The sequence below is a fragment of the Elgaria multicarinata genome, chromosome 2 (genome assembly GCF_023053635.1).
Source record: "Elgaria multicarinata webbii isolate HBS135686 ecotype San Diego chromosome 2, rElgMul1.1.pri, whole genome shotgun sequence".
NCBI lineage: Eukaryota > Metazoa > Chordata > Lepidosauria > Squamata > Anguidae > Elgaria > Elgaria multicarinata.
The window spans coordinates 126,431,165-126,492,112 of NC_086172.1; the positions used below are offsets into that span (position 1 = coordinate 126,431,165).

At 41.9% G+C, this 60,948-nt stretch overlaps 1 protein-coding gene across 2 annotated transcripts; it reads right to left on the reverse strand.

The window, feature by feature from the left end:
- Window positions 1–10,081: 10,081 nt before the first annotated feature.
- Window positions 10,082–59,188, reverse strand: MAP3K9 (mitogen-activated protein kinase kinase kinase 9). Of its 2 annotated transcripts, XM_063117604.1 has the most exons (11): window positions 58,753–59,188; window positions 49,953–50,366; window positions 36,848–37,028; window positions 33,575–33,723; window positions 30,061–30,236; window positions 26,615–26,855; window positions 25,263–25,385; window positions 23,361–23,514; window positions 16,923–17,035; window positions 14,067–14,870; window positions 10,096–10,652 (listed from the first exon to the last, which is right to left on the reverse strand). In XM_063117604.1, exons 1-11 carry the CDS (start codon window positions 59,186–59,188, stop codon window positions 10,180–10,182), a joined length of 3,264 nt encoding a protein of 1,087 aa, XP_062973674.1. In that variant the 3' UTR covers window positions 10,096–10,179. The 2 variants fall into 2 exon arrangements, with proteins under 2 accessions (XP_062973675.1, XP_062973674.1); XM_063117605.1 differs by lacking the exon at window positions 58,753–59,188 and having other exon boundaries at window positions 10,082–10,564; window positions 49,953–50,269.
- Between the last annotated feature and the right edge of the window lie 1,760 nt (window positions 59,189–60,948).

Genomic DNA, 60,948 nt, shown 5'->3' on the forward strand with positions numbered 1-60,948 from the left:
GGCACGGTGGAGAGGTGCCTGGCTGCTGCTTCCTCCCTCACTGGTGGCCTCTGCAGAGACCCAGTGTTGGATTTGCTTGACGATTTTCCATTTACATATAAATTAAATTTGATAGCACTTTTTATGAAGGCTGCAAGATCGTCTAAACCTGTGGTTGCATACCTCCTCAGCAGGCAATACTACACAAAAGCATTACCTTGCTACAATCAATTAAGTTTCTTATAAAGATGGTGAAGGCCTTGAGAGACAGCCGCTTTCCCTTCTCCCATCTCTAAATAGGCTTAAATCTGTCAAAATTTCATTAGAAACTAAGAGGAATCAATGCTCTTATTAGCACGAGCTGTGCCAGATGGAGAAGTGTGAGCTTTCCTGCATTAATCTGATTATGCATGGAGAGCTACTAGGGGTTTCTGAAAATAATGAGCTACTGCTCTGCCCAGCTTGGTTAAAACAGGGGAATTAGATGGTCACTATATTCTAGTGAGAACCATCTGCTGGGCTAGTACTTTCAACAGATTTAATTTTTAAGGGGATGCCACAAGAAACCTAACCTAATTTATTCCAAGAGTTGGCAGGTTAAATTAGCAAGTACTAGAAAAGGTATACAGCCTGGAACTTACATGGGAATGAATGAGGAAAGCTAGTACTTGGATCCAGTTAAAGATTACTAAAGAAGTAGAAGATGTAGTACATTACCTGTTACATCATCCTCTGTATAGGAAGCCAGACGTTCACATACTGGGGGCACTTTTGAAAATAAGAGCAGGATGGCCTCCGGCTGATTTTACCTGTGACGTTGGCAGATTATAGTAAATCCATCTCAAACAAGTTGCTACCTTTGCAGTCGCAACATGGAAAATTCATTGTAATTTTTAAAAAAGATGTCTGTGGTAGACTGTACAGATTATGGGCCTTTCTACACCTAAGGATTATCCCAGGAAAATGGAGGGATCGTCCCTGCCTGCTCCCGGGATCCCCTGTGTGACATTTGCATGCACAGCGAAGATTCTGGGATGACCCCTGGAAAAAAGGCAGGTGTAGAAACGGCCAACGTTATAGATCTTTTGTAAACGAGTGTCACTGATTGGTTCACTTTTATTGGTGTTTTGTTTTCTGCACTAGCATATTTTATATATCACTGTGTTTTGTGATGGCCTTTTTGCCACAGACAAATAAATAAAACTCCATTACAAGTGGTGGGAAGAAAGCAAGCATGCACCTTGTTTTGAAGACAAAGCACCCCTTAATTGCTGCCGTATCAAAGAATTTTGGCAGCAAATTGTGGCTTTTCCCGGTTGTGTTAAGTTACATTGAACAAGCATTGCTTTATGCTAGCACAGTATCATTAGAGCTAGCACTGGAACACCACGGTATACTACCCTCCCTTTATAAGGCATCAATTCATTTCATATAATCCCTACTTAAATAATAAAAGGAAGAAATGGACTGGGAATTTTAGAGGAACTAAATGTTTTAAATGGAACACAAAAAGAGGCAAACATGTTTCTTTAGAAGTAACATGTAAGATAAAATATTTTTAAAAACTGGTGCAGTGCTGGCTCAATGGAAGAAAATATAAAACCTCTATTTGTGTTTCTGAATGCAGAAAACGTTCTGATAATATCCAGTGGAAATATCTTTTCAAGGTAGTAGAAGCATTCAAATTTGGAAATAAATTCACCACATGGATCAAGGCAATTTATAGGAATGGTGAAGCTAAGGAGATGGTGAATAATAGACCATTAAAAAAAACTTATCAAAAGGAACAAGGCAAGGATGCTTACTTTCAGCTGTTTTGTTTCTGTTACAGGTTACATCCAATATTAATATAGCATAACAATTACAAGAGATGGCACTCTTGAGCTATGCACAAAGGGGGAATCCAAATAAAGTTACTCTTATGCAACTGTTGACTAATGGATCTCCACCTGCATGCACAAGCTCCACTGGCACCCCCATTACCGCTTGTGCAAGCGTCTCTCACAGCCAATAATTTTCATGGAGTTGCACAAGCACCATTTAAGTTGGTGGAATAATACTGTTTGGATACTGCCCAGAACCTGATTGATTTTGTTGACAAATACAAAATAAGTGCCTAAAATAATAACAAATAAAAACACTATGACAAACTGGCAAAATGAAGCTGTTTTAGTGTAAAAATCAGTCAGATATCATAGGAAGTTCAGCCAAGCAATGGTGAGTTCCAGATCAGTGATTTATATGGAAAAGGCCCTGTTTCTCACGCCCATCCCCAGGTTAAATCTTATTAAAAATGGAACCTCATTGGCTGGTCTTAGTGGGAATGAGATACATGAACACACACGTTTAATGCATGCACTTGTCCATAATCTCAGTGCACTCTGAAAATCTTTCCACATAACCAACTTTGAGAGGGCCTGCTGAATGTTTCCCTAAATTTGCATTGGATAACTAGCTAATTCCCTGGATTAGGCCAAATGAAATAAGATGTAATGTTGATCCTACTGTTGATCCTAATGTTCCAAGACTATGGACATCTGGATTCACCCAACTGTTCTACAAAGAATGTGGCTTACCATCTCAGAATTAGGGTGGATAAAAGAAAGATATCTTAAAAATAAAAAGCATACTTTTACAAATGGGATGTTTTTATTTATTTATTAAAAATGAGAGCGAAGTCTTTAGAAATAACTTCCATCAAAAGAAATTTGAATTCAACGGGGGAAAATATCTAACCCCAAATTCAGCACAATAAATGATTCATGTAAATATATTGTTCTGGGCTTCCTACTGAATCCAGGCACTAGCAGGTCATCACATGGGCTAGAATTCTGAAGCCATCCTGTATATCAGCAGCAGCATTCACTCAACTCCTATTCTAGACCCTCCAATTGAGCTCCACAATTTATTCAGTTCTCAAATTACAATATTTTCCATTTCACAGAGAAACAGTAATTAGTCCAGTAACTATCAGCCTTTGCTTATGGAAAGCTATGGGCACTTGTAAAAGGCGTATATCCTATGCATATCTTGCCTAGATGCATGTCCCACTTGGTTTAATAGGGCTTACTTCCCAGAAAGTATGTATGTATCTGCAGCTTTCACTTTCAAGTAAGTGAATTTGTATGTGTACAGAGCCAAACAAGTATAGGGTTCAGCAAGGCCGGGAGGTCTTGCAGGTGGTAAGTAGATTTAATTAGAACTGGTTTGGAGTATAGGAGTCTGAGTGAGCTTATCTCTGTCAAGGTTTTCAGGGTAAGTATAGAAGGGAGTAGTTTTCTCCCCCACCCTCTCTTGGCCTTGGGGCTGTAAGACTTTTGTGGGAAACTGAGAGAGTATTTAGAAAGGGGGGGCTTGTTTAAACAGTCACTCAGATTGTGGGATCATCTTGGTGGGCTGAGCAGTGCTGCCGTTTGGACATAGACATGGTTTACACTGGGCCAGAGCCCCTGTCTGTCAAGTGGTTTTGAACAGGCCCACACCTCTCTTTATAAGCTGAAACAAAGGTGAAGAGCCTTTGCTAGGATCATCTTTCGACTCATGGCCTGAAATCCCCACCCCACCCCCCGGTTTGGATCCATCACCTTTTGGGACTTTGAAAGCATTCTGCACATGGACTTTCTCCTATTTGGACTTTTGATTTCCAAGGACTGTGCCATGAAAAGTACTGTGAGGCTTTTCATAGAAAATAACTAGTTTGTTCAGGATTGTGTGTGTTTGTTCATCAACCGCTCAGTGTAAGGGTAGACTGGGGTTGATTTTTATTGTTGGACTTTTTCTCTGCAGACTCAGGTGGCAGGGAGTTCCCTGTGCTAAAGCAGCAGCATAGGAGTTCTTGTGCCTGAGATTTTTACCCACCCCATGATCTTGTCTAGGCTTTGGCCATGTTTCCTGAGTTAACAATGTGTGGCCACATATGGACTAGCTCCCTTGGGATGGTTTGTTAAGCCTTTCAAGAATGTCCCGTTGTGATTGCCCGGAGGATTGTATCAGGAATCTTTCCCCTCCCTTGGTTGGGTTTGGAACCCGTTTTTAGAACCATTGAGAGGGCAACTGGGAAACCAGGTTGTTACTGTAGTGAGTAGCATTTTGACTCTGTGTTATCTTGAAGCCTAAAGCTTTCTGATCATCCATCAGCTTTAAGTATTTTCAAAGTGTGTAACCATCAAGCTTTTCACCGTGAGATTTCCTCCAATAAAAGAAGTCTCACTGATTGGGTTTGCCAGCACGTGTCAATGCCGGAGGGAACAGGAATCCACGACAAACAGAAATATGGTATCTTGTCTCCAAATGGGCAACCTGCAATACAAGAGGCACGTAGGCTGCATGGCCAAATGTTGCACAGAGGCTCCATTTAGTTGCAAAGCAGTACATTTAACTACCAGGTAATGCTTGTTCAGGAAATAGCTGCCTTTCAAAATGGAAAATCTGATTTAAAAACACTGATTTAAATAACCTTGATTTAAATCAATCCGCTATGGTCAGGATGAAGGCTGAGAAACCATATAGGAGACTGATATAGATTCACAGAATATTGACGGGAGGCTCATCATCAGAAATTACCTGTTTGGGCAGAGCTAAGTAGGGTATGACAGAAAATGAAAATGACGTTATGGTATGTACAATAGCACGATGTTTTCTGACCCAACATTTCTAGGCAACACTGTGTAAAGAGAGAAAATAAAAAAATATCACTATACAATGACTGATTATTACAGTTTTATTCAAGTTTGTGTGCTCTAATGTTGAGACAAGGCCTAGAATAGCATTACACTGTAATACAATAATAATTTGATCGAACCAAGCCTGCTTGGAATTCTTGGTTTACTTCCCACCCGCCCACCCAATACATCCAGAAAAACAAACAAGGAGTAAAAGCAAAAACATCCATCAACTTCAGTTTAGCTCTGTTCCAATTTAAATATTGTTCTCTAGCATAAAATAAATTAAAAATGTATCAAAGATATACACATAACACATTGACAGAGAACAGAGATACAGTAGGTTATGCAAAAGTGTGTCAGCTACAGTTGGACAAACCAGTCATTCATGTCATTTAATAACTATTTTTAAGCCCCAAAGGGTCAGAGGCAACAGGCTGTGTCACAAATAAAGCTTTTTTTGAAGAAGAAGAAGAAGAAGAAGAAGAAGAAGAAGAAGAAGAAGAAGAAGAAGAAGAAGAAGAAGAAGAAGAAGAAGAAGAAGGTCATTTTCCCTTCCCAACTTACTGCTGAGCAGATGCTAAAATGCAGGCTTCAACATCACTTAACCACCATCACAAACGAACACAGGACTTTGTAGACAAAAAAACTAACATTGGGCGCAAAAAAGTTCCTTCCAGTGCTATAGTAACAATATTTTTGTGAACATGGTAATTGGGGAAGAAGGCCCAAGAGGTTTCAGCATGGCAGACAGAATCAGCAGATACCAAGAAACAAAAGTTGCTCTGTAAAGGTGCTGTGCAATATTTGTTACGCTGCACCTGAACTAACATCAGTCAAAACTGGGAGCATTCTACACCTGGGCATGTAAAGCCCTACAGGCACTAGTCCTTGAGATATATCAGCTATGTGAAATTCTTGCAAGTGAACACAGGCTTCCAATAAAACAGAATCAAACCCAGATAGGAGGAGAGGCAGGAAGATCCAGGGAAATCAAATTATGCAAGTAACAGCTAGACTTTGGCTTTACTATGACTAAGTGCTGGCAAACATGGGCTCGAAAAGGTTGATTTAACATACAAAGGGCTCAGCTGGATCTATACCAGATGTGGCAAGGTGCAAACAAACAAACAAACAAACAAACAAACAAACAAACCAGAAATAGATTACTAACTTGTAACAGAAGTTGAAGTGCTCATCTGCACAGTCACACATATGGGGGCCACAGCTGTGCACAGCAACCATGGGACCATTCTAGAGCAGTGGTCTTCAACTGGCCCAGACTTGAGACTCACTTCAGACTCCCAAACTCCAACTCAGACCCACTTTCGTAATTGCCCAACATGGCAGCTTTGCCATGACTAGGGTGACCATATGAAAAGGAGGACAGGGCTCCTGTATCTTTAACAGTTGTATTGAAAAGGGAATTTCAGCAGGTGTCATTTGTATATATGGGGAACCTGGTGAAATTGCCTCTTCATCACAACAGTTAAAGCTGCAGGAGCCCTGCCCTCTTGAACAGATACAAAAGGGGGTGGGGCTCTTACACCTTTAGCTGTTGCGATGAAGAGGGAATTTCACCAGGTGCTGCATGCATACAAATGACACCTGCTGTAATTCCCCTTTCACTGGTGTGTGTTTTTTTTGGGAAAAAACACTCACCAGATATAGAAGGTTCTATTAATTTTCCTTGCCTTGAATGACAATTATGCAAAATACCCGAAGAAATTGTGAAAAGCAATTTTGAGGTATTAATTAATAAAATGAAAGCTCCCTTTGATAAATGGTCAAGGTGAAATAATTGTGGTTGAGTTGTATTGCAACAGTAAAATGAACATTTTGCTCAAGCTATTTATTTTTTAAAAAAAGTGTATTCATTTAAATATTCCAATAAATATTATTAAAAGGATACAAAGTAGTAATCAAATTATCTCTTAAGTGAGCATTTCAAGAACAACATTCAAGGTTACAGAGGGAAAAAAACTAAAGATGGAGGCTTAGCAGTTCCCACTATTAATCAATATTACTAAGCAGTTACTTTATCTGCTTTGTTTACTTATCAGAGTGCACACTAGGACCTAGAACAGGTGGGTGTTTCATTATCTTTAAAATACTGGATAAAATCGAAAGAAGTCTAACAACTCATCCCAATGTTGTACATGATGTGATAATGCATGTGAGGCTGAAGCATGGGCTAATATTAGCCCTTCGAATTTCTCCACTAATGTCATTTTTTTCTGTGAATCATTTTCAGCAGGCTAAAATATACTTGTGAAGTTCCAATACTTCAGAACTTACAAATAAGGAGTTGCTTAAACAAAATGTCTAGGATCAATAATATACATAGGTCCTTAACTAAGTTTGGAAAATTAATAATTATTTGTGATTCCCAAAAGGGATTTGTGATTCCCAATTACAAGAGCAGGAGAAAGTAAAATGGGGAAAATGTTTAACATCACTATATCAGATGAACAATGGAAGGATGTACGTATGTAAGCTCCAAAGCACATTATGCCTTGTTCTTCCTATTTCCCCTTTTCCCCAAATAAACTCTTCTTTATATTTAGACATTTGGCTGCATTGTTTTAAAAAGGAATTTCTCAGTAAAAACTTCATTAAGGTTTTTGTTAAGTTCTGCGTGTCTCTTGGGCAAGAGAATCCAAAGCACCTTTTCCCCCCCTTAAAGCTGAGCCGAATGATGAAGATTTTGGCAGAAGGGCTTAGGACTTTCCAGCTGACAGACTAGGGTGTTTCAGAAGCTTCATCCTGACTGATGGCAACTTATCAATAATTCTTTTCAGGGAGGAAACTCATGTAAAGAAGGGGCCTACCAGTAAGCAAAATCACTACCTTTCCCAGATCCATAACACTCTCTCAGCCTAATCTCCCTCAAAGTGTTGTTGCAAATATACAACAGGTGTGTGTGGAAAACGTACACCGCATTGACCTTCCTTGGTGTGGGTATAAATACAAGCACATCAATAAACAAAATATATAAAAAAAATATTTGGGGTTCTCAGAAATTCATTCGGTTTACTATTCTGGGAATGAAATTCTGTGATTTGAACCATAATGCTAACTATCCAGTTTTAGCTATCCCACTGCCTAAAATGAGGGTATGCACCTAAATGCTCAGCATCTTCCTAAAGCTCAGACTTGCTTCAGAAATGCACCTGCTTCATCCTGGCCAAGACCATGACTGCTTCCATTTAAAAAAACCAGGTGAGACCAAACTAGTTAAAAGGAAAGTTGCTCACTCCAAACCACCAATACTAGGGTTAGGAATTATCTAACCTAGACTTGTAGGTGCTTGTAAGCACTACAATAGTTAAGCATACTAAACAGTGCAATTAAGTGTTAAGCATACTAAACAGCAGGGCTTGACCCTAAAATGGAACGAGTCATTTCACCCTAACTGTTTAGATTTGCTCACCTGGCTGGGCTTAGAGAAAATACAAATAAACAAATACAAATAAACTTGAACTAGCACATGATGTATCTAGCCTAAAATCTGCCACAAAAGGATATACAATTCTCAGCATATACAAGAACTCAGAAAATCATTTTTAAAGGATTACTTAATATAAAGAAGTATAATCCCACTTCTATCAAAGGCATAGTGATAGGCTTCAACTTGCACAGTAAGCCTACGACTTCTGCTGCATGAGGTAGCTATTAGTACAGATGGAGAAACTGAGGCACATATGGCAAAGTGATTTGCCTAATGTCACACAGCAAGCTGGTGGCAGAACCAATATTAAACCTGAACTGGTACAATTTCAAATTTAGTTCCTAAACAACTGTGTCGTACGTTTACCCCCAAATCCCTTATGAGTTACCAACTATGATGCAGAATAATGAACTATAGTCACTTCTTTCTGAAAAAGATAGCTAAGTAAATAACAGCAGTGAATACAATACTGGAAGAGAGGTATCAGAAGCAGAAGAAGCAAAAGGGATGTCGGCCTAGGAGTCTAAGAAGAGTCTACATGAGAGAGCTTTTTCAACACCCTTTCCAGAACTATGGTAGTATTGGACAGATCTTTAATTTATAGGTCAGTAACTTATTTTAATATGGCAGCAATTTAAAATCAGCGGGGAGAAAAATACCTAGTCATAAAATGAGTTGGTAGCAGCAAGAGTCCACAAATTCTGTTTGGCCTTGGTAGCCATACAAAATCCAAGCTCATTAAAGATCCTGCCCCTCACTTGCAGGCCAGGTGGAGCAAGGGATTCAGACAGACAGGATGCTGAGCTCCGGAGGCACTCTGAAGCTCTCCTGAGTTCTGAGATAGAGGGAGAGACTATGTCGGTGGTGTCATCACCCCATCAGGCTAGCTCCAGAAGTGAATAGAGCATCTCCAAAGCCAGATCTCCTTGCCTCACTCTAATACATTGAGATGTTGCACTGCAACATTCTGAGGGAGACTGCCCCCTTCCCAAGGCTATGAGAAGAGATGGGGATCTCACCAGATTTAAAAAGATGTGCAAATGGTGACCCCTGAGTAGCAGACCAAATGGCATGTCTATTCAACAGCACTAGATTCTCTAGATAAAGCTCAGCAAGTATGCAAATCAAATGGGTGGGGCTAATATTAGCTCGAGGGGACAGACAATTTTAGAGAAGTAGTTTCCACACTTAATAATCAAAATAAGATTCCGCCAAAATCTGTTATTTATCAGTATCTCATTACTTCCTGGCTGCGCAAAAGACTTCTGTGTCATTAAAGAGACACAGGTTTTCTCTTGATTGGTTGGGGCTAAAGTCTCACACTGTCCCACCCGCCCTCCTTCATACAGCCTTCCCTCTAGCACTGAATTTGCACCATTGCACCAGTTAGTCTAAAATGTTTACTTTCAAGGAACTAAAAGATAGGCAACCTAACCATTCAGATCAACAACAAATCAAGGTTCTTTGTCCCACCTTTTTTCAGCAGGATGCCTCAAATGTATTGAAGTGGGTGGTATGGGTGACATTGACAAAAGTTTTTAATCATGTCTGAAAGGAGGAACTGAATGCATGCCAAAAATGAGCAAAGGGTAGTTCTGGGGCACCAAGGGAGAAAAGCAAAATAAAATGTGATCAGAGTGCTGATGCAGACACACCCAAACCTCTATACATAACCCTGCAGTTTAGCAATCTGTAAACAAACACTGTTGTTTATCACTGCATTTAAAATTTTGGAATTGTGGTTATTGCAAACCTATACCAGTACAGAGTATTTGAGTTCTTGACGGTCAAGAAAGGAGACTTAGATATGACACATTACATGTTACAATTTAACACTAATGAAAGGACAAAGAAGGATACAGGAAACCCCGCAAGAGTTAGCTGCTCTGTGTAGCTTAGCTACATGCAGCTACAAAATAATAATAATTTAAAAAGTGGGTAACCCAGTACCATCTTTGTAGTGGACACAGCACTGTGATGTGACCCCCAGCAGCACCTCTCTACTTCCATTATCTTCAAAGTGCATTCTTAGTGCAAGAAGTAGGACTGAACCAAAAAGGAGCTGACCAACCCCTTGTGGATTTCATGCTAGGACCAAAACTCTTGCTTGAGCTCATAGGCTGCAGGTTTGCGTGTTCGGAGTTCAGTTCTGCATAGCGGCACAGTGCTGTCCTGGCTCTGGCCTTCCACATCCATGTCCAAGAGTGTCCGCTCCTCCTCAGGAAGTCTGACATGGAAAGAAAGCAGCGCAGGCCTCTCTTCCACAGTGCTGCTGCTGCTGGCAAAGCATGAGTCCAGGTTACTGGGTGTCTCAGTACTGGAGCTATTAGCGGAGGACTCTCCCCTGGCGTTACTGGGCGATGCAAACCACCAGGGATCAACACGCTGCCTGTTAGCGGAAGGGCGTGGCCTAGGCAGGAATTCCAGGGTCTTGGGTCTCTCCAGCGCGGAGTCTTGCTGAGTGTTATAGCGCCTGGGGGTTGGAGGAAAGATGAGGTTGGGGTCTGGTAGTCGAGGGACTTCATTTGGACCCTGACCTGGACTGGGAGTTTTTAATATACCTATTCCCCCACCAGAAAAACAAAACAAAAACACAAACACAAAAAAGGAGGGGGAGGAAGGAGAGAAGAAAGATACCAACCAGTTAGACAACACTGATGAAATGAGACGCTGGGCTCATTTAGTAAACACAGGGTGAGGTCAGACAGAGGGATGATTCAGTTCACCTGACGCATACAAACCCCATAGGAGCTGCAGTGATCTTCATGCTGATCCCTGCAAACTCATATGGCAGATGTGGGTCCCAGCTGGGCCAGAAAGGCTAGCACCCTCCAGACATGAGCAGCGATCACCCCACAAATACACAACATACATCTTTCCCACACTGCCAGCTTAGCGCTAAACTATGCAACCACAGGTATTGATACAGCTATAGATAGGGAAGTCAGAGGACAGGACATGCAAATTCAAAACTAAGGGCTTCCAGCATATTTCCAGATATAAGAGAATATGAATTTTATGGAGCTAGTTTGCCCCAGTGCTACAGAACTCTTTAGAGCAAGTTTTATTTATAAGGATTTGAAATGTTGCACTGGGATTGAGCTGGCTGTAACGCTCAGTCTGCAGAGTGAGCAACTCTTCTGTTAAGGTAGCTCTCCCTACCACTGGCAAACATGCGCCAAGGCCAGAGAAAAACCACTGGCAATTGTGAAGCTTCTCTCCCGATTACTAACTCTATGGGCTCATCTACACCAAGCAGGATATATTCCACTATGAAAGTGGTATGAAAGTGGTATATAAAAGGCAGGAGCCACACTTCTGCTTTATAGTGGTACTGAAGTGCACTATCAACTGCTGGGGCCCGTGACACATCTACACCAAGCAGGATATATAACACTATGAAAGTGGTATATGGTACCTTTCACAGTTGCCAGTGCACTTCAATAGTGCTATAAAACTGTAGTGTGGCTCCTGCCTTTTATATACCACTTTCATATCTTTTATCCTGGTTAAGGGAATGTCACAATCCTTCCCAGAACATAGAGGGCTGTACTATTCTCCTTTTATGGCTGGCTCATTGTGTCCACAACAGGCAGACTCTACCAGCTGTCTGGCATCCACATCTATTGACTTGTTATAGCAGGGACCATACAATATTGAAAGAGAATGTTAAGGCAGGGCAGGGTGGTAGGAATGGTGTCATCTGAAGAGATGAGAAATTACCAGGGATGTTTACTGATTAAATATGTTTTCCGAAATTGATTGAAATCCAGACCATTTATAAATTCGTTGATTCCATTTAAATTAATCTACATATTGCAAAGCCCCAAAATTGAGGATCCTAAAGAAGTTTCCCTTAAACTGTTTGTAGTTATACCCTTAAAAATGCTAATTCATTTCTTCCATTAAATCTAGGAATGATACAAATATTTAATGTCACTGTAGCATATCAGAGCCACTTCTAAACATAACCAAGGCTGAAGCTAGACCTAAGGTTTATCCCAGGATTGTCCTGGGGTCAACCCTGTTCATCTAAGTGCCACACAGGGCATCCAGCGCTCAGGCAGGAACGAACCCGGGATGATCCTAGGATAAACCTTAGGTCTAGCTATGGCCCAAGTAGCTCTTAGGAGTACTACAGATGTTTCATACCAGAAGGCAAGTAACTACTAGCTACAGGTACAAACTGGAAACACATGGGGTTTTCTCTGTTGTGGCACCCTGGTTGTGGAATACGCTCCCCTTGGGGGCCCAACTGGCACCGACACTGGTTCATTTCAGTGCCAAGTTAAAACATGTCTCTTTATCAAAGCCTTCGAGGGCTAAATTCTCCATGGTTACACATTGTTTAAATTGTTTTTAATTGTGTGTTTTTTAATTTAAAAATCTACTGGTTTTAATTTGTTAACAATTTAATATGTTTTTAGCTGTGCAAATTATTTATGTTTATATTGTTTTGATTTTATTTGTACGCTGCCCTGAGATCCCAGCGATATAGGGCGGGATACAAATGTTTTAATAAGTAAATAAAATATCCAATGTTGCCCGTCCATGAGTGGGGCCCACTGCTTCTTCCGTTCCGCAAATGGCCAGCCCCAAAGAGTCCCTTCCACAAGCAGCAACACTGCTTGGAGAATGAATATTTAGTGTTTCCGAGGGCAAGTCCTGAAATGAGTGGAAACATTCAGTTCTGGAACAGGGCAGGTCAGCAGAGCTTACTTACACGAGCACCGCCGGGCTGCCCCATTCCAGAAATGAGTGTTTCCGCTCCTTTCAGGTTGCTCCCAGAAGAGTTAAATCCTCCATTCCGCAAGTGGCAGTGGCCGCTTGCGGAAGGAAATCAGTGGGACTGGCTGCTTGTGGGCAATTTCCATTGGATACTGCCCAAAGTAATCTTTCATGGGAAAAGAAACGTACATTTTATTTTGTCATTGTACTCATTTTATGTTGCCCTGATATCCAAACAGGTTAAAGGGCAGTATATAAACGCTTTAATAAACAGGAGAACCAACACCATGACATGGTTCACATGGCTATGCATTGTCCAAGAATTCAGGAGTCCTCATTTGCAAGCCTAGAAATTACACTTCTATCATCATCTGAAAATTTAATGCTGCCAACCCTGATTTTAATACTGGGTTTAGGCAGGTGCAAGCTATATTTTACTTAGAGAATCCAAGCCTGGACTGAAAATGAATTCATCAGCACATGTCTAGAACAATATCAGTAAATGCGCAAAGGGGCAGAGAAGGCACATTAAGGGTTTTATGGTGCAGCAGCAGCAGCTAGGCCATGTTGTGCCAAGCACTGAAATAATTCCCTTGAAATTTGGCCTAATGACTTCTTTGCTGTTAAAACACTAAATGAAAGGGGGCAAACCCTACTGCTGGAGTAAAAGTAAGCACATTATGTCCAATGTCAAATCCGCATTACATTTGCGGTTCATTCCAAACAAGAGATTTTGTTGTAATTTTTTTGGCAGAAATTAGGGCAGCAGTCATTCTTGTGGGGAAGAAAACAACAAGAACACTTGAAGAAAAGCTGGAGTGGAGGATCTGGAGGTGCCATTTTGTATGGCATGGGGGTAAAATGAGTGCAGGAGGAAAGCAATATTAAAGGGAAACAAAATAGGAGGGAAAGCTGGAACTGGCAGCCACAAATAAAGGACAGAGCTGCAAGGTACAAGGAAAGATGAATAAAGACCAGACAGAAGTAGCCTTCATTGGTTTGGAATTCAGGGGAATCGTTTCTGCTGCTCCCCTGACCCGTACAAGGGCAGCTCCAGCCTCAAAACACAGAAGTACTGATTATGCAAAGCGCCCCTGGTTGAATTCAGCCATTACCTTCCTTCAATTTTAGCTCCGAGCCAACACCAGCAGGTTCTAAGGCAACATGGGGAGGGCACTGGCAAGAGCCCTTGTTCCCTGGCTTCTGTTTTAATTGATGGGGTACAACAATGGAAAAGGACAACCTACCTGCTCCCAGTGCTCCTGTTGGAGAATTACTGGAGGAACATCCATTGGCAAGCAGACCAGCCACTTTTATGGCACCATCAGAGGGGGTACGTCTGTGCCCCACTCGTGGGGCTTCCGAAGAAAGAGTCACGTGGGTGGGGGTCAAGGACTGGTTGGGATCCCGCTTGAATCTTTCAACACGGATATTAACCAATGGGTTACTAACTACGGGCAAGGGAGCCTTCACTGTCACAGGGCTGGTAGGCATCTCATACACCACAATCTCATCACTGTCTGAATGCAGCAGGGAACGGGTGGAGTTACATTCGGAAATGGAAGACAAGGAGAGCAGGGTCAGAGAGTTGGATGGCTCGCCCAGCAAGAACGCAGGCTCCTCTTTCTTGAAGAGCTTCCTCGAAGGCGGGCTGGTACTCCGGCGGGAGCGCCCAGCCCGCTGGAAGAGACTTTCACGCTTCTTCTTCTCTTCCTTGGGGGCTTCCACCTCCTCCTGGGTTAGCAGCTGGCACTTGCCAGCCTCCAAGAGATCAAAGCCTAGGCCAGCAGCAGCCAGCACAGCCCCACAGCCAAGAAAGGCAAGCTCGCACCGCTTGTGCTGGGAGCCCCCGCGTTTGAGGCTGTTGGTGGGGGTGAGCTGAGGAGTGCTTGTGGCAGAGTTCATCGGGGTGATCTCCTCGTTGGCATCACTGGACTGGCCATCCCAGTCCTCATTCTTTTGAGCTGGGATGCAGAGGTACGACTGGTTAGATCCGGGGGATCGCTGTACCTTACTCTCTCCATTTTTCAAAGACTCATTGTCTTCATTCTCTGCAATAGACACACACACATTCACAATGTTTGTGCAAGTAGAAACACATGGCTGCCATAGAAAGATGCATTTAACACAGAATACAGACACTCTATGCCAAGGCCCGGGAAAGGACTGCAAAAGGCTAGCTTTGGCCTTGTAAACTCTCAGGAGATACATGTCACACATCAAACTTTTCAATGTGACTATAAGGAATGTTGTTGTTGTTGTTGTTATTGTTGTTGTTATTATTATTATTATTATTATTATTATTATTATTATTATTGTTGTTGTTGTTGTTGTTGTTATTATTTTAGAAGGCATCATTCTAAGAAAGCCCCTTTCTGTGGCTGAGTATCTAGATACATCTCACATAGAGAGACAGCCCTGCTGTAGGGGTTCAGTCTCAAGATAAAGACTTGAGTGAGCTTCACTTTTAAAAAAAGGTCTTAAAATAACACACAGCTAAACATAGATGATCCACTTGTTGCTCAACAGAGTCCACTTGTGGCAGTCAAGTATGTTTCCAAGGAAAGCAATCTGAAGCAACACCAGCAGAATAGTGCAGGGGAGGGCTCCCTCCTGCATAAAGACTGGAGTGGGGGTGGGGGGGGGAGGAATGATAATAGCCCATCTTTAGGCAGTTTCCTCTCTTAAACAGTCCACCACTTCCACAGATAATCTCTGTCAGGAAAAAATACACAGTGAATGAATCCCCTAGGAAAGCAAGCACTGAGCTGTAATGAACAAAATTTAAATGAATGCAGAAAATACAAAAGAGGGAAAAGGCCAATACTTGAACACACATAGGTGAGTGAAAATGGAATACATATGTTATAGAGGAAAACCTGGAAAATGTACATGTAGGGATGTGTTAATATGAAAACACTGCATGTGGGCATATGTACTCATTATTCCTCCTTTGTTTATAAAACAACTAGAACTTTTAGGCACTGTGCAAAAATAATAGAGGCCCTGCCTGTATTATAATCCAATATACATTATATAAAGGAGAAAGGAAAGAGGAAAATGAACAAATTCAAGTACTAATCCTTATATAGCTCAATCCAGAAAAGATGGAGGGATGGTCAGTATGTGGTTCTTCTGAAGATGGCGGTGGAATTCAACCTACACTGGATGGAGTCACACTGCCCCCTAAAGAATCAGGACTGTACTCTGAAGGTGCTAACTGACTTGGCTTTGTCCTGGAAAGCCAACTAACCTCCATAGCATGAAGCACCTTTCAGTAGTTGAGCTTGTTGTGTCAGCTAAGTCCCAAGGTAGCTTCACCATGATTATCCATACCCTGGAAAACTCCAGATTGGATTTCTGTACTGTGTTATGCTTGGGGCTGCTGTTGAAGATTTCTTAAAAACTTCAGTTAGTTTTTTAAAAAAACTGCTGCTAGGCTTCAAACTGGGTCTGGCCCAGGAGATCACGTCTAGTCTGTCTTAAAAAACATAACTGGCTTCTGGTTCCTTTCTGAACATAACTCAAAGTACTGGTGCTTATCTTAAAAATCCTATAATGCTTGGGACCTGAATACCTGAAAAACTGCCTTTTCCCACATGTATCTGACTATGCATTAAGATAATTGTGAACACCAAGAGCCGGGACTGTGTATCAGTTAGAGTGATGGACAAGGAGCGAGGCGACCTGGGTTCTAGTCTCCACTTGGCCATGAAGCTCACTGGGTGACTTGTGGCCAGTCACTAAATCCCAGCCTAATCTACCTCATAGGGTTGTGGTGAGGGTAAAATGGAGAGGAGGATCATGTATTCCACCTTGGGCTCCTTGAAGGAAAGGTGGAATATAAATGTAATAAACGAACAAACAAATCGTTGGAGCTCTCCTCTGAGTATCCCCACCTCCTGAAGTGACTTGACAGTTCTGGGAGGAGAGAAGTCAGACCTATGGAATAAACAAACATGTTATAGGTGCACCTTTTAAAAGTATTGTGTGGAAGCCCTGAAATTAACTACAGAAACATATCTGAGTTGTTCTTAAAGAGCCAAGCGTAAGTGGATTTAAGAGAATGAAGCTTAATGCAATTCATTTAACAAGTACTTTACCCATCTCCGTTAGGCTTGTAAATCCTGGAAAAGGAATTATTGTTCTGTGGACTTTTCCTAGGTTTGGAGCACTAGATGACCACTGCCTGGATCCATCTACCAGGGACTTTAGACTAAAATAAAGAGAAGGAAGTAATCTATAAATGCAGGGAACTGCTTTTTTCTGTCCAGTTTTAATACTCAAGTGTACAGATTAGTATAAGACTTTCACCTCAAGGATTTGTTTATACAGTTAATTTATGAGGAATCCCTCAGCTCTCAGGACAACAGTTAAAAGAACAAAAGAAATAATAAAATAAAACAATAAAAACAATATAATGACCCAAAACAGCAGCAGCATATTCAATAAATCAGACAAACCATAAAACATTAAAGTCAGTTATCCAGTACGCTGAATGCCTGGGCAAATTTAAAAACAAAAACAAAAAACCTGGAGGAAAAAAAAAGGGTGGACGTTTTCTGGGGGAAGGTTTTCTAAATGCCCTACAAACAAGAAAGCCTTCTCTAAGGCCATGGCTTGACCTGCCGATATCCTGGGAATCGCCCTGGAATCATCCATGTGCGTTCACATGACGCACAGGGGATCCCGGGAGCAGGTAGGGATGATCTTTCCTTTGCCCTGGGATATTTTTCTGCGGTCTTGGGATGATCCCGAGACCACGGAACATGTGGGCGGGCATCATGCGTTGTCCCAGCTCCTCGCGAGTAACTGTGAGGAGCTGGGCATGGGGCACAGAGCTCCTCAGGAGCTCTGTGCACATCATGGGTGGTGTGGTGGGAGCAGGGATTTTTTTAAAAAATAATAATAATAATACTTACATTATGCGCTTGTGTGCTCCTTCTCCTTTAAGAAAAAAAAACCAAAATGGCAGGCACAATGTCCTCTTCCTCCTAGGATGCCACACACCACGTGTGGACAGAGGGGGAGATCTTGCTATAACCATATTGCCTCCTCCGTCACGCTAGACCCATGGCGCAAGTCACCACCTTCCTAAACAAATGGTGGTGGGATTTGCAGGAGCACCTCTAATTAACATTTTAAGGCTGGGCAGGCTCATGAGTCTGAAAGTATTCTTTCAGGTAGCCAAGCTCTAAGACATTTAGGGCTTTATAGTTAAGTAGAAGTTCTTTGAAATACACCCAGAAACAGACCAGGAATTAAAGAGGCTTGGAGGGCAATAACAAGAGAGGGGCCTTCTCAGCGGTGGTCATCCCTTTATGGAATGATCTCCCTGACGAGGCCCGCCTGGTGCCAACATTGTCATCTTTTCAGCGCCAGGTTAAAATTGCCCTCTTCTCTCAGGCATTTGGCAACATATAACCAGTCTTTTTTATCAGGACCTGAATTATCTCTGGCTGATGGTTTTTAATTGTTCTATGTCTTACGTGAATGGTTTTATACTTTATATAATCTATTTTAATGGCTTTTAATTTTTGTGAACTGCCCAGAGAACTTTAGCTATCGGGCAGTATAGAAATGTAATAAATGAATGCCATCCCAGCCCTGAGGCCTCTTCCTCCTTAACTTCTGTGTTGGCTAGTGAGGGATATACTTCTATTCCTCCCCAGCCAGCACAGAAAAGCAATGAATTTCAAGTGCTGAGAGTCTGGATCAGGACCCCAAAGCAGGGATTAGGGACTTTAATCCTTTGACCCCTGCTGTGACCCCAGTCTGCTATTTGCATTAGGAAAAACATCCCACTTGCTGCAATTAGATTTTTTCCCCAATGCAAACTGCAAAAGCGGTGGATCCAGCTTAGATCCTATATATTAGTAATAAAGATCTTATCTTATGAACTTGCCTTTGCATTCTGTCATGTTTTATTCATCCTATGAACCGCCCAGAGAGCTCTGGCTATTGGGCGGTATAGAAATGTAATAAATAAATAAAAAAAATAAAAAACAAGAGCATTCTAGACAAACATTATCTCAGGTATACCCTGCTCTTCATCCAAAGACCTCAGATCAGCTTAGATATTTTCCCCAGGTGGTCTCCCGTCCAGTTTACAGTATTCCCAACTAAACATACCTACAGGAGATACCAAGCAGGACGAGGGCAGATGCATATAAATAAGTGGAGTTGGCAAGCTCACTTCAAAAGTGAGAAAAGCCAAGCCCTTTGGCAAGGTGTGAAAATTGGTAGAACGCTGGATTCCTTTTCTCCACCCAAGTTGAAGGAGTGTATTGCATTTCTCAGTTTACAGCTGCAGGCAGAAAAACAATAAACATATGTTACGAAAGTCTAGCCCTCATCATGGTCTTGAAGGTCACACAATGTTCTAAGTTGCCTTTTGTGGCATGGCAGAACACATCTGCTTCTTCCATAAAATTGGAGGAAGAAAATGTGTTTGCTGAATTAAGGAAGACCCAACTTAATAAAAACTGAGGCCATAGCTAGATGGGGCTTTATCCCGGGGCAATCCCCGGGATCATCCCTGTGCGTTCACATGATGCACAGGGCATCCCGGGATCAAGGAGGGATGATCCCTCCCTTGCCCTGGGATCTCGCCCTACACTTTAGGCCTGCTTTTTCCACAGTCTCGGAATGATCCCAAGACTGCAGGAAGTGTGGCCCACCATCACAGTTTGTCCCGGCTCCTCGCGGTTACTTGCGAGGAGCTGGGCATGGGGCACAGATGTCTTGAGGAGCTCTGCACCCATCGGGGGTGGGGTAGGGGGAGCAGGAAAATGTTTTTAAAATAAAAACCTTACCTTTTGCACACGAGCGCTTCTGCGCTCCTTCTTCTTTAAAAAACAAAACAAAACAAAATGGCGGGTGTGACGTCCTCTCCCTCTGAGGTTGTTGGGCACCACATGTAAACTGAGGGGGAGGTCTAGCTAAGGCCTAAGTCTGCAAAATTACTTCCAATTCTGGAGGGAAAATATATATACTACTTTCTCAGCTATCAGTACAACAGCGTCGTTGTAAAAGACGTAAACAGCTCACTAGAGGGTGCTAGAAGACAACTGAGTCTTTCAAGTTGCATTAGGACATAATTTGCAAGGCTTCAGCTAGCATCTCACTCAAATAAATACAATTTACACCTTGATTCTATAGCTTCGTGGAAGGATGGCACACTTTCAGAGAGATAATGTAGATGATGGTCTATCTAGGCAGTGTGGAAGGGAATTTATAGCCTAAGTAAATAACAAATCACTTTGTAATTTACTGCCCACCTGGATTCCTGTTAAGTAGACAAGAGGCAACAGTGCCTTTCCTTCCAGCTCTACTGCCACTGTGATACTCTCCGCCACACATCGTTCTTTCCTGCCAGCTCATCCTCTTGCCACATGCTTCCCCCTCATTGGTCTTCCAACACAGCTGTGGTTCTTTCCCAATTGGAAAAAAACATGTGGCAAGTCTATTCTTATCCCCCACCCCCGCCAACACATTTGCTTTCTTGACTGAATATTGTATTTTCCAAAGACTCTCCTTCCCTCACATTACATGTAGATGGGATACAGTACTATGGTAATGAAAAGACACAATGTTTAAAATGCATTTATAGAACATTTGATGAGGTTGTGTGGAGAGGCTCTTGGTTCACTTGGCAAAGCACAGACCAGGTGTTCCTTCATTTTGGGAGAGGCCAACTAGTATATTTGAAAAATCCTGTTCTAGAGAAAACTCAGTGCTAACTTAAGTAGTGTAAGGAAGAACAGGCCTACCAAATCTGATCAACTTTAATAGGACTGAAAAAGATTTAAGAGGGACTGGGATTGCCATCTAATGCCACCATCTAGAGAGTACACAAGCCCTTCTCTGGAGAGTTTTCCTTACAGAACCTGCCCCCCCCCCCTTTATTCCTGCATTTTTCTTTCACAAGGTATCAGTTATACTTAGTTCCTCTGCAAACTTAATTAAACCATACACTACACCAGGAAAATAATGTAATATTCTCATTGGTCTTCCAACACAGTTGTGGATCTTCTTCCCCAACTAGAAAAACATGTTGCAATAATGCAGTCCTTTTGTCATTGTTCTGGCCACATATATTAGCTGTATATCTAACTCAGAAATAATCATGTTCAAGATCAGGGGTAGGGAATGTTTTTTCAGCTGGAAAGGGATGTCAGGAGCCACATACCGAAAGCGGGCAGGGTTGCTGTTGGCACATTCCACCATACCTCCACACATACAAACACTACCACATCTCTCTCTCTCTCTCTCTCTCTCACACACACACACACACACTTCTCACCTGCCCCTTTTCCCCCAGCCAATCTGCTTGGACTCATTTATGTACTATAACCCTACATCTTTGAGTAACGAAGCCTAGTAAGACAAAACTAATTTGAGATACACTCCCATTTGTCTCCCAAAAGAGCTGTCTTTGTCCAAATCCAAGTTGCTATTACCATATTAATAGAACAGATACTGCAGAGATGGCTGAGGGCCAGTGCTCACACGTTCGTTTTGATAATTATTTATTGGACGACTAGGAGCTTAAGTTTGCCTCAGTGATTAACAGAAGAAACCTTTATAAATCTGGCATGGTCTTCCCCTTTCCTGTCAAGTGCCTTTTCAGAAAGAGTTTGGTGTTGTGTATGTATATCCTACTGCGACACACAAATAGCCCTTCTCTCTATTCCTCTTGAAGCCAGCACAGGCATGATGTAACAGCAGCCCTTAGATAGGAACACTGGATCATGTATTCTATTCCCAAGTCCTCCACCCTTACGCACAGATTTTTCTTCTCCACCTCCCTCCCCCATCACATCCACAATTTCACACTGTAACAATGGTTAACCACTGGTAATGTAACAGCAGTGGCATTCCAAACCTAGCTTCTGAAACTCATGGTAACCCTAGTTGAGGTTTAGTGCTGCATGTAGATGCACTAGCCAAGGTTGAGATGAGAGGGAAGAGGCTAAATTAGGGTTGGACATTTGACTGATCAAAAAAGAGTTAGCCAACTGATCAATCAATTATTGTCAAATAATGATCAAGAGCAAGGGGGGTTCATTGTAGAGCAAAAAGATGATTAAAACCAACATAAGCAAATTAAGTAATTAAAAAAATGAAATATTATACAAGATCAATGTATGCAGACAAGTTACTGAATTGGCAATTCTCTGTGGCTCCTCTCTTGGAACATCAGGCTCAGCTTATGACTACAAAAAAGTTTTAAAAATTCATCAAAACAAAATGAAGCAAAACAGCAACAAAAATAAAAAGGCCATTTTTAGAGAAGGTTGTAAACAAGGATTAATGTATTCACCAGCTCACCATATCTACAGTCCACCAAGAGATCAGAATCAAGGAAAGTCCCCGCTCTCCTTCTGTAACTGGAGAAGCATGAGGAGTCTCCGTGACACCAGATCCAGCACAGGAGAAGCGCAGAGGTTCTCCCTGAAGCTGCCTTCTTAGAGTCACCCCAAAGCTTCATACAATGGTGCAGGCTTCCATCTTTCTCAGCCGCTGAGGAGGGCGGGGGCTCATCCACTTCCCGGTTGGGAGTGAAGCTCCACATAAAATCAGAAATGCCTGTTTCCTTTGAAAGCTTATAAAAACTTATAAAACATAGGAGAGAAACCTCTCCCCATATGAAGGCCCATATGTTATGCTTAGGTGAGGAGAAGCCACTTCAAATACCATCAGATTACACTCTTAAAACTGTCAGAAGAAGAAACAATGCCTTCTTTGGCATAGCTCTACCCTCACAGAAGAACCTTCTCACAAAGGCCCATAAATGTCTGCTGATGCTGGCACTTAAGGGGATGGGCATTGTTGTCCCAGCAGGTCTTAGTGGGGAGGGTTTATTTATTTATTACAGTTATATACTGCCCCATAGCCGAAGCTCTCTGGGTGGTTTACAAAGGTTAAAAACGGTGAACATTAAAAACAAATATACAAACATTTTAAACCATCAAAAGCATAAAAACAGCAATATCCATTTTAAACAACTCTCCTGGGGTCAGTTAAAAACTCAGCATATGTTGTTAACGGCCTGAGAGAAGAGAAAAGTCTTGACCTGGCGCTGAAAAGATGACAATGTTGGCGCCAGGCAAACCTCGTCGGGGAGATCATTCCACAGTTGTGGGGTCCCCACTGAAAAGGCCCTCTCCCTTGTTGCGATCCCCCGAGCTTCCCTTGGAGTAGGCACTTGGAGGAGGACCTTAGACATTGAGCATAGTGTACGGGTAGGTTTATGTCAGGAGAGGCATACCTGGACCAAGTATTGATGTACACAAGACTTCTGTTTTAATTTTAGTGAATAGTCTTCTGATGTGTATCTTACATTTTTGCAATCTGCTTTGTTTGTTAACTAGAGTGCTGAAGTATAAATATTAAAATAAACAAATCAAAAGTAAATTGAAATGAATGAATTGGCAAGCAATTATACCTGTGGAAGCACGACCGTTTTGCGCACGAACAGGCAGGCAGGCTTTTATGCCTGTGGTTATGATACAGCAGCAGCTAAGAAGAGTTCTTACCCATCCTCTTCTGCTGTTAGTTCCTTATGACAAAGTGAACTTGGCCCCCATGTGCGACCTTTCTTTTTCTGGCCTCTTTTTTCTTCTTCTCCTTCTTCCTCCTTCTGGGGTACAGAGCTGCGTCCCCATGTTTTGTTGCTTTCACCAGGTGTTACTACGGGGGTGGGGGGTGGGGGTGAGAGAACAGTAAAAATCAGCAAGCATTTATACAACAATTCTGTAGCAGGCAGTACTTTGCACAGTGCAAGCACAGATTAGGGGTCTTTCCTGAAAAATTACAAAACCTGGGTTTTACGCTTTGCACTATATTCTCACCTAGCCCTGATCTAGAGCTGGTGGCGTTCTCTGTATTCCCCATGGGATGGAAAGATTAGATTTGCTGGTGGAGGAAGGGAGAGGGCCCTTATGTGGAACGAGCAGCCATTTGCCCCTTTTCTTTTTTTAAAAAAAGAGGCGGCGTGTATTACTGGAGGAGGAATTGCACAGCATTCAAATAAAGGGTATCAAAAATAAAGCAGTGAAATTCATTTATTTATTGCATTTCTATACCGCCCAATAGCCGAAGCTTTCTGGGTGGTTGACAAAAATTAAAACCATTCAAAGTATAAAACAACAGCATAAAACCATGATATAAAATACAATATAAATGCACAACCAGGATAAATGGCAACGTTTTGCTGCAGGAGTGTTTGTGTCTGTGGCTTTGCTTGTGCTCATCCTCAAGTGGTATAGTGGTATGAAACTTCAAACCATTGGATAGAAGTGAGTCCTGATTAATATAATTTTGTTTCTACACATGATGAAGGGTGATGTATATAATTCATCCCCTCAAGGGGAGAGAACACACAAACCCATGCCCTGATCCCAATCCTTTCATCATGATTAAAGCACAGGCACGGTTACATATATCGGCACCAGCTATTACAGAAAAGAACGTTTATCTTTAAGGAGTGAAGCTAAATGAGGAAGTAGCTTGGTGCTTCCCCTCTCTGGGGAACTATTCCACAACAGAAGCACTGCTATTGAAAACTGATGAGTTATATTGTTCACTGAGAGCGATGTCATGGGCACTATCCAGCAGACCTGTGATATTCAGCCACTCAGCATTTTATACGGTACTCACTACTGCAACTAATCACTGGCTAAGGGAAGAACCCAATTTTCCTAGAAATACAATCACTGTTTGTGTCCTGTAGAAAATGAGACATCCCCAGGGCTGGGCAGAGGGTGGGCAGTGGGGCCAGTTGGCATGGGCCTACGATTTTGAGGGGGCCTACTCCGAGTCCCCCTGGGCAAAGTTGCTTGATTTTTCTGTTGTTGTTGTTGTTGATGAATTTGCCCCCCAAAAAGCACGTAAAGTATTTCTAAATGTGAAGAAGTGATATCTTATATATATCTTGAATAAAAGTGCTTGCCATTACCTTTTTTATATATAAATCATTCTAGTTCATATGTATTTAGAACGGATTAAAAATACTCAATGAGCCGTTTGAAATGGGGCCTACATTTCCCATCTGGCCCAGGCCTACTACCAGCTTTGCCTGGCCCTGGACATCCCCACACCGAAAGGGTTTTCTTGGTAGAAATGCCTAGATGCCCTGCAAGAAAACAAGCTACTACTATTCATTTATCTGAAGAGGCCCAAAGTGTCAAGAGTAAACACTATGGAAAAATGGGAGCTGGCAACCAGTTGCTAAAAACACACACACACACTGGTAATGAGCAGCAAAGGCACTTCCCAGTGCAATAACAACTGAAGGTGGCCACAGGAGCCTGAAAAACCAAAGGGAATCCAAACAAAAGCCTTCATACAGGGAGCATTGCTTGAACAGGAACCTCAGCCATATATTGGCTGTTTGACTCAGACAGCACTGTAGTTAGGATTTATTACAAACTGCTTACACTGGATGGCTCTGAGCCGGGGAATGATAGTAGGACTGGCAGGAGGGCTGGAGCAGCTGTTGATCAAACTTTTCCTTTTATCCATGGTTGGAGATGCCTGCACAGTGAATTTGTGCTGGAAATCTGTTAACAAAATATGTAAAAAAAAAAAAATCATTACTGAAGTAATGCCAACACCTAAGGAAATACATTCGTTCCTCCTGCTAATGGAATAGCATTCGAATTGTGAGATTTCAATATTAATCCCCCAGAGAGATGCATATTTTTCACTTTAAATCAGGGATGAGCAGAAGGTGAATCTCCAGTTGTTCTGGACTTTCAGAAGCCCCTGCCAGCATGGCCAGGAATACCATGAGTTGAAGAACAAAACATCTGGAGATCTAATTTCTGCTGACGATCCAGTTTGTACTTGCAACGGATTCACCTTTTCCCTCAGAAAACTGTGTACCTATTTGGGGTCAAATGCAGACAAGCCCATGGTGGCGATAACCAATTTTATCAACTCATCTCTTTTTCTAAAAGGACTCCAGAGAATAACAGGAATAAGGCATGCACACATATACTAGCTTTAGTCATAAACATCTGCATATTGAAGCATTTCCCTCAGTATCATGGCAGATCTGCTGCTTTCTGCCATGTTTAGTCAGCTTACCACTTCTGCCAAGGATGGCCTGCTCACCCAGAAAACAAAGACAGGCAGGGCTGCTGTATCTTCCACAGCTGACTTTGGGAAGATGCAGCACTCATTACTCTCGTGTATCAAGCTGCACCTACCAAAATTCTCTTTCCTACCCAATTATTAAAAGGTTCCGGAGCCTTGTCCTCTTTTCCATAAAGAACCTCTAGTCTATTGTGGAGCACACTACACACTCTCAAAGAAATAGCTGATAATGAAGCAACGATTGAACTCTGGACTGTGAACAAGCATGGGCAAGAGAATGCCGAAAGCTTTTTTCCCAGAGCACACAGTTTAATTTGAATTAAAACTCAAATTGTATTCCAACCGTACTGAGCTAACCTCAGTACAGGTAAAGAGAAATGGGAAGAGCAGTTCTAGTAGAAGTACGTTGCTAACTTTGCACATTCCCCATGTTCCAGGTATTTGTCAGTTTGATCCTTAACCTAAAACAAAATTTTAAGTAGTGCTTTCTCGACACTTCAAATGCTTTTTTAAAAAAAATTATTCACAGGATCTCGTTGTATAAAAAGTCACCTTTAATTACTTAGTACCAACAGACGATCAAGTTCACAAACAGGATATTCGACATTCATGACTCTGGAGGAAAGTTACAGTGAACGCTTATGAAAAAAGGGGGCGGCGCTCCGTATCGCCCTGCAGTGTTGGGACGCACCGGAAGGGAGACTGATGCGGTTGCCATCTTTCAACTTGAGCCGGTTCCTCCTGAACTTGCCCATGCGCTTTTTCACACGGGGCTTCTCCTGGCACAGCTGGTGGATGATGATGTTGAGTTCTCTTTCCAAGATGTCAATCTCCCGCTCTGCCAGCTCTTGCTCCCGCTGCCGCAGCAACTCCTCATGGTTCTTCTGCTGAACTGCTGCTCGGGTTAATTCTTCTTCCCACGTCCGCAGCTCCTGCAAGGAAGCACAACAAAATCACATGTCAGAAGAATGGCACCCTTCCATCCATCCATCCAAATACTGAAGCAGCAAAGTCCATCCTGATTGGCCTCTATTATTGCTCTTGTGCCTCAGTTTCAAGGCCTAGGAATGAAAAAGCAGAGGGGAAAGACTATGGGTTCTCCCCCCCCCCAAATAAATCAATTTACAGAAACAGAATCTGTGAAATTGTAGCCTCCTGAACTGGCTTAGTTATCTATATCAATAGCTTGAATAATCAGGAAAATCAGTCATAAGTGGTCGATCTTTTTTTTAAAAAGTGATATATTGATAAGCTTTTAAATATTACACTCAGTCAAGTTCTTCTTCTTTAGTATGCTTCTTTTACTAGCAGACAGTAATCAAATCTACAAAGGAAGCACTATTGGTGCGTTATCCCGATTCTTCTTTGCGAAAGGTGGGAAATATCTACCGGCAGCCATCCGGGTTTTCAAAGCTAAAATAGTGTCTCAGACTCTGTTTGGAGCTCCAATATGGTTTCCACACTTCAAAAGTTCTCTTGAAGGAGTGCAACATCTCTACCTCAGGCTTATATTCGGAGTCCCTAGATGTGTTTCCGGTGCTGCCCTCAACTTGGAGGCTGGACTAAGTACACTAAAATGCCAAGCTTGGATATTCACCATACACTACTGGCTCCGCTGTCACCTAACGCTCACTTCCAACTCCTTGGTTACCAAAGTCCTGTTAGAACCCTCCGAATCTCACTGGTCTAGGGCAGTGGTGCAAAAAGTAACCTCAATAGGGCTATCCCCTTTTTTCCTGCTATCTCTGGACTTGGACAGCGCTAAACAGATCACCAAACAGACTACTGGATATAGACCACCAAGAGCTCCGGGGAACTGCCTGGGGACCATGTTCCCCCCAATCATTGGGTCTCCCAGTCCCTTCTTGCAAAGACGGAATGCCATACCTGGGTTGGTTAACCATTCCCAAATACAGGAAGGCATTCACCCTAGCAAGATTTAACGTCCTCCCCTCCAAGTTGCTGGAGGGCAGATATAAGAAAATTCCATCCAAAAACAGATACTGCCCATGTAATAACATCGAAGTGGAATCCATTCTGCATGTGCTCTTCCATTGCAATTTTTACCAACAGGCAAGGAAAGACCTATTATGTCCTATTATGCAACGTCTCCCTGGACGATCCCCTGAGTCACTCCTGATTAGTCTACTTCAGGGCTCCAGTAAATCTACCACTGAGCAGGTGGCTGTGGCGTTGCACCCCACAAGTCAATTCCAAATGTATGTCTGTAGTTTGTAAGTCTGTGGTTTGTAGAATGTTGGCCTGAGTGGGCAGAGTTAGAATGTCTTGGGAGGGGGGAGGAGTGATATATAAGGGAATGACTGAGGGGATTGTGAGTTCTTGTTCTTGTTCTTTTCAGAGAGTTCTTGTTCTTTTCAGAGAGTTCTTGTTATTGTTCTTTTCAGGAAAGCTTTTCAGGGAGACTTGTTAGATACTCTTAGAGTCTGTAGTGCTCTCTGTGTTTATGGTACTTAAATTCTGGGAAAATTTGAGGGTCAGTGTAGTGCGTGGTGTCTTTAGAGTGTGGTGTGCACGTAGTGGAAGTATATTAATCAATACTGATAATAAAGAAAGTTCAAGAGTGATTGTGTGAGAAAAAGGAAAGCGCGAATGTGAGAGTGACAGGATTGTATGGAAGGTTTCAAAAAGGTTTTTAAATGTTGCTATTTGAAACAAAGCTTATGAACTTTTAAAAATAAATTTTGATTGTTTTGTTTTTAAACTACCACAAAAAGCCCACGTGTCTGTTTGGCATTTATCATCTTAAGTTTACACATATAACACCCACTCTGACAATCATTCACCTAAGCAGATATAACTCACAGCGCATTATTATATATATTAAAATCCTTCTCCATTTTAAACCCCTTTCTCCACATAGTTTGGAGGAAGGTGGGCTTTATCCCTTGCCTCAGGCGTATCAAGCGGTGGTGCTTGGCTTGAGCAGGGAGTAGCCTCGGCCGGGTCTGGTGTTCAGAGCCTGTGTCACCCCATAAGAAGTGGTGGCAGACGTGAGGTCTGGTGTTCAGAGCCTGTGTCGTGGCAGTGGCCAAATTCCTGAATTTGGCCATCTGCACCAGATCTCTTATGGATGTTGATTGCACTTAAATCCACAGATTAGCAATTTTATTATCTATATATCCCTCCCTCTTTCACTATGCTAGGCCCCAATAACCCAATTCTGTTCCCTTTTCAGAAACCAACAAATAACAATCTAGTATCTTTAGTGGTTTTGTAACACTCCCTATTTTTTATCCCTACTTTGTACTGTTTTATATAATGGTGTATCTTCTTGTTTTATGTTGGTCTGTTGACTGTAAATAAAGAAATACAATACAATACAAAGGAAGCACAGCCAGAAGGAAAAATGTGGAGTAATCAGGCAGGAAGCAGATAATTTGGTTGACTATTCTTGTCATTTGTCTGTTCATTTTACAACTAGAGGGATCTTAACAGTTTCACAAACCTCGTAATAAGCCATTTCAAAACTTAATGTGCACTACATGAAAGAGATATTCTTTTGTTTCAACATTTTAGCTACACCAGCTCCTCTTTAACCCTAAAATTATATTGTTCCGATTGAACCTGAAGACCTGTTTTGTTCATGTGTTATTAATGTGTAGGGTCTTACTATGTTAAAAGGAGTCTGTGTCTTCCAGCACTGTGTGTGCATCCTACCGTATCCGCATGTTGAGTAGAATTGTTATAGAAGGTGCATAGAGATCATGAAGAAGAACAAAATGTTATATTCCTCCTTTAAAAATAGGGTCTAAACCCTGTGTGGATTTAAGGCCCATTGTCAAGAAATACTTTTGTAAGCCGCCGTGAGAGCCTTTTTTGGCTGAATGGCGGCATAAAAATCCTTAAATAAATAAATAAATAAATTTTTAGGCTAATGAAAATCCAATACGAGATGGAGCGAGGAACTTCTTGGGTTTTTAAGGTATCATTGCTGCCATGACTGAAATGTTGAAAAGGTCTTCATTCTACCTGAACCCAGCATATAAAATTTAAAATTTTAGTAGAAGTTTGTTTAAATGTACATAAAGAGACCAAGATGCACTATTTCTATCAGAGTTATGAGAGAGCTGTGATTATAACATACAGACTCATGCATCCATATCCAGTCTCATTTACCTTTTCTTTGGCTCTGAGCTGGTCAAACATTTCCTGGATCTCAACTTTCCAGTCTTCTTGCAGGGAATGGAAGGAGTCCTTTGGCATTTCGAAGAAACCAGACTCCTCTATGTTGGTTAGATGGTTCAAAATATTGGCGAAAGATGGCCTCGAATGAGGATCAGCATTCCAACAATCTAAACAGGATAAAGGCAGATATACATTCTAGTTTAGAAGTGGCAAAACCATCCATGGGGGCTGAATTACATACAGTTCATCACCTTTCTCACTTTGTTTAGACCAAACTTTAGTACAGGGGCCTGGATTCTCCCCCCACCCCCCTGCACCCGCATAAACTTGTGCTTCGGTGCTACAGAATCCCAACTTACCTAACATCTAGACATTAGGACATTAGTGATACCAATGACCAAACAAATATCTACTGATGGATCTCTCACATTATATCTACTTTGGCCCCATCTTATCAATGTGAAACCTTCCATATCACAAACAAATAACCTCCTAATAAGCGATTGAGACAGAAAAGTCCCTCATATGGTTTGTCTCCTAATTCACATCAATAAAAAGCATCATTAAAATCTATTCTTAATAAAGGATCCACCTAGATGCCCTTTCTCATTTAATACACCTGTATTGACCCTTCCTATACCTCTGACGTTATACAATTCCTTACACAAAATTCCAATTCTCTAAAAACAATAGTTCCCAAATACAGGCACAATTTAATTTTTGTGAACCGCCCAGACAGCTTCGGCTATTGGGCGGTATAAAAATGTAATAAATAAATAAATAAATAAATAAATCATGCTTATGTAATACAACAAATGAGCACTTTTGTCATGTTTTACTGAGCTGCTTTATTTATACTGAATTAGAGTTTTGTTGCTATGGAATTTGGATCCTTTTAGCGCTGAATAGGAAGAGCCCTGGTTTGAGGGCAGTGTTACTGTCAGCCATCATTGCTTTCTTTTATCGTACCAGAATGTCTCCTCTCCCTACATCTAGAAAACCAAGTATGCAGCTGATGAAAGACGTGGATCAATATCCCTAACTACAGAATACAGAATGTTTTATAAAGGAAGAAGGTAACTACGGCAAGAGATGTGACCATTAATCCTTGGAATAATTTGAACACAGTAATTTTATATAAGTCAGTTGCTTAGTAAACCTCCATTTGCTTATTATTCAGATTTTAACCTGATGCTATTTACTGTTTGGTTGTTGCGTTCTGTATTTTATTAAATTAAGTAGGCCTGTATGTATGAATTTATTACATTTCTAATCTGCCCTATAACTAATGTTCTCTGGGCGGATTACAAATGGATTAAAAACAGATACCATTACCATAAACAGTTCTATCACTGTTTTATGTTGAAGTGTAAACAGTGTTGGATATTTTTAACAGAAAAGTGGTATATAAATATTTTCAATAAATAAAAAAATAGGGGGGCTACATCCAATATCTCATGAACAGACTTCCACTCATGCAACGAACCATTCCCATCTTATCCTTCTCCCCCGCCAGCCTCCCCAAAACTGTTCCAACCCTGCAGAGCAGATTTAGGTGGGTGTATGGAACTGTAGGCAGAGGGAGAATCTGCTCCATTAGCAGCTGCTGTCCAATCAGTAAACACAATTGTATTTCAGCCTAAATAAATAAATAAAAACTCATTCCACCCAACAAAACTCTCATAGGACATTGTTTATAACTTCAGATAGCACAATTAATACAGGACAAGGAATCCAGTAGCCAAAAGAGTTCCCTCCATATCTGACGGGATATACAGACGTTGTCATAATGAATGCTTTCAGGAGGGTCAATTAGCGCTGTCAAAGAATAACTCTCTAGCTGGCTTATATTTCTATTTCAACTGTTCATTGATCTCTGGGCAATACAGTGAAACAAGCTGAAAGAAAAGGAAGCCCTGAATTATTTTAGGGTTCTCTTGGCTCAACACTTTCATTTCAAGATGAGTGACAGGGTAACACAATAGCATCGTTGTGGTTGCTCACGTAGCCAAGGCTTATGCAATTCAGAATACAACTGTTAATGATCCGTACAAACATTGCTACTTTTAAAATTCAATTAAACTGGGGGATCCCATGGAACAAGTCCTTATTTTTCGACCCAGTTCTGTTTTTCACCATTATGTCATATTTTGAAAAAGCCTCAGGGATCTTCGTTTAGGTATTTAGATGTAAACATGAACCTATTTAATTAAAATAATGATTTAATTGGATCAAAAACGTGACACAGCAACGACACATTTTTCTCCATAGCACAATTTTCCTACTCTTTTCCCCCCTGTTGCCAACCAGTGCCTGGAAATGCACAATACAGCCACATCCCGAGGCAGCAGTATCGTGGCCTCTTTACATCAGGTTTAAGACAAGAGGAATGAAAACATGACACTGTAACACAAAGTGCTATTGCCAACACAATGCATGAATGAGTAAACAGGATAACTATGCAGGTGGCCTGTGGCTTTTTGCTTCCCCAGGCTTGAATCTGTCACAGTACTTGCACTAATGAGGACTTCTATAATATCCAAACATCTCTTTAGAGACAAGAGGGCATGTTCAGTGTTGTCAATTCAGTGAAGCCCACCAGCAGAATTAATGCAAGAACAAAATCAAATCTGGAGCGAGAATTTTGTAGTGAGAGAACTAAGGGGTTTGAGCAGCACTTTATAAAGTTTTTTCTCTTCACCTAGCTTTCATTTCCAGCAAACACTACCAAAAATTAAAATAGACTACGTAGATTTTTTTTAAAAAATGTCATCTCTACTTTCAACCCATTCTGGTTTCAAGGAACTCAAAATGCATACCATTACATTGTTGATATAAACTATCAACATTTACCAGAGGGATAGCCGTATTAATCTGTTACAGCAAAAAGAACAAAAATATGGCACCTTATGGCACCTTAAAGATTAACACATTTATTTATTCTGGCATAACCTTTTGTGGACTCTGCATCTGATGAAGCAGGGAGTGTCCCCGAAAGCTTATGCCAGAATAAATATATATGTTAGTCCTTAAGGTACCACAAGACTTTTCAGCACTTAAATATTCAGTATTTTCTTAGATTTTCTAATGTGAGCAAGATAGACTTTATATATGCTGGTGCCAAATTCAAAACACAGATGAGATTTCCAAAGCCTCATGAATGCAAATGCTTCAGTGACTGTTATCTTTTGCATTTAGATGTGCAGGCTTTGGGAGCCCAGAACGGATTACAACTGAGGATTTCTGGCACAATTTTTGCTAGCTGCTGACCCCTCCTGGCCAAAAGCCTTAGCTACATAGCAATTCGATGTTACAGCAACTTACAGATAGCAAAAGCACAGCTTTCTTCTGGAAGTAGGCAAAGTAACCAACCTACCATCTTAGCCTGGTTAAGGAACTACAGAAACAAAGTAGTTTATAGTTTTCATTTGTAAAATCAGCACACATTCAAAATTAGATTTCAGTGACAAAATATTTTGTAAGGTCCAATCCAGTCCGCTTGTACCTTCCATCAGTCGGGCAAAAGGTTCTGGGCATGTTGAAGGAATGGGAAGGGCAAGTTTATTCATGGCAACACCATATGCTACTGCTAGACCATCAATTCCTCGAAATGGAACTTCCCCAGTTAATAGTTCCCAAAGCAACACGCCATAGCTATGGAAAAAAGAAAAGATTTAGTAATGTACACATCAGTCTTAAAACCAACCTATTCCTAGCTAAAAGTGGTATTTCTAAAAATCTAGAAATTACAAGTCATCATTTTTCTTTTCTCCAGAATACAAGAGATACACAATGACTGGGTTTGGACAACACAATAACCATGCCAGCTTAATTAACCCAGTATGGGTTACTGTGTCGTCTGGTGGGAGTTTCTTTAATCCATGATGGCTTATTTGGCCAAAATAACCCACTCCACTAACCCACGGCCTGCCAAGTAGGTAATTTAACCCAACATGGGTTATTGTGTCATGTGGTGGTCACAGTGGGTTATTTTGGTTGGCTACTGAGCTGTGCGGCAAAAGCAGTCAAAACAACTACAACTCTGCTGTTTGCTGGTTTACTAATTAGGAATACGTTAAAGGGACCAAGCCAACAGTATAGAGGAGGGAGGCTATGAGGTTTGCCACTTCCCCCTTGGGATTTTTGCTCCTCTGGAGTAAATGTGCAGGGGGTTGATGGTGGATCACATGCCACCCAACTAGGAGAGGCTGGGTGTGGAGTTTGGTCTTGATCCTGCAAACCCCCAAGGTTTTCAAGCTACTTCCCCTTTGGGGGGGCACTTACGATTTTCCCTCCTTGGTGAGTTATTGCGCAAGGGTTTGATGGTGGATCAGGTGGCTCCTGGTTGGGGTAGACTGTGTATTTATTTATTTATTTATTTATTACATTTCTATACCACCCAATAGCCGAAGCTCTCTGGGCGGTTTTGAAATTTTGTCCCAATGCTGCAAAGCTCCAGTGCTTCAGAGGTGAAACAGCGCCACTGCTCAGGCTGGAGCAGGACGGGGGCAGGTTTGTGTGAGTCAAACTACACAGAGTAGGTTAATAAACTGCTCACGATAGCTTATTTGTCTGATCCGGTAGGAGTAAGAATAGCTTATTAATCCATCATGGCTTAAAGTGACATCCGAATGCAGCAATGTTTGGTAGAGATCATCCGGAGGCATGGGGCGGGGTGCTATCAGTACGCTGATGACACCCAAATATATTTCTCTATGCCTTCGACAACAGCATCAACTAAGGATAGTGTGTCTCCTCTGAATGAATGCTTAGAGGCGGTAATGGGCTGGATGAGGAAAAACAAACTGAAGCTGAATCCAGACAAAACGGAAGTGCTTGCTGTCAAAGGTCATAACCTAGGTTTGGAGGTATGTCAACAAGTTCTGGATGGGGTAACACTCCCTCTGAAAGACTGCGTTCGCAGCTTGGGGGTGCTTCTGGATCCGTCGCTCCAAATGACAGTCCAGATAGATGCGATGGCCAGGAGTGCCTACTATCAGCTTCGGCTGATACGCCAGCTGCGCCCCTTCCTAGAGTCGGAAGACCTAAAGACGGTTATGCACGCGCTGGTAACTTCGAGGCTCAACTTCTGCAATGCGTTCTACATAGGGCTAACTTTGTGCCAAGTCCAGAAACTTCAACTAGTTCAAAATATGGCAGCCAGGTTGGTCACCGGTACACCTAGGGGTGACCACATCACACCAGTCTTAAAATCTCTTCACTGGCTGCCAATTAGTTTCCGGGTGAGGTATTCTGGAGGTGACAGACTTGACCTTGGGGAAGCTGGGGGTGGCGACAGCCGACAGAAAGCTCTGGCGTGGGCTGGTCCATGAAGTCACGAAGAGTCGGAAATGACTGAACGAATAAACAACAATCACCTTTAAAGCCCTACATGGTTTGGGTCCAGGCTACCTGCAGGATCGCCTTCTCCCGTACAATCCACCACACACACTCAGGTCCTCTGGGAAGAATTTACTCCAGCCAACAAAAACAAGGCTGACAACTATTACCCAGAGGACCTTTTCTTCTGCCGCTCCCAGTTTGTGGAATTATTATTTATTTATTTTATTACATTTATATACCGCCCCACAGCCGAAGCTCTCTGGGCGGTTTACAACAATTAAAAATAGTAAACATTAAAAGTATACAAAATTTTAAAAACATAAAAACAGTATAAAAACAACAGTATCCATTTAAAAACAACAATTCTGGGGTCCATTAAAAACAAACTTAACGTTGTTAAATGCTGTTAAAATGCCTGGGAGAAGGGAAAAGTCTTGACCTGGCGCCGAAAAGATAACAATGTTGGCGCCAGCCGAGCCTCATCGGGAAGATCATTCCACAGTCGGGGGGCAACCACTGAAAAGGCCCTCTCCCTTGTTGCCATCCTCCGAGCTTCCTTCGGAGTAGGCACTCGGAGGAGGACCTTAGATGTTGAGCGCAGTGTATGGGTAGGTTCATGTCGGGAGAGGCGTTCCATCAGGTATTGCGGTCCCAAGCCATGTAGGGCTTTATAGGTTAAGACCAGCACCTTGAATTGGGCTCGGAAACATATAGGCAGCCAATGCAAGCGGGCCAGAATCGGAGTTATATGCTCAAACCTCCCTGTTCCAGCTATCAATCTGGCCGCCGCATTTTGCACAAGCTGCAGCTTCTGGACCGTCTTCAAAGGCTGCCCCATGTAGAGGGCATTGCAGTAATCTAATTTGGAAGTTACCAAAGTATGGACAACTGAAGCTAGGTTATCCCTGTCCAGATAGGGGCGTAGCTGGGCCACCAACCGGAGTTGGTAGAAAGCACTCTGTGCCACCGAGGCCACCTGGGCCTCAAGTGACAAAGATGGTTCTAGGAGAACCCCCAAGCTACGAACCTGCTCCTTCAGGGGGAGTGCAACCCCATCCAGAATGGCTTGCCGGGAGAGATTCGTAAACTTAACAGTCTTCCAGTATTTAAGAAAGCCATAAAGACTGATCTCTTCCGGCAGGCCTACCCAGCTGAATTTTAAGATGCCTTTTTTAATCGTGTGCTGCTTTTGATGATGTTTGAAATGTTTGAATTAGTTTTATGTATTTTATGGTGTTTTTATTTGTGTTGTACCCCGCCTCAATCCAGAGGGAGAGGTGGGTAACAAATAAATATATTGTTGTTGTTGTTGTTGTTGTTGTTATTAAATCAAATGTCTGGAATTTCAAGTTTCAGACAGAGACTACATTAACGTAGTTCCCAAATAACTACAAGCTAACACTTCTAAAAGGGTTTTGAGTGCTAACAAATATACCTCCACACATCGCTGCCCTTCGAGAACATAGAGGAACGGATGACCTCAGGAGCCATCCAGGCGTATGTCCCAGCAGCACTCATTTTGGTTGTCTTATGCCATTCTCTGGCCAAGCCAAAATCTGTGATCTTCAAGTTCTTGTTGTTCAGGTCTCCATTTTCCACCTTCTCAAGTATCAATACTGGAACAGAGGGAGAGAGAAACATTAACGACTGTGTAGTAAAAATATAATTTATACATGATTCTCCAACCAGCAAAAATGTTTGCAATATTTAGATCATGTACTGTGGAAGAGTGGGGAGCCCTGCTACTACACAAGCTGTTGCATATGCCTAAAGAGGCTCTCCGGGTCACTGCCTGTCAGGATAGGAAGCATCATCCTCGGCAAGCAGCAGGCCAGGCTGAGAACTAAAGAAACCGAGTGGCAGAGCAGCATGGAACATTCCAAAGAACTTCCAAGGTAAAGAGAGATGATCCCACTTCAATGCAGGAACAAAAGGATGACAGGACGGCCCTACACACTAAAACAGCTGAATTAAGATTAAAACTGTTCCGTGTTCCCCAGCAACTGGTACTGAGAAGCAGTGATTTGTGCCATTGACTGCTTATTTTCCATGAATTTGTCCAGTCTGCTTTTAAAGCCATCCAAATCGGTGGCCATCACTACATCTTGTTGTAGCAAATTCCATAATTTAACTATGCACTGTGTGGAGAAGTACTTCCATTTATCTGTCCTGACCCTCCCACCAAGTTTTATTTATTTATTTCATTTTTATACCGCCCAATAGCCAAAACTCTCTGGGCGGTTCAAAAAAATTTAAACCATGAAAAACACAACAGAACAACCAAAAGTCTAAAAACACAATTGCAAAATACAATATAAAAAGCACAACCAGGATAAAACTACACAGCAGAAATTCATATAGGTTAAAATACGGAATTAAAACAGTAAAGTTTAAATTTAAGATAAATTAGGTGTTAAAATACTGAGAAAATAAGAAGGTCTTCAGCTGAGGACAGAAGGAGTACAGTGTAGGTGCCAGGTGAAAGTTCCACTTTCTCCACAGTATGCATTGTGGTACACATCTCTATCATGTTCCCCCCTTACTTGCCCTTTTTCCTATGCTAAAAAATGTAGACATCATAACCTTCCAGCCCCTTGATCTTTCCGGTTGTCCATTTCTGCACTTTCTCTAGCTCTCCAATACAGTTTTTGAGGCACAGTACACAGTATTCCAAGTGTAGTCACGCCACAGATTTTTAAAAAGCCATTATGATATTGCCAAGTTTTATTTAGATTGTTTTCCTGATGATTTCTGACAGCAGCAGGGATCGATGTTTCCATCAAGCTACCCACTAGGAACTTTTGGCCTAATATGCATCATTTTACATTCACTTACACTGAACCAAATTCGCCACGTTATTTATTACATTTCTATACAGCCCAATAGCCAGAGCTCTCTGGGCGGTTCACGTTAATGTTCATTCCCCAAGTTTAAATAGATCCTTTTGTTTTCAGCACCCTAAATAATTTGGTGCCATCAGCAAAGCTGACAACCTCACTGCTCAGCCTTTACTATAGATAATTTATGAACAAGTTAAAAAGTGCCAGTCCCAATTCAGATTCTTGGTGAAATCCACTGTTTACATCCCTCCATTGTGAGAACTGTCCATTTATTCCTATTCTCAACTTCCAGTTCATTAACCAGTTAATGGTCTATAAGAGGTCCTCTCCTCTTACCCCATTACTGCTGAATTTGCTGAGGAAATTAGTCAAAAGCATTTTGAAAATCCATGGAAACAATTTCTACTGATCACCCTTATCCACATGTTTGTTGACACTCTCAAAAACCTCCAAAAGACCAGTGAGAAAGGGTTTGTCTTTGAAGAATCCATGTTGATTTTTTTTCAGCAAGATTTGTCCTACTAGATGCGTAAAAAGTTTATCTTTAATAACACTTTACATCAATTTACCTGGTAAAGGCTTTAACTTAATTGGCCAGTAGTGATCTGGACCCAACCCCTAGCCCAGACCCCTTTTAAAAAACTGGTGTTACATTAGAAACTTTCCAATATTCTAATACAGAGGGTGATCTTAGAGACATGATATGTATTTTTGTTAAAAGATCAGCAATTTCACATTTGAGTTCTTTATGAACTTAGATGGATACCATCTGGATCCAGTGATTTGTTTGTTTTGAATTTGTCAATGAAGTCTAGATCTTCATCTTTTGTCACCATGACAAATCAGGGAATAGGGATTCAGCTTGTGATGGATGGGGTTACACTCCCCCTGAAGACACAGGTTCGCTGCTTGGGTGCTCTCCTGGATTCAGCCCTGAGCCTGGATGCGCAGGTTTTGGCGATGGCCAGGAGTGCATTTGCACAGTTAAAGCTAGTGCGCCAGCTGCGCCCATTCCTTGAGATGTCGGACTTGGCCACGGTGACACATGCCTTAGTTACATTCCGTTTGGATTACTGTAATGTGCTGTATGTTGGGCTGCCTTTGAAGAGTGTTCAGAAACTTCAGATGGTTCAAAGAGCTGCAGCCAGATTGTTGACTAAGCTGGTTACAGGGAACACACAACTCCCCTGTTAAAACAACTCCAGTCTGTTTCCGGGCACAATTCAAAGTGCTGGGTGTTACTTATAAAGCCCTATATGGCTTGGGTCCAGGTTATCTGAAAGACCGCATTCTCCCATATGAGCCTGCCCATGCTCTGAGATCTTCTGGGGAGGCCTTTCTCTCAGTCGCACCAACATCCCAGGCATGCCTGATGGGTACGCGGGAGAGGGCCTTCTCGGTGACTGCTCCAAGGCTCTGAAACTCCCTTCCCAGGGAGGCTAGGCTGGCTCCCTCTGTGCTACACTTTCGGAGGCAGGCAAAAACATTTTTGTTCCGGCAGGCTTTTGGAACTACTCTGGACCTGTGTTACTGTATTAATGTGTTTTTTAATCTGTTACTGTTTTTTAAAAATGTTTTTTAAAATGTTTTTAATTTCACTGCATGTTTAGTTCTATTTTGACTTCTGTAAATTTATATTTATATGTTTTAATTGTACATGTTTTAATCTTGTAAACCACCTTGAGTCCCAGTACTGGGGGAAAGGCAGGATGATGATGACGATGGTGATGATAATAATAATAATAATAATAATAATAATAATAATAATAATAATAATAATTTGCTTCAGAATCCCAGTCTCCCTTTCTGAAAATACCCGTTCAGGCACAGGTAACTACTCTGAAGTTCAGGCTCAGAGATCCACCCTTCTGCAGTGAAGACAGACCCAAATAATTCATTCAGTTTCTCTGAAACCTTATACTCCTTTAACTCCTTGTCATCCAATGGTTCAACCACCTCCCTCTCCAGTTCCCTACTTCTCATATATTTAAATAATTGTTTTATTTTTGGTCTTAATGTTATTAGTTATATGGTCCCTCAAATCCTATGTTATATCTCTTCATCTGCTTGCATTTCTTCCGGGTAAATTTATATTCCTTTTTCTACTCTTCATTTGGCAACACTTCCCAAATGGAACACTTCCATTTTCTGAAGGAAGCCTTATTATCTCCAATAGCACTGAAACTACTATCATGTCCCTGAAGGTCTCATCCACCAACCTTTCTGCCTCTCTCAGCTTCTCCACGTCAGCTACCTTGGCCTCAAGGGAATGAACTTGCTCCTTGAGGGTCAAGAGCTCACACCCACAATGTTTGTCCAGCAGGAAAATAGTCATACATGTGAGACACTGCAATACACTGGATAGCACACATACCCCTGCTACCTTATTTGCATCATAGCTATTTTTTCTTTCTTGGGTTGTTTACTTGAACAGCTAAGTGCCTTGAACTGTACTCAGAAAAGCTACAGGAATCCAATGCAGACACTGCAGCACTGATGTAATGTGTTCCTGACAAACCACTCTAAGAGACGGCAGGATGCCAAGTTGTGTACCAGCTGCAGCTTGAGAACAGTCATCAATGGCATCTTGTAGCCAACACACCACAGCAGTCCAGCTTCAAGCTTACAAAAAGCACAAAATGACACACACCCAAAATATCAATCACTCCAACAACCTGAATAGTAGAAGCCCACTGCACCCCCGCCTTTTAATGTATAGGTAGCAGCTATATATTTCCCCCTACTCAAAAGTAACACAGGATTCTCAGTCTGGACCAGGACCCTAGTGTAGGGGCTTTAATTCTTTGTCCCCTGTTGTGATTCCAATCTATAGTCTCCCACCATCATTCAAATACGCACCTGAAATTTGCATAGGAAAGAAAACTCTATTTTCTTCAACTAAAAATAAGGCAGAGTTTGGCTCTCTATTTAGGAAAGCTGAATGGATGGGAAGATAATAACTAATTCCAGCATGTTTATACTAGTGAGCATAAACATATGAATATTCTGCTTGCTTGCTTCCTTTTGCACCTCCCCAGTATGCTTTCTTTTGTGTCTTCTTGAAAAAAGGTTTTTAAAAAATAAAAATAAAGCAAATGCCTTGTAGGGCGACACTGTTGCCTGTGAATATCCTTCTGCTAATTACACAGGAAGGCTACTTGAGTGTACAATATGAACTGGGGCTGTTTTTGTGCTGTGTGACCTCTTCTTAAATTCTGAAATGGCAGGATAATTACAGAGATGCCAGTTTTGCTAATTTAACAGATAATAAGGGACTCAACGACGCACCACTATTAAAAACAACAGGTGTGAGAATGTGCTGTTGTCGGACATGTTCTGACAAAATAATTCTGACTTGGCACAAACTCCTGCATGGATATAACTTTGTAACATTATTCCCACCGTTTCCTGGTGGTTGAAGTCAGCTATCAGCAATTTAGCATTCTCTGTACACATGATCTGAAAAGCTAAAACGTGTTGCAGTCAATACGCTGCTTGACTGCATACTGTTGTTAAGAAATCAATTGCAGAAATTATAGGTTGAAAAAGAGCAGGGTGGGGGTGGGGAGTGAGGTCTTGGCCTCTGCCTTCAGTGACCCTGAGCTGTTGGATTTGGAAACAGGCCCTGAGAGCCAGGACGATTCTTCAAAGAATGAGGAGGAGGAAAAGAGTTCTTAGTAAGGCAGCTGCAATCTAATGGGCATATAAGAGTGCAAGAGGGTTTTAACAAAGGATTAAAAGCCTGGGCAAAAGTGTAGGCATTGTCTTCCAAATTAAAGGCAGAGAAGTGTTAAAGTTCAGAGGTCTATCCAGACATTTGCTCTGGCTTCCTGTGGCTTAGGATTGGATAGCTTTCTGTTATATCAAGAGACAGCTTTTGGATAAAAAGACGGAACACTTCAACACTATGGGCAGTATCCAATGGGGTGGCTCCGTTGTGCTTGTAGGAATGGCCAGTTGTGCAACGGGGCTTTCGCACTTCCAAAAATTAGCTGTGAAATGAGCAGAAATTTTGAGAATTATAAATAGAATATTTTATTTTTTTATGCACAATCATTTTTATTTCAATTTCTAACAGGTTCCTTTTCTGAATTTTTGAGCAAAAAATGCATTTTGAATTTGTATAAGCAACATTACTTTTTTAAGCATAAGCCTGCGTTTGGCTGAAAAAATGTGTCAATTCTGCAGTGGCAATAGCAAAGGTCTATGTACCTGTAACCTAAGATTTCTCCAGCCCTATAAGCCTCTATTTTGTTAGTAAGATCAATCTAGCAAGAGATTTTGCAAGAGACCATTGAAAATAAAGTTATATTATGCAGGCATACAGAACTTAATGTACCTTCAGCCAAATATCCAAGGCTTCTGTCTGGCTAAATACTTCAGATGGTGTGATCAAAACATTTATTTTTAAAGGGCATATACTGCCCTTCAAGATAACTTCTCAAGGTGGCTTATATACAATAAATAATACAAATACATAAACCTGGGAATAGAAATTGTGAGCAATAAAATCAGCAACCTTTTAAGAATTAAGCTTGGGAAAATAAGGTGTTTGCTACCCTTCTGAAGCTGAGCCACAGGGAAACCTTTATAAGCAGGGACCACCACTGAGAAGGCCCTCTCACCAAGCACCATCTGCCTCACTTCTGGACACAGAAGCATGTGATGAGGGTTTCAGATAACTATCTCAGCACATGAACAAGTTGATATGGAGGCAGATATTCCTTCAGGTACCCTGGTTCCAAGCCATGCAGGGCTTTAAAAGATAAGCACCAGCACCCTGTGCTCAGAAACAGCAGGTGGGAAAAGCGAGTTTAGCTATTCCCTGCACCTCACGTAGTCCCAATAAAAATGGCATTCAACCCCTGGAGCTTCTATTTGTATCAAGAGGGAAGGCACCCTGGTGTCAAGACCATGGCCAGGGACAGGTTATTTTATTATATATTTCATCTTTCCTCCAAGGAGCTCAAGACAGTGTTCATGGCTCCCCAATTTTATCCTCACAATCACCCTGTAAAGTAGGTTAGGATGAGAGAGACTGATCCAAGGTCACCCAGTGAGTTCCACGTCTGAATGGGGAATTGAACCTCCAACTTCCCAGTCCTAGTCTAGCACTCTAATCACTACACTATAGCATACTACAGCCTCCCCGGGATGTGTAGGCAAAAATGAGAGGTAGAGCTGAGTATCATCTGCATACTGATGACACTTCGGCCCAAACCTCCAGATGACTTCCATCAGGGGTTTCATGTAGATAGACAGAACTTTGTAGTACCTGACAGGCTAATGACTATGTGGTGGAGCAAAAGTCCCCCAGCCCCACCTTCTGAGACTGTTCCTCCAAGAAGGACCAAAACCACTTTAATACCATTCCTCCTAAGCCCAACCCAGATAAACAATCCAGAAGGATACCATGGCCAACTGTATCAAAATCTACTGGGAACTTTAGAAGATTCAAAAGGATTTCACTCCCCCCATCCATTCCCCAGTGTAAGACATCAACCAGGTTATGAGATGGAAACCAAAGCTGTTTCTATCTCATAACCAGGTCTGAAACCTGATCGGAATGGATCTAAATAATCAGTATCATCCAACACCTCTTGACGTTACAAGGCCAACACCTTGCCCAAGAATGGCAAATCTGATACAAGAAGATAGTTATCCAAAATAGTAGAATCTAAATTGGGTTTCTTCAACAAGAACCTCACCACTGTTTCCTTCAAAGCTTCAGGAACCTCGCCATCTCTCAAGGAGGCAACAACTATCTCAGAGGCCCAGATATCTAGACCAGCTCTGGCAGATTTCACAAGCCAGGATGGACAAGGATTTAAGGAGCAAGTAGTAGACCTCAGTCCTCCAAGCAGTTTGTCCACATCTTCAGGCTGAAAGATATCCATAACATAACTAGATGGTGCACTAGCCCCATTGTTTTAGTCTCTGTCAAAACAATGGCATCCAAGTTGGCACAGATACAAGTGATTTTATCTGCCAAATGTCCAGCAAATTGCTCACAGCAGGCCTTTGAGTGTTCAAGTTGTATTCTAGAGACCTTTAACCACCTGAAAAAGCTGTACCAGATGACACTGAGCAGATGCAGTGGTGGTGGAGAAGTAGGATTTCTTCGCCGCCACCACAGAATAAGATCGTAAATGGATTCTTACCTGTGTTCAATCGTATTTATTATAAGCCTTCCACTACCTGTGCTCTAATCACTGACACAATCATTTCATTGCCCTCAGCTCCTTAGAAAACCAAGGAGCTGACATGGTTTTATGACTGGGTCAAGGATGTTCAGGAACGATCATATCAATAGCCTGGGTTGTCCCCTCATTCCAAGTGGAGACCAGGGCCTCAGCAGGATTGCTGGCTAAGCCTGCAAAAAAAATCCCCAAGAGTCCTCAAAAATCCATCTGAATTCATTAGCCTCCGTAAGCAGCCCATCAAACCCGGTCTTCCACCCTTGTACAGGTAGCTGAAAAATATACTAGCCTGCTTGGGGGCTATGCAAGGTGTGGTGGAGGAAAACAGCGTTTTACCCCTTCTCTGTTAGCCACCCTGCTCACTCACCTGAATGCAATAGTCAATTAAGGCAAGTGCTTAAATATAAGGCTGCAATGAACTGATCCACTAAAATACAGCCAAGTACAGCTCGAACTACAGAATTGGCTGCATCCACATCGAAATGGATATGAGCAATTTCATCTTGAAATGTTTAGCAAGGGTGACCGTGTGCCAAGGGTTCCTTCATTTGAAGCACAACAAAAATTTCTGCTGGGCAATATTTTCAGGACACATCTGTAGTGAAACACTATTTTTTCTTCACTGCTAACATTGTCACAGAGTAGCTCAATAATGGACTCTTATTCATATTTGGTTACGTTCTCATTGTTTCTCCCCCCCCCCACTTGCCTTTCAGTTCTTTCTCTACCTGCTTTACAGCCCTAAAAACTGGTAATCTAATGAGCCAATCAGGCTTTGCACATTCCTTGAATAATATCAAGAACTAAAAGCGTAATAGGATTGAGCAGTGTTTTGCTTAAGCACCTGATCAGAGGGCAAAGTACCACTGATGTGTCAAATTCAACCTACTCTCATTAGGTCTCGATTTGATCTTACAACTTAAGCAGTTCACAACTGTTTTACAGCAAGAATTTGGCTGCCAGCCTCAAAATTCCACATCCAGAAAATATTAATTCTGACTCAGAATTAATCAGCCAGCAAATATGCCACACAAAAACTCAATATTACCTACAACACTGGAAGAAAGAAAAAATGCCCACATATTGAAAGAAAACATCTAAATTGTCATCATGTATGTGTGACTACCATGAAAAGGTTCACAACTGTCCTGTTCTAGACGTGAAGGATATAATGGATATCACGGCCATTCTTAGATTAAGATGTGTGCAAAAATGCTAAAGCATCAGGGAGTTGGGGAGTCTCACAAAGGATACACATAGAAATTGGACCCCTTATGTGCCGAGTCCAAAATGGATGCGATTGCTTTGGTAGTATAATACAATTTCCAATTGCTCCTATGGAAATTACTCAACTGAAAGCTTCATGGAGAAAGATAAAGTGTTTAATATGACGAGTAAGCTCCAGTGTTGGCAACCAATTAATGTAGTAGAGAATAAACTACATTCTAGATTAGACTAAGCCCATCACTGATCTATTCTAAACTCAGAGTTGAGCTATACAAGTTCACTGAAGCTATTAACCCGCAGAAGGGTATTTGGTTCTTTTGCTAGTCCACCTAACAGCACATATTGATGTTAGCAATTTATATCATAAAAAGAAACAAAATAATTTCTCCTTAATTAATTGCAATGCTTACTTGTTACAGGTGATCACATATTTACAAGCCTGAAGCACCTCTTCAGAAGCAAAGATAGGCTAGAAGGTTCAGTTGTTACGTCTGCAACACAATGCAGTGTGGGGGAGGGGATGATTTGCAGGGAGCAGCAGGGGACAGTGGGTGGAAGTAGCTTTCCCCTGACAGGTTTACAAGTGCCTTGTATTACAAGCTCCAAATTAGCTGCCAAAAAAGCTAGTGAAGATTTTCTCCCAATTGTTACCCTTAAGAAAATTTTACTCCTAAAGGTTCATGCGTTTGCAAAAAGCTAAAATGAAAGTCTGCCTTAAAAACAAGCAAAAAACAAAATTACCATCATCACCACTGTAGAGTGGAGAGTGTTTGGCAGCTGTATTGCTGAGGTACACTATGGCAACGGCCAAAATGGACAAGCCCCTGCAATCTTTTCCAGCCCTAAATTCGGGAGTTGGGGAGGAGAGGCACAGCATAAGGTCAGGTAGAAAGAGAGGGTCAGGGTCCTCACAGCCACAAGTTTGGTCTTGGCTACTAAGACAAGCCAAAAATTGTGCCCTTCTTGATTTCCAAGATATACTTCCAAGAACTATGGTTGAGGTTATGCCATAGTTTTTTTCCCAACTGGAGTATGCTGCATTGCAAACACTTTATACATCGTGGAGGAAAAAATGCTATTATACAAACTTAAGTGCTTTATCTCTACCACAATATGTCAAAAACCCTAACCTTACATATATTGCAGTATGGTGCAACTACATCAGATACATTCTAATTTAACAGTTTTCATGGACAACATTATTCAGTAGGGATGCTCTCTTAGCCAAAGAGGCTACAAAGCAAACACACCTTATGAAGTATTGCCCTGTCCTCTAATCTAACTCAAATAGCCATTTCCGTAATGCAAAGGGCAACGAATACCTAAGCAGTGTTAAGACAAAATTCTTTCCAAGGTCAGAGAGATTTAACACACACTGACAGCTAGCATCCCACTAATTATACTGGAAACTGACAGAGAGCAGATTTGCTAAGAGGTTTATTCTTGCTGTTTTTTAATTAGTTACACCTTGGCTACAACAATGTCATTTTCTCCATAGTTAATGAACTTCACTTTCATCAAATCTACCAGCAAGTTGGTGTTGAATATAAAAATTATAGAAGAGTTTCATCAATATCCTTTTTATGCTAACTTCTATAACATAATTTCATCGAGGATATCTCCTACTTTCTCATGAAATGTGCAAGCATTAACTTGATTTGTGTATATTGACTAACTCACCCAGAGTAGAAGAACAGTGTTAGAACAAGGCAAAAGACAGTGGAGTCTAACTATTTTTTTACATGTTAACTCTTCAGTAGGGATATGCCAGACCAGACCCATTGCACTGTTCCCCAAAAACTTATGTACCATATCCCAGAGACCCTAATTCAGATCGCTCTTTTCTTGCCACTGCTACTAGCAAGGAAAGAGTAATCTGTATCAGGATTGCTGGAGAAGGAGTGGAGAGATTGGCTTTCTATTCCTCTCTCAGTAAATCTATATACAGACTGCTATTTCCCCACTACTGCTAGCAGTGAGGAAAGAGTAATTTATACCAGGATTGTGTCATGGGTGGGTGCATGTGTGACTCCTGAGACTTCGCAAGTGGCCCTGTGGGATGAAAAGATGGTGCACCCATGTGAGTCCTATGTTTTGTACCTGATAGAACTGCAACCTCAAGTAGCTGAAACATTTGCATGTTATTTTTAACCACATTTACAGAAATACTCAGTTTTAACTCCCCATGTATACTTTCCCCACACCCTTCCCATCCATTCCATACAAAATGCTCCTGTTCCCCTTGCATCAAAAATACACTTTTTCCTCCCACCTCCTCCACCATCCCACTACTCATACACTCCCTTTATTGTCCTAGATATATCTTATGAGAAATTGTGTTTGGGGGTGGGGTGGGAAATCAGGACAAAATTTCTGCTATTGTATTTTAAATATTTGCACTGCTGCTAGGTTTTATTTTGGGTTTCGTTTATTTTACTGTGGTTTTGAACTTTTATATTATATTTTATTTTGTTGTATTTTATTGTTGTATTAATTGTTGTGAACTGCCCAGAGAGCTTCAGCTCTTAGGCGGTACTGAAAAGTAGTAAATAAATGAAGTGATTTCCTTTCTTCTACACTATCCATCTAAGATACTTGTTTATTTATTTCATTTCTATATCACCCAATAGCCAAAGCTTTCTGGGTGGTTCCCAAAAATTGTTCACCAAGAGTCTCACAAAGCTATCTCAAATTTGTCCTATGCTTCCTCACTGCTCCATGCTCTCTCTCTCTCTCGAAGCCTGCCCACACATTTTAGGACTACTTCATATTTCCAGTGCTGGAGGAGTAATTTAACTACTAATCCTGCTATATTTATTTATTTAGACTAGTATTTTTATCCCGCCCCTCAGCCAAAAGGGCTCCCGGAGCAGCTTACAATTGATCAGTAAAGAAGACAGTCCCTGCCCTCAGGTTTACATTCTGAAAAAAGACATGACACACAAGGAAAAGGGGATGGGAAGGGAAGAGGGAGAAAATAAAAAGAAATATATCAACCCATATCAAGAAATATCTAGGTATAATATGTACGAAGTTCTAGGATACAGAACTTACCAGATTCATTCTCCTGCCAAACTGTTATTTGACAAAACATATGAAACTGCTTCAAATATTGTAGTTTCAGCCTATATATAACCCAGGTCTATGAACATATCCCCCTAAAAGTAACCTTTACCCTCTCTTTACATTCTTTATTTCAAGAGCAATTCCTAATACGTCTTTTACAAATAGAAAGCTATTTAGATTTATCCACATATTATTCCAGCTGACAGAAAAAGCTTAACTGCCTGCTCAGAGTAGCTGCCCACCCAACTCCTCCACCCCCCACCCCCTGGTATTATTCCAGGAATCAGATGGGCAGCAGGAATAGACCACTATGTGCAACCTTCATAGAGCAGCCCAGAGTTAAAGAAGGCTGCACCTGTGGCTCTATCCCCATGGCATTGGGAGCCATTGCTACTTGTCCTAAATGACCAGGCAAGTGATAAGTTACAGATCTGTCTTAAACGTTAAAAGTATTTATAGATCACTGAAATCCAGAAGACTGGACTCAGTGGAGCTCTTCTAAACATCATAGTCTGGTGACAGGCTCAATTCTTGTGGAAATTGGGTAGATGGGGGAAAAGACAGGGGATGGGAAGGGGGAAACTGTCTGTATCAGAATGCTTTTGCCCTAACATCCAAATGAGCAAGGGCAATTAATCTCCCATCATCTCCACAACTTTGCCCTATGTGCTTAAGGTTTCCCCACACGACAGAAGAGCCAACTGAAAAGAGTGTCCGAAAAGAAAGAAATAAGACTGCAAGAATGGAAACCCACTACGCCTTCCCCAAATTGATGCCCTCCAGATGTTCTGGATTACAACTCCCAGCTTCCCTGATTACTAGCCATGCTGGCTGGGGGTAATGGGAGCTGAAGTCCAAAGCACCAGGCTGTGGAAGACAAAGGAAAAAGTTGTAGTAGAGGGCTCTGCTTTAAACAAAAGCTATTTTTCTTTCCGTTGTTTTTGTTCATTAGCAGTTCCTTAGGAGTAGGTCTAATTTGAATTTACACCTCCTCTTCACTTCCTTCCACTTTACCCATTAATTCTATTCTCAAGCTTAATTGGTTGGAATACATTTCTAATTGCTAACATTCCATCAATACTGTCAGTCTGGTCACGTGTAACTCTTCTCACTGCTCTCAGATATTACTTTAGAGTTTCCTTTATCCCCAGTCTCTCCAACAGCTATTGTCATCACATTTCAAACGCCTTGTATATTACCCACTTACTGTTGCTTGACTTCAGATCCCGATGGATAATTGGAACGATTGCTTCATCATGCAAGTAGTTCATTCCTCCAGCAATCTGGACAGCCCAATTCACAAGTATGCCTGGTGGGATCCTTTTACCAGAGAGCACCCTATTTAGTGACCCTCCACGGGCAAACTCCATGATTAAACAAAGGTTAGGTTCCTTTAGACATACACCTATAAGGGCAATTATGTTGGGATGTTTCAGCATAGCAAAGAGCTTGGCTTCTTGATGGACATTCTCAATAGCCTCACTGATGTCTTCATCTGGATCATAGCGAGCTGCCTTGACAGCAACTTCATCTCCGAGCCAAATTGCACGATAGACCTTTCCAAAGCCTCCTATGCCAATGATTTCCTCCAGAACCAGCTCAGAGAAGTTGATCTCCAGTACTAGAAATAGAAAAATGGAGATAACTAAGTTCTGACAAGATTACCTATTCACAATACAAGAATCAGCACCATTCCTTGCCTAAAATAATCCAAACATTACATTTTCCTTCAGCAAATTAGCCTCATACTTACCCAGTGCAAACATATGGGTCTGCTCATTCCTGTAACCTTATCACTGTGAGAATTGCTCAAGAAAAATAAGTAGTATAATGACAGTGTCCTACATTTGTACTAGAGATGTAAAATTTCTGGAAATTTTGAAGCCATGGAAAAAAACCCTGGTTTTTTTCATTTTTTTCAGCAAAAAACAGAAATTTTTGGAAAAATTGAAATAATGCAGTATTAGCACTTTTTACAGATTGAAAGTCACTTTCTTACTTTAAGAACATAAAATGTAATTATGTCCAAGTTGGTTTGGCATAAAATTATTACATTTGGTATATTAAAAGTAGTGTACTCAAACAATTATTACAAATTTAATTTACTTTAACTTTTTTTTGGTAACAAATGGAGCTACAAGCTCCTGAACTGTTAGGAACACCTGAACTGTAAGGAACCTCTTTGGTTCTGCCAGTTTATGAGCAGGCAAATTTTTTTTTAAAAAAAACAACTGAAGAAACAACCAACTTTAGTAATAAAGAAATTTATTTATGTCTCCGCTAGTCCTCCAGTGTCAAGACATAAAGCCCCCATCCCCTTAAAAAGAACTGAGAAAAATGGGGGAGGGGACACTAAGATTCAATGAATATGCATGAAATTTAATCAGACTCATTTTCTGACCTATAGCTATCAGTATTAGTTTCAGCCTCTGCTTCCATGGAAGTGCCCCCTAGAGGCAGAAATGCATCTTCCTCTTGCATTTGAGAGTTGTAGTCTCAGTTTGCAACCTAGGACTTGCTTGTCCTTGGTGCACAGACATTGTAATAATCTGATACTGTACAGTTTTTAGAAATCATTTGGAGGAGTAAATATCTGAACACCTTGTCTTAAACATTTTATTCATCATGCTATAATAAAACATCCCGTAATCCGCTTTTTCTTCATTTTTCGGAAAAAAACCCAAAAAAAGCTTCGGAAAAAACCCGGTTTTTTTCCGGGCCTTCACATCTCTAATTTGTACACCATTCTATTGCAAGCAGCAACAATTTTATTCGCTGATTTAATCTTATTTATAGGCTGCACTATATCAAAAGTACTCTAGGCAGCTTACAAAACAAGAAAAATGTAAAATAAACAAAGCATAAACAAAGGCTTCTCAAAGAAATACTGATAAAAGGTTGCAACATGGTTCACAAGTAAAGTTTATCACATCTAGCTATAGCCACGGTTATAAAAACAACTACAACAAAAACGATCTGTTAGCTCTTTGCCTGCTCTCACCATGCTATTATTTCTGTCCGCATCATCAGTTGTGCTAACTCAGATTAATATGACACCAGGCCTGTAGCCAGGCCTGGGCTGGAGTGGGGGGCTACCTCCCAAAACATTCTTTGCCCCCACTAAAAAAAATTACAAACTAATACTTTAAAAAAAAATAAGTTTACAATTTTGTTTTTAAGAGGCCTGCAAACCAGATGAACTGCCCTCTCTATATTTTTGTCCCCCCGCCCCATCCAGAATGTTTAAGCTGCCAACGGGCCTGTAAATGTTCCTCATTTTTTTTTTTTAAAAAAAAGCTCCCTTTACTGCTCTTTTAATATGAGGAGCCCTATAAAAATGAACAGTTGCCAGCAGCCTATTCCAACCTGCTCTACCCAGACAGAACATTTAAAACTTTTCCTTTAATTGGCCAAATGCCACACAGAGCCTCTTGGAATCTCCAGCCATATTTTATGGCACTCCAAGGTTGCAACGTGATATAGCACATATTCTGCAAGAAATGGACAGGACTATGACTAGTTTTGCTGAGAAACGCCTTGATAACATTATGAACAGCTTGTTTATATTTTAACTCACCCTTGTTTATATTTTAACTCACCCTATCTTCCAAGGCTAAATATATTTTAGAGCCACAGCTCTAAACCATGCACAGGCCATGGTTACCTCCTTGGGGCCAAAGTCCAGGACCCTTGCAAATGACCACTCAGAGAGCATCAACACACAGGCCCAGGGTCAGCACCTGGGCAGGCTGAGGTCCTCTGGGGCTGACGCTGGTAGCTGCAGCATCCTTCCTTTCTTCTTATGTTTAAAAATGTTTTATAGTCAGGGGCCAGCTGGGGATGTATGTGGTTACTGAGTCAGCTTTTATTAATTATATTTAAATAAATATGTTATCCTTTTCTGCAACACAAGTAAATGTGTTTAGCATCAAGGCCAGAACATAAACTCCCTCTTAGTCTTGTAGTCATGATGGTGCCCTGAGTGAATTTATATAAGTGACATAAGTGAATTTAAAGTGTGAAACTGCACTGTTCCAAGTATGTCTTTTCTCTTTAATCCAGCTAGATGAACAAAATATCTGTTTGGTCTAACATATCAGGAATATAGAAGCAGAGTTAAATAATAGGAGACTGGGAGTTTGGGGTAAGAGGAATATTATTCATTTATTTTTATTTACTATGTTGTTATACCACTTACCACATTTAAAAATATCTCAAAAAATATTAAATACATTGAGGGTGCAATCCTACTCGGAGGCTGACGGGTATCCTATGCAGAGCAGGAGAAGCGCAGAGGCGATCTTCACCTCCGCGCTCCTCCCACTCTGTATTTCAGGTAGACGGGCATTTTCGCCCATCTAGCTGAGGCATTGGGGAGGGGGAGGAAAGGAGGATGGAGAAGCCGGGGGATTCCTCATAAGCTGAGATCCCCAGTCCCCTCCCCTCCCATGGAATTGCCCCTTTTCCCTTCCCTGTGCGTTTGCGTTTGTGACCTTGGAGAAGTAGCTGGCATTCTGTGCCAGTTGCAAGTGGGCGAGGAGTTTGGACTCCTTGGTCCGAGCACTGCCTTCTTCCGTGGATCCAGGAATCTGAATTATTGTGTACCCTCCCATCCCAACTCTGTCTAGGGGCGATAGGATTGCTGTCTAAAATACAGTATGGTGTACATTAAAATTCAATTAAAATGTATACTAATTGCTAAAACATTTATATAAAACATTAATAAAAACATTAAAACTAATACAACTCCATAATTACAAACTGGGCAGCATACACATGGCCATCTAAAGTGCCTTCCCCCATTACGCCCAGGGTCTAAAATTACTTCACTTCACCATTGATGGTGAAGTTATTGTTGTTGTCTGGGCCTAGTTTCTGTTTCCATGGGCTGAGCACCTCTGAACACTATAACAGGAGGAAGGACTTGGGAATCTTATGTAGGTTTTTGAAGGCCAAGCACTCTCGCTATTTTGATAGTTTAAATAATGGTTTCTTGTTACAACTGAATACAATTACCATGGGCACCCTGGTGGGTTTACTCTTCAATTCCCATTAAGTCCAGGATCTAAAAATAAATAAATAAATGGCAACTAAAATGATCAGGGGGCTGGAACAGTTCCCCTATGAGAGGCGGTTATACCAGCTGGGATAGTTTAGCTTGGAAAAAAAGGAGGATAAGGGGAGACATGATAAAGGTGTACAAAATTTTGCATGGTGTGGATAATGTAGAAAGGGAGACATTTTTCTCCCTCTCAGATAATACTAGAACCTAGGGTTATCCCATGAAGCTGAGTGGTAGGTGATTCAGGACAAATAAAAGGAAGTACTTCTTCACACAGCGCATAGCTGAACTATGGAATTCACTACCACAAGATGTAGCAATGGCCACCAATTTGGATGGCTTTAAAAGGGGGTTAGACAATTTCCTGGAGGAGGCGATCAATGGCTACTAGTCCTGATGACTGTATCCTACCTCCAATACCAGCCTGATGCCTATATGCTACCTCCTATGTACACCGGTTGCTGGGAAACACTGGCGGGAGGGTGCTGTTGCATTCAGGTCATGCTTGTGGGTTTCCTGTGGGCAACTATTGGCCACTGTGTGAACAGAATGCTGGACTAGATGGACCCTTGGACTAATCCAGCATGGCTCTTACGTTCTTACCTAGGTGCACCACAGTTCCAGGTTAGACTAGTGTAATGCACTTTATGTAGTGCTGCCCTTGAAAAGGATTTGGAAACTGCCATTATGCAACAAATTCCAACAAGGGTGCTAATGGGAGCATGGTCGTATTACCCCAGTGGTATACTGAACACATTAGCTCCCCATTTGTTTCTAACCTCAATTTACGGTGTTGGTTTTTACCTCTAAAGTCCTACCACTCAGGGCCTGGACGTCTGAAGGATTATCTCCCTCTGCATGAACCTACCCATATGCTGAACCTACCTGGAGAGGCCCTTCAACATGATGCTCTGCGCTGTGAAGTGTAGAGGACAGGGACATATGATCAGTCTTCTTACTATCAGCACCCAGATTATGGAGCTCACTATCCAAGGAGGTCTAATTCTCCACCTCCTTGAAAGTGTTCAGCAGAAGGGTAAAATGGTTTTATCTGAACACATATTTTATAGCACTGCCTGATGTTTTTTTGCTTCTCTAGTTTTTCACACTGATGGTGTCTGACTTATTAAACTTTGTTATAGGTATTTTAATACCACCATTCAATCATTTTCTCAGAGTAATTTACAATGAGAACATATCCTTGAATTCAGTAGGAATCTCATGAACATGGAAGTACTAAATCAGAAAAATACTGCTCAGCTGATGCTCTCAAATAATTCTAAGAAAGCCCAACAGCAGATACTGTTAAATCCCATGGCTTCAGTAGCTCTTAAAGAAGCGCCAGCAGCACACCAGGATGAAAGGTATAAAAATCCATGTGGAAACAGCAACATGACTATCAAGCATCTCCTTTAGAAGGGTGGTTAATAACACTAAATGAAGTCCATTAAGTCTACCTGATCAAGAGCCATCACTACTGAAATCTCACTGAACACATAGAAAAAACAGAATTCTGAACTCTAAGTGCAAGAGTTAGACAGGAACTTTGCATTGAAAGAAAAACAGAAAATTGTGTACCATTATCAGGAAATGGTCTTGACAGTCTACATAATATCTTCATACACTTCTATACTAGGGGAAAGGAAGTTTAAGTGTGTCATAATAAGACAGACAACAGGAATTATAGATATCTGAAGTCCTTACTTAGAAATGCTGACATAATTTCTATAAGTCCTTTGATAAGTGATTTTAAGAAAAGTTGAGAGCTCTATTAAAATGTACTGCTTAGAAATAACATAGCATAAGACGGAGGTAAGCAACCTGGTGCCTTCCAGATGTTTTGGACTACAATTCCCATAATCTGACCATTAGCCATGCTGTTTTGGGCTTATGTGAGTTGTAGTCCAAAATATCTGGAGGGCACCAGGTTGCCTGCCCCTCCCATACTGCATAAACTAAAAATTCCTTAAACATCCTCTGGATAACAGTGAGAAACTAAGGTTCCGAACCAAAGGGTGCTGAATGGACAGTTCCTTTGGTGATACATTCCTAGAAGGGCTGCAAACAGCAACGAAACTGCATTTTCTCGACATTTAAATTTACAGATGGTCTGAACCTTTTTGTTTTTTAATACTGAAAAGCTCTCTAGTCACTGGTATATGATTTATGTATGAAAGCAACAACATTTGCTCAAGAGAAAAGACATACAAATTCATTTATGCACCAAAAAAGTATGGACATTCAAAGTTAAAGAGTCCTGCTTTAACTTTCATAAGCATTCAAGAGTCAATAAACAGTTACACTATCCATATAAATTTACAATTTAGGCCTTTGCACCCATATTACTGGTGAGCTTTCAGAACCCAAGCCTTCGGTTTCCCTAATACCACCTCAATACTGCATAACTAATACCCAAGTTATGCTGAAGGCTGTGTTTGGAATGGAATAGGAGGGGGGGGGCAATCAATGCAGTTTCATTAACATCCAACCTAAAAACTGGCTTCATCACCAGCCCTTTTGGGGTTTCTATGCTTTAGTATGGTCTCAAAGTTTGGTAAGTCCATTTTGTTTTCCTTTCAAATAATAAATTACTCAGGGATAGATTTAAACACCTTCACCTTTCCTGCCTCAAATAAAACCAGGAAAAGTCTGGAAATGAAGTATGTTTCTTTTGTAGCTAAAGGAACAGCACATATTATCAAGGTTACATTGCACTAGATATGAAGAAAAGGAAGTAGTTTAAATCTAGGTTAAAGCAATAACACATTTTAGGGCACAATCCTATGCATTTTTAGACCGAAAAATGTCCTATAACTCCCAGCATTCCCCAGCTATCATGGCTGCCTGGGGAATGGTGGGGCTGTAGGAAATTTTACTGTCTAACCATGCATCAGATGGTGCTCTTAGTGTTATAAAACAGGCACTCTAGTTTTATAACTTAACTTATACTAGGAACAAATGGTAATTACATGCAAGCAACTACCCAAGTGGTAAACTGAACCAACTCTCTTGTCTCCAATGGAAAAATCAGGATCAATTTTTATGAAGTGAGTACATGTGGCTTTACCTGGTAGTAACAGGCCCAATTCAAGAGATGGGACTTGTACCACCAGGTAAAGCCACATGTGTGACTTTAGAAACTACTAGCTCTTTAAGACAGAACAAAAAATCTCATGTGCAGTTTGACATAGTGATACGAATTAATACACTGCTACTAATTACCTGGGCTTCCTGGTCTAAAGGCAACAATAACGATGAATCTGTCCATGCACCTTTCCACAGGGGTTGGACAAAGGAGAGAAGGTAAGCAAAGAACTTTGCTTGTTGCTGCTTTGTTCAGAATAACGTGCATCACAGGTCCAAAGGAAGATAGCAGTGGTGGCAACTACTGTAGCTTCCTCTTACAGATTCTTGTTTTCCCTTCTGTGTGTGATTTGCTTTCATATATTTTTGTATACTCCCTTTTCTCAAACAAGCCTTTAAAGTTAAAAAAAAAATCTGATGCAGCAATCAAAGTGGGAGCTTTGCCCCCGGAAAGAAAGGGGAAAAACCCGCTAACAGTTCCTTGCAAATATCTTCATTTGGGAAATGTAATACAAGAATATTCCAGATGATAATTCTATACAGAACAATAAAAACCATAATCCCATAATGAATGTTCAAATGCTAATATTACAGATCCCTTTGCATCTACTAGAGTACAAGCCAGAGTACTGCAGCAGCATGATGGAAGACATCTTCTGAACAGGAAGTCCAGTTTAAGAGAACAGAGGCCTACAGCCCAAGATCCCAAGTAGGGTGAGCAATGGATTTGATTTAGTAGATGGCCCTATGCAGAGATAGTAAGACCACTAGAAAAAGGGTGGTGGTGGTCTATAAAACTCTGATAGTTGGGGACACAATGTCACAATGTCTTTGCATTTTCCTAATAAGACCAATGCATTTTACTCATAATCTGTCAAAATAGGTTTTTTGTGTCTTTTAAGTATTCCTAGCATTGAAGTTTAGGTTATGCATGCCTTAACTTCTTTAGAAGAAGTTTCCTTTGCTAATCTCATAAAAAAAGCCTGTAAGAGAAACTATAACTATTTTGAAAAATGGGGGTGGGGGAATCAAAAACACAACACACTTCAGACACACAAAGATGGGGACTGACAAAGGAGAAAGAATTGTCAGTATTAATGGTTAATTGCACCTCCCCAATGCAACTTGATTTCCATTAAGTGAAACGACAACTTCTTGATTCCAAAAAGAAAAAGGCAAAGTACTCACAGGTACATACACCATTCAGCAACAAAGCCACCACAGTTTGCAGTGCTGTAAACCAGCACCAAGTAGATACAGTGAAATGCCATTAGATTGAATAACATTCATATGACCTGAAGTAGCCTGGCGTTTAATTAGCTTATCAAGAAACCCAGAGGAGAAAAGGTGGGAGGGCAGAATTTACAGCCCTTCGCAAACTCTTCAATGCTGCTGAGATAAAAAGACAGACAGAAAAAAACCAGCCACAGGATAAACACGGACAAGCCAAGCCCCCAGAACCACACCCCTTCCTTTGCTTCCTCTGGAAGCATCAGGCCGTCTTCTATACGACCTAGGCAAGATCACATCCTAGCAGTATCATTAAGCCGTGAAAACTGCCATCTGTAGGGGAAAGTTTCCACAATCAAGTGGGTTAAAACCCTGCTTAAGCAAAAGCATGGAGCCCATACACATGGTCAAACGACCCCAGGGCGAGCTGGTAACGTTGCTCCTCCACCTTACCGTGCCAAGCAGCAAGGGGTGGAAGGATCGTCTGTATGGGCTCATGCCGGGGGGGGGGGGGGAGAGGGGGGATTCCAGCCTCTCGCAAGAAGCAGTGGTCCAAGGGTTTTAAGGGATAAGAGGTCACCCCGGTTCGGTGGGCTTCTCCTCCAACCGCGCCGCCCCCTCCCCTCCTTACACTGTATGGCCGGGGTCTGCGGGTAGTGCGACCGGAGCTCCGCGGCGGCAGCGGCGGCCCCTTGGCGGAGGCAGAGGCGGCTGCTGCTGCTACTGCTGCTGGTCACGTAGTTGCTGGGGAAGATGCCGACGCGCTGGTCGATCTGGCCCGTCCACCAGCCTTCGTCGCCCGACACCTGCGAGTCCTGCGAGAGCACCTGCACCACGTCGCCCGGGCGCAGGCTCAGCTCGTCCTCGCCGCACGCCTCGTACTCGAAGACGGCCGTCCAGAGGCCGGTGTCGCCGCCGCCGCCCCCTGAGGAGGCCGCCGCCGCCACTCCCGCCTTCCCCCAGCCAGGACCGCCCGCCGCCCCTTCCTCGTCATCCTCGCCTTCCCCTACTGGCGGGGGCGGCGGGTGAGGGGGGCGGCGCGGGCTGCGGGCTGCGAAAGGCTCCATGGGGGGAGAGGAGGAGGGAGAGGAGAAAGGAGCGGCTCCTCCATAAGGGGGAAGGCGCTGCCCGCGGGAGGAGCCGCCGCCTGGAGCTCATTCGGCTGCCGGTGCCAGGTACGCCCCACGAGGGCCGCCGGGGCCGCGAGCAGAACAGCGCCACAGCTCGCCACGGGGCGGCCGCGGCGACGAAGACGCCCGTCCGCTCTGCCGGAGCCGCATCCCGCTCGGCCGCCGCCTCCACCACAGGCTGAAGTACCAGCCGCGCATCCTGAGCCACCTGACTGACCGGCAAGCTGAGCGGAGGAGGAGGAGGAGCCGCAGCCCCGAAGCCCCGCCCCCTCGCCCAGATCTTTGTTCCCGTTCGCAGTTAGGACAGTCCTTCAAGCTCCTCCCTTACCTGATTGAAGATTCACGGGCCCTTGGCCGCGCCCATTTCACGGAAAGTCTCCGCCCCAACTCTTGCTGGGTGGCTTCGCACGCGCTCCAGTTTGCCCTTCCTATTGGTCCGCTACGGCTGGACGGAGGCTTTTCACTGGCTGTAATTTAGCGTCAGTGCAAGTGCTGAAACTGCCCTTTCCTTCAGCAGCTCCTCGCAGTCTAGTGAATGGGCCGGCTCTGGAAAAGGCGATCTTTATTCCGATTGGGCGGATAACTGAGGAGTAGGCTTCTTTATTTACCATTGGCTGACTACAGGATTGCTGTTGTCCAATGGTATATTGTGTCCGGCAGTCCCTTGTGCACCTGCTAGATAAGCAGTAAAGACTCCGGCTTTTATTATTTCTCTCAGGCGAGCACGTGAGATAGCCAAAACGTCCCGGAAGGGCCATAAGTCAGTGGTAGAGCACATGCTTTGTATGCAAACGATCCCAAGTTCAATCCCCGTTATCTCCAGGTAGGACTAGGAAAGACTCCGGGCTGAAATTCTGGAGAGCTGCAGCCAATCAGTGGAGGCAATACTGATGGACCAATGTCTGCACTCATGTCCAGCTTGTAAGCTTCCCGTGAGCAGCTGATTGGCCACTGTGTGAACAGACTGCTGGATCGAATGGGACCCCTGATCTGATCCAGCAGGGCTCCTCTTGTGTTCTTAAGAAATTTATCCTGGTATTAACTTTTGTGATCCAGCCTGGCACTTCTTATTTTCTTAGTGGTCTTTCCAACAGTCTGACTCAGTGTAAGGTAGCTTCCTATGTTCCCATTCATGACCTAGACAGACGTTTCATTTTCAAATGCTTTCACTGCCTATCTGTCCTCCAGTATGCTTATGACAGCTTTTGATTTCGTGTTTTTTCCTTGGTGATAATTTGTGAGCAATTTTTAGGCCTACTAATATGTTGGATATTCTAAGATATACTAGCAAGATTAACCATACCATATAAAAGGAAAATATTCTTGGCTTTGTCAGAAGTTACCAATATGACCTGCTGATGTTGTTTTCATGGGTAGCTTCAATGGACATCTAGCCACATGGCTAGCCAACAAATATGGAAAGAGGATGAAGGAAAAAATAGAGCAAGATAGAAATGTACTACAGCATTCTAAAATCATGGCTTTGGCCTTAGTATCATAGCACCCACTCTCTTGAACTCTCTACTTCTATAAATTAAGTCCCTTCTGAGTTTTTGGTGCTTTTTGGAAACATATCTACCAACTGGAATTCCCAGGAAGGTAATCCTATCTTCTGCATAAAAACTTGTTTTTGTACGTTGCTTAGAAATTTAATATAAGTGATTTCATAAATATCAAATAAATAAAATTATACTTGC

What these genes read in the sequence shown, in the direction of transcription:
- MAP3K9 (XM_063117604.1), bottom strand. Translation starts at nt 59,188, where the DNA reads ATGGAGCCTTTCGCAGCCCGCAGCCCGCGCCGCCCCCCTCACCCGCCG. An exon ending in CCGCATCAGTCTCCCTTCCG is followed by an intron (nt 25,386 to 26,614) that starts GTGCGTCCCAAC and finishes TTTTGTTAACAG; the next exon opens with ATTTCCAGCACAAATTCACT. An exon ending in CTAACAGCAGAAGAGGATGG is followed by an intron (nt 17,036 to 23,360) that starts GTAAGAACTCTT and finishes TCTTTATTTTAG; the next exon opens with TCTAAAGTCCCTGGTAGATG.